Here is a 71,850-nt window from a genome sequence, read left to right on the forward strand (position 1 = left end):
CGGCGACGGGGACAGGCTGGTGGGCGCGACGGGCTCGGCGACGGGGCGCGCGCGAAGGGGGCGAAGAAGCAGATGGCAACTGAAATTTTCGTAAGTGTTGTATATATAGGAGAGGCCATTAGTACCGGTTGGAGCCACCAACCGGTACTAAAGGCCTATTTTGGCCAGGCCAAGCGGCGGGAAGAGCACCCCTTTAGTACCGGGTCGTGGCAGCAACCGGTACTAAAGACCCTCCTCCCTTTAGTACCGGTTGGAGACACGAACCGGTACTAAAGTGGGTGCGCTCCCATCCCACGGTACAGAAAGTTTAGTCCCACCTCGCCGGGCGAAGGGCAGCCTCACTGGTTTATAAACCCAGCCGTGGCTGCTCCTTCGAGCTCCTATGTAAAGCAGGCTTCTGGGCCTAACTATGGCGCGCTGCCCTGTGAGCCTGCTGGCCCTTGTGGGCCTGAATTTCCACGCCCGAGTCCTAGCAGGCCCACTGGGCAGCGCCCCAACTATTTTTTATATAGTTTTTTCTTTTCTGCTTTATTTATTTTCTTCTATTTATTTCGGAGTAGTTTTTTTATATAGTTTTTTCTTTTCTGTTTTATTTATTTTCTTCTATTTATTTCTGAGTAGTTTTTTTATATAGTTTTTTTCTTTTCTGCTTTATTTATTTTATTATATTTATTTCTGAGTAGTTTTTTTATATAGTTTTTTTTCTTTTCTGCTTTATTTATTTTCTTCTATTTATTTCTGAGTAGTTTTTTGCACATGCCATGTGGGTGAAATGATGATACCATGCCAACTTTCAATCCTTTAAGAGTTCATTTGTAGTGCTTTTCAATTTCAGGGTCATTTAGCTCAAAACAAATCAGTAAATGCATCAAAAATATCAAATTATGTCAGAAAGGGTTGAAAGTTGACGGCGTGGCTTTGAATGGTGCATAATGGACGCAAAAAAGTCCGGAGTTGTAATAAGTTATTAAAATAATGAAGTGACTTTGTAACAGATGAGTTTTCCTCCGAAACCCTGATACTTCGAAAGAGAGTGTCCAGTTTGTACACGAAGTGCATCCAGTTTTTGCCATAACCATCTCTACTTTTTTGCACCGGTTCATAAAAATGTAAAAATATACCCCCTCTATCAAGAAATATAAGAGCATTTAGATTACTAAAATAGTGATCTAAATGCTCTTATATTTCTTTATAGAGAAATACATCAAAAATACATTGATCATCAATGATCTTTTTGTGTACAATCTGAATTGACAATATGAGTCCTCACCGGTTTAGAAACCGGAGAAAACTCATATTGTGGCCACAAATTCTACACATAGAGTTCAATGAAGACCAAGTGGTTGTGATAGTTTGAGAAGTAACATATTTAAGGTGGTAAAAACCCCGTTAGCGGAGCGAGGTGGGACTAAAAACCGCTGCAACTAAAAACCTCTAGTACCGGTTTGTGGTATAAACCGGTACTAAAGATGCTGGTGGGGCCCCAGCCGGACCACGGCGTGCCACAACCTCTTTAGTACCGGTTCATGGCACGGTTGATGAATGAAAAATAGAAAATGATGTCAAAAAGGGTTGAAAGTTGATGACGTGGCCTTGAATCGTGCATACTGAACACAAAAAAGTCCGGAGTTGTAATAAGTTATTAAAAATAAAAGAGAGGCGCAATGCTCACCTGCACGTTGTTTAGCTTCAGGCCTTGAGAAACTACGCATACCTCCGTGCAGTCTACACCATTTCAAGGCCTGAAGCTAAGCAACGTGCAGGTGAGCATTGCGTCTCTCCTTCATCGTCTCTGCACTCAGGGCTTATAAACCGCTGCGAGTGCCTCTCGCTTGGCGAGGTGGGACTAAAAAACAGCTGCAGAAAGAATCAACTAAAGAACTCTAGTACCGGTTCATGCCACGAACCGGTAATAAAGGTGCTCGTGGAGCCCCAGCCTTAGAACCGGTACTAAATGAAATGCCATTGTAACAGATGAGTTTTCGTCCGAAACCCTGATACTTCGAAAGAGATTGTGTAAACATGTAAAAATATACATCAAAAATACATTGATCAGTACCGTTTCAACCGAAACGCGCTACTCCTACAGAGGAACACATCAAAAATACATTGATCATCAATGATCTTTTTATGTAGAATCTGAATTGTCAATAGGAATCCTCACCGGTTGGTTTAAGAACCGGTGAGGATTCCTATTGCGGCCACAGATCCTACACATAGAGTTCAATGAAGACCAAGTGCTCGTGATAATTTGAGAAGTAACATATTTAAAGTGGTAAAAACTCTGTTAGCGGAGCGTGGTGGGACTAAAAAAGCGTTGCAGTATGAATCAACTAGAAACCTCTAGTACCGGTTTGTGGCATAGACCGGTACTAAAGGTGCTGGTGGGGGCCCCAGCCGGATCACGAGGTGCCACAGCCTCTTTAGTACCGTTTCGTGGCACGAACCGGTAATAATTAGCTCCGCCCGCCTAGCCATTCGAACCGGCACTAATGGACACATTAGTGCCGGTTTTGTTACAAACCGGTACTAATGTGCTTCACACTAGGCCATTTTTCTACTAGTGCTTTATAAAATGCTCATTATCTAAAAATGTTCATACTATCCAAAATTATGTTTTGTGACATTGAAAAATTGTTCACACATTTTAAAATATGTTCATTAAATGTAAAAAAAATAGCGCAGTTTTTGAAAATGTCCATGTCATTCAAAAAGAATGTTCGGGATATTTAACAAATGGTTACACGTTAAAAATATGTTAATGAATTTTCTAAAAAAGTTCATGAAATCTACAAAGAAAGACAAATATGCATTTTAAATTGGGCCGTTTTTTGTACATCTTACAAATTACAGTTTTTCAAAACAAAATTTCATGGATTCATAGTGACCACATACAAGTTTCCACATAATTTTTTTCGATTTTTTAAAAACTTCTCCATATGGTTTTTTACTTCTTCTTTTTTCATAAAAGGGGCACCATTGTCCGTGTAGCACAAGTTCGCACTCCGCTACTGCCCCACAATAAGGAAAAGAAAGTGATCTACTAGTCCGGTCCATTAGACAACAAGCCTCCCATGAGAAAAACTAAAAGTTTCTAAAAAAAGAGAAAAACTAAAAACACATGTACTGCGAGCGCCTACAAAAAAAAAGGGTTGCTGGCTGGCCCACTTACTGGACCCCTGTAGCTGAGCGTGACTTCATTCGTGTTTGTAAGAAGCGAGATATAAGCATTATATACTAGGCCTATTATTCTTGCTTTTCTCAGCCTAATGGAATGGAGTCAGTTATCATTCTATATCAATCACACAAACTCACTAGTTCATCCTTTTTCTTCCCTTTCTCCCTCTCTCTAAAAAAAATCATTTTTCTTCCCTAGTGAAAAGACAATGAGCTCATCATCATGAGACAAAGAAAGCCCAGTACTACCTTTATCATAAATATATAAGTAAATATTCTAACTTTAGCTAAATATATAGTAGTAATTGTTTAGAGCAAAATATATAAGTCATATTCTTACTTTAGTTAAATGCACAAGTAAACATTTCATCAATGTTATTCAAGCTAAATGTATAAGGATAATTCACAATACATGCAGTCCTAGAGAAGAGGCTTTTCATATTTGAAAACTAACTAATCAATAAGAAAAACTATTCATAATATTTTGTTATCACTTACGACGGAAAAGAACATATGATTGAGAATCAAAACTGACAATTGCGTAGAAAATCTTTGGAAAAGCTATGTTCTGAACCTCGTGGTACCCTTCCTTGGCCTTCTGGTTGACGCCAGTGTACATAATCACCGGTGTGCCTTCTGGAAGGATGGTTGCTGAGCAGTAGATTGTGAAAAATGCAGTCATTTGCCCGCTCCCCCCCCCCTCCCCCGCCTAAACATGTACATTTTCTCTTTTGCCCTCTTTACATTCTTGTTCGAACCTATGTGTTGTTCGGGGGGGGGGGGGGGGGGGGGGGGCATTGCCCCCTTCCCACGCAACCATGGTATAATGTATAATTACTAAAGGGAATGTTTTAGTGGCTGAGATTGAGGAAAATGCAGTCAATTGCCCATGTATATTCCCCTCACACCCTCCTACGTTCTCGGCTAGCTCTACCATGAGTTTAATATTGGCTCTAACTCCGCGGTTTCTTTTTCTCATCCTTTTGCATGGTGGTTGCTCTACTGTCGACCAGATCCAAATGGTATGCGCTCATTTTAATATATCATGTCTCGCATCTCTGTCATGTGAGGAACCATTTGTTTATGAATGAAAGGAACTACTGGTCATTAACTTCATTGAGGCAAATACCATATAATCAGAGTTTTCATGAGAATTTGAATTGCACTTCTGATTGATGAAATTCCATGCATGCAACGCTGATACAAGAGGTCGTGCCATCTCTTCTATCAGTACAACCTCGACAAAAAACATCATTATTAAAATAATCCATGGTATTAAAGCACCCATGCATACCGCTAACGCAAGCTACACTGGACAATATGTTTTAGATATATTTAACTAATCCATGGTCACATTGTAACACGTTGTAAATGAAGGATAGTGTAAAATGTTCACAAAGAACAACAATGAAATTCATGAGCATTGGCAGAGATACAACTAGTTCCGGGGGGGGGGGGGGGGGGGGGAGGGGGGATGTTAACACAAATCTTGACGCAACAGACAAAAAATCTAACTGAATGAAACCTAGCAATTCTAGCGGTTAAAGACTCGTAAAGCACATAAACCATATTCTTGCTTCTTGTAAAGAAATACCAGCACTGTTGGTACATAGACTGTACATACTTACTCGAGCCTTTAGTAACAACATGTTTCTATAGCCCGAAAAATTGAGCACCCCTTACCGTTCATCCAATTCTTTCGAGGTCGGAAGTAGCACTCAGGCATGGTGACGCTCCAACACTCGTCGAGGAACTACGCGTCATTGTCGCTGGCGAGCAGCGACATTACTAGAACTAATACCTCCCAAGGGCGTTGTTGCCATGTTGAGGGTGTCGTCGCTATAGCTCGTGTCTCCCTGCCCGAGTGCTCTAGGGGGAACTCTTGGTATTATTTTTTAGATCCATTGGTGACATCGTTTCTCCTCTTGGAGGCATCATTTTCGAGACGAACTGCCTAGAGGGGCCCATGGTTGGTAGGTGGTTTGCAATGCAGTCGTTGCCTCCTTATCTCTTCGGCGACCAGACTTCGATGGATGAGGCATGAAGACAATGTGTGATGCCGAGGAGCGGAGATCCCTCATTGTGGTGTGGCGTGGTAGAGGTGGGGATGTCCGAACCATGGTTGCTCGATGGTGCTGGTGGCGGAAGATCGCGTCCATTGTGAGGCAGTGGCCCGGGGGACCAATGGCCAACCTAGATTTAACACTGACATACACTTGTGTCGGAAGCGGGGGATCGCTGGAGCGTCTTCACTGTGAGATTTTGGCGATGCCGTTGCGATCTGCATCACGCGCGTGTCGACGGATGTTCCACAAACGGCTCTTGGTGACTGGTTACTTGTCTGGTGCGTGCATGGTTTTCAGTGGCATGATCTATGTCCAGGCGATTTGCGCTTGCATCAGCTTTGTGGCGTCAGCAATTTTGCTTAGAGTTGATCACTATTCTTCCATTGCAAATTTGTCAAGTCTTGCTGGAGATATCTCTGCCTCACCATTTTTTTGCTCTACTCTAAGGGCATGTACAATGGTGGCATATGGATACAGATGCCCAATGCCAAAAAGTAGTTTGAGGCATATATATCGATTTTGTCTCCCCCAACGCAAGCTACTAGTAGTGGGCCTCGTCAAAGAATAGAAAATATACTCTCACAACACATGCATCCCTACTCTTCACTTCAACTTTGTCACCTTTATGCACCGGACCATACTTTTTCTCCTCAAGCACCTGCCTCCTGCAGAGAATCCCGCTGCTCCATCCAAACCTACTTTTTCTCACATTCGATCCTACATGGCGTATGGACCATCACCCGGGGGCTATGCATTGGCGAGCAATGCTAAGTTCACGGAGAAATTTTTCACGGGATCACGGACTGGCCAATGCGGGGGCTTGGGATTGGAAGTTGGGGATGAGGTGGGGCCCATCCCACTGAAATCAGGGGGAAGAGGTTAGTTAATGGAAAGATTCCGTAGAAGCTTTGTAAAGGTCCTTGTGTGTAGGTTTATTGATGATGCATTGGCCCTGCCGCGGAAGCAGGTTGACCGACCTAGCTAGTCCACGGCGAGACCAGAGAAGTCTAGCGCCATCCAATGAGGAAGCTTCCCCTCCGTCGACCTTCCTCGCCACCGCGGACTCGCCGGCCCCGCACAGCAAGCCATTCCCTTTGGAAAAGCACAAAGAAAAGAGTGAGCGAGACTTATATGTTGCTCCTTTTCTTTTTATGTCCGGACCATTTGCACTTGCATCATCCTGGTGGCGTCAAGTTGCTCAACGAGGACCAATGTTGCTCATTTTCTTTTTATTTCATTATTTTTCTCCATTTAGGCATAAGCTTTGGTATTCTACAGCTCCTTTGCTCGCCGGTGTGATTTTTTAGAGTGCGTGCATTTTAATTATGCAAAACTTATATGTATGCTTATTGTGTTTCATATTTCTTGATTCCTTAACCGAGACTTTTCTTCCATTGCAATTTCGTCAAGTCTCGCTGGAGATATCTCTGCCCACCACATGGAGCTGCTCTGCTCTGATGGGCACTCGTGCCCTGCATCCGCAACCACCCAGTGTGTACACACGCAGAAGTAGGTTGACCGACCTAGCTAGTCCACGGCGAGACCAGAGAAGTCTAGCGCCATCCAATGAGTAAGCGTCCCCTCCGTCGACCTTCCTCGCCACCGCGGACTCGCCGGCCCTGCACCCGAATATATAGTTATTCTTCACCCGAATATATGTATAGTGTTACTATTCATCAACCGGGTTACAGAATAAGTTATTCTTCACCCGAAGTAATCTTACGATCATTTCATAAATAAATTACATTTGAAATACACATAGTTACATTCATATTGATTTACTGCATAAAATTTCGCATAACAAAAAAAATATAGGTCAAAAGTTGTATTTTATATACATTTTACACTATGTTTTTACATTTGTAATTTTAGGTAACATAAAATATATTTTACGATGAATATAGGTTTTTTTACGTTCTCTTTTTATGTCTAAAATAAGACAAAATTTACAAAACGTAAAATTACGGTGCACAGATGTTAAAATAGAGGTGGGTGAAGAATAACTATTTCTCATTCAGAGTAAATTGTTTGGGGCACCTAGGTGCCTGGGCACCTTGATTGTTTTGGAAACCGTCCTATATTTAATTTGTTTTCTAACTATTCTTCATGCAAGACTTTCCCTGCTTATGTTTTATTTGTTTTTTTTTTCTAATTATTAGGCATGCAAGACTTGCCATACAATAAAACGTCATAATATTGATTTTGTTAGAATTGATACAGGTATCTAATACGCGTATTTTTGTTCCCCAACTATCTAATACAGGTATCTAATACCTACCAATGAAATTATGGACATACATAGGTATGTATATATTCAATAATTTATTTTTTAAACTATTACATTTATTTGTTTCCCAATTATCTAAAATGGGTATCTTATACTTACTAACAAAAGAATGTACATACGCGGGTATGTATATACCCAAGAATTTGTTATTTGACTAATTGCATTTTATTTTTGTTTCCTAATTATCCAATACTTACTGAAGAAAATATTGTAATACCCGGTCGACGTATATACCTCAAGTGGAAATACTCAATTTATCTGCACACTTATATACCCGGTTGTGTAAAAAACATCTTGGAAAATATTGTACATACCCAGTCTACGTGACATATATCTAAAGTAAAACATGGCTATGTATATATCCGGCTACGTGACATATGGGTATCTAATATATAACCAACATATTTCGAATACAAAACATACCTAAGATATTTTGGGTTATGTATGTATATACCTAGTGATTTATTCAACGTATGACCTCCGTTATATGCAAAAGGATGCATGTGCGATGAGACATGCATGGACTTAAAACATGGGCTATTTATTACTGATTTTCTCTATCCTATCTAATCTGGGAAAGTATTAAGTGTCCATATCAAGCAATAATTCTTTCCTAATAAGTTTTATCCATCAATGCTAATACTAATTACACGCGCACAGATCTTAGTGTCATCCAATGGTTTTTAAGCGAGGTGCCCAGGCACCTAGGTGTCCCAAATTGGCGTCCTAATAGTAACACTATGGGTCGCGCTATTCGTCACCCTGGGTGAGAAATAGTTATTCTTCACCCCCTCTCTATTTTGACATCAATGCACCGTATTTTTACGTTTTGTAAATTTTGTCTTATTTCATACATAAAAAAAACGTAAGAAAATATGTACTCGCCGTAAAAAATATTTTATGTTACATAAAATTACAAATGTAAAACATATTGTAAAACATACATAAAATGTGATTTTTCTGATCTTATAACTTTTTTTAGACCAAATTTTACATATTGAATTAGTGTGCATGTAACTATTTATATTCTAAACGAAATTTATTTAGGAAGTGATCGTAAGATTACCTCAGGTGAAGAATAACTTATTCTGCATCCTGGGTGATGAATAGTAACACTATATATATATATATATATATATATATATATATATATATGCGCGCGCGCCTAGTGCACGGTCAATGAGATATCGGTACATCAAATCATTCTCTACATGGTATCAAATAGCATCACGATCCTCTCCCGCTTCCGCCTAACATAGCCGCCGCCGTCGCCGCCATCTGCAGCTGCCGCCGCCCCACGCCGCCGCCGCTCCCCTCTCCCCCACGCACACCTCCCTTCCCTGCCGCGCCTTCCCTCCCCTGCTGCGCCGCCCTCCCGCCGCGCCGCTTCCCCTGCCGCGCCGCCTCTCCACCGCCGCGCCGCACCCTCCCCCAACCCTAGCCGCCATGTCGTGCAACGCCTCCTCCATCTCCAACCCCTTCGCCGGGCCGGACCCTGCTGAAATCCGCGACATCAACATCCACGAACGCGTCCCCGTCGTCCTTGATGCCACCGACTCCACGTACTTCGCGTGGAAGACGTACTTTTCCTTGCTCTTCCGCGAGAACAACCTCGTGGATCACGTTGACGGCACCGTCGACTCCCGCGCCATGCTGGACGACTCCGAGTGGACCGCGATCAACGCCACGCTCATCCGGTGGTTCTTCACCACCATCTTCAAGGACCCGTTTCACACGGTCGTGAGCGATGGCGACAACGCCCGCGCCATGTGGGTCAAGCTCAACGGCCTCTTCACCGACAACAAGCTTCAGCGCCGCGTTTTTTGCAGCAGGAATTTTTTGACTGTCACCAGGATGAACAGTCCATTGATGAGTACTGCCGCCGCCTGAAGACGTGGGCGGATGAGCTCCGTGACATCGGCGCCAAGGTTGATGACGACCTCCTCCTCAGCACGCTCACCGTCGGCCTCAACGAGGACTACGCAATGCCGCCTCCAACCTCACCTTGATGCCGGAGCCCTCCTTCCCCAAGAGCGTCGGATGAAGGGGGTCAAGAAGCGTGTGCAGCATCATGCCCTCGCCGCCGGCACCTCACGTGGCGCCCCACCACCGGCCGCCCAGCCTGCGCCGCGGCACCAGCCCCCTCCCCCCCCCCCCCCCCGCGCGCGCCCCCGGGATTCTTCCCTCTACCGCTCGCGCCCCCGCCCCTCCCGCTGCCCCCCAGCAGCAGCAGCCGGGTGGCGGGCGCCGCGACAACCGCCGCGGGGGCGGTCGCAAGCAGCAGCAACAAACGCACGAGAGGGCCCCTCGTCAGCAGCAGCAGCAGGCCACCCCACCGCAAACTTATAGCACCAACCCGTGGACGGGCGTCGTCCACGCGTACTCGATGTCGGTCCCTCGGGCTCCCGCCCCGGGCATCCTTGGGCCTCGTCCGGCGAGCCACCAGGCGCTCTTCGCCGCGCAGAACACCGCCCCCCTACAGCGGCTACGGCGCCGCGCCCGCGCCTGCCTATAGCGCCGCGTCCGCCTATGGCGCCGCTCCCGCGCCGGCCTACGGAGGGTTTTACCCTCCCCAGGTGCCGCCACCGTGGGACCCGGCCCTCCTCGCTAGCCTGCACTCGGCTCCGTCACCGAGTAACTACGGTGGCATAGGTGACTGGTACATGGACTCGAGCGCCACCGCTCACATGACTGCTCATCCTAGTACCCTCACGTCTTCCACTCCCGTTCATACTCCCACTCGCATCACCGTTGGTAACGGTTCCTCTCTACCTATTACACATGTCGGTCATATGTCGTTTCCTTCCACTTCTACTCCTATTAACATGTCTAATGTTCTTGTTGCTCCCGACTTAGTTACCAATATTGTTTCTGTTCGTCGCCTTGCTCGTGAGAATCCTATCACTGTTGAATTTGACGATATTGGCTTTTCTGTGAAGGACGCCCGTACACGGATGGTACTCCACCGATGTGACAGCCCGGACGAGCTTTACCCGGTGCATCCTTCCAGCGCCACCACCACACGTCCAGCCGCCCTTGCCGCTAGTGTCGATCTTTGGCACGCCCGCCTCGGTCATCCCAACTCCACAGTTTTGCGTCAGATTCTTCAGAGTTTTTCATTCTCATGTAATAAGGTTGACGATCACTCTTGTGAGGCCTGCCGTCTTGGCAAGCACGTTCGTCTCCCCTTTAGCGAGTCTACAAACATTTGCACTTTTCCGTTTCAGTTATTGCATAGTGATATTTGGATGACCCGGTTGCAAGCAACACGGGTTATCTATACTATTTGGTGATATTGGATGATTTTTCCCATTATGTGTGGACATTCCCTCTCCGTCGCAAGTTTGACGCTCTTGCCACACTCACAGCTTTTTATTCATATGTCACCACACAGTTTGGTCGTCCTATTCTTGCCTTGCAAACTGACAACGGAAAAGAGTTTGACAATGTTGCCGCCCGCAATCTCCTTGCATCCCACGGCACTATCTTTCGGCTCACTTGCCCCTACACGTCACAGCAGAATGGCCGAGCCAAGCGCGTCATCCGCACTCTTAATGACTGTGTCCGCACATTGCTCTTCCACTCCAACGTGCCTCCTCGGTTCTGGCCGGACGCCCTCGCGATCGCCAGCTTTCTCATTAACATTCGTCTGTGTCGTCCACGCTGGAACTACTCTCCTCACCAGCTCCTCTTCGGTGCGGCTCCATCTTATGATGGTCTTCGCATTTTCGGGTGTCTCTGTTATCCTAGCACCGCGTCCACCACTCCTCACAAACTCTCTCCCCGGTCGCTTCCTTGCATCTTCCTTTGTTATCCTCCCAATACCAAAGGTTACCGATGCTATGATCTAGTGTCCCACCGCGTCTTCACTTCGCGGCATGTGTACTTTGATGAGCTGGTGTTCCCGTTTCATCAGGTACCGTCCTCCACGGCGTCTCCCGCGGCGCGACTCGCCCCTGCCTCCACCTCTGGCGAGTCGCCACGCCGCGCACCGGGCTCGGCCTTGCCCGCGCTTCCAGCGCCGACTGCCCCCTCCCGCAGCGCTTCGGGTGTCGCTGACCCTTTGGGCTCCCCCGCCACCTCAGGCGCCCCCGTCGCCGAGGCCCCCTCGGCCGCCCCCGTCACCGCGGCCCCCTCGGTCGTTCCCGTCGCCGCTGCCTCTGACGCTGCCGCGGGTGACCCCTCGGAGCCTTCGGAGACCAGCTCTACTTCCTCCTCGCCGGTCCCGCTCTCAGCTCCGCCGGCTGCGGCTGCACCTCTCACCGGTGTGGTCACTCGGGCTCGGACTGGGACGTTTCGTCCTAGCACGCGCTACACCTCCGACGAGTACGTGTGTGCCGCATCTACCTCGGCCCCGTCCCCGCTCCCCACATCAGCTCGCGCAGCCCTTTGAGATCCAAACTGGCTAGCTGCGATGCGCGAGGAGTTCGACGCCTTGCAGCGCAACCGTATGTGGCAGCTTGTCACGCGGCCTCCCCGTGCCAATGTCATCACTGGCAAGTGGGTCTTCCGCCACGAGACTCGCTCGACGGCTCTCTTGAGCGCTACAAGGCGCGTTGGGTGGTGCGCGGCTTCCGCCAGCGCGCCGGCGTGGACTTCACCGACACCTTTGCGCCAGTTGTCAAACCGGTCACGATTCGCGCTGTCCTCCAGCTTACTGTCTCTCGCGCCTGGCCAGTTCACCAGCTCGATGTGTCCAATTCTTTCTTGCATGGCCATCTCGATGTGCAGGTGTTTTGTCAGCAGCCTACTTGTGACGCCCGGGTAATCAAGCTACAGTAACCCTCTGGTAATGATGCCATGTCACCTCGATTACTGTTGATAATCTCGCGTTAGTTTAGAACCGATCCAAATTCAAGTTTGAATCAAAGTCAAAACAATTAAAGTTTTCAAAAGTCAAAACTAAATTGTTCCTAATGTGTCAAATAATCCATAATAAATGTTGGTGAAGAAATCATCTTTTAATAAAATACTTAAATGCACTAAATAAACTAAAACAACGATAAAACAATTATCTAAAGTGCTTTTAAAGTAATAAGCAAATGCAAAATACTTTATTTAAAGTGCCAAAGTATTTGGGGCTGTGACCTATTTAATAACACCAAATTAGTTGTCGCTTTTAAATTTTATAAAACAAAAATAAAAGAAAACAGAAAAGAAATAGAATAATGAAAAAAGGCAGAACAAATAAAAAGAAGAAGAAAAGGAAACCCCCTTCCCTCCCCCCACTAGGCCACGGCCCAGCAGGCCATCGGGCCGCCAGGCCGGCCCAGCCGCACCCCCACACCCTCCCCCTTATCCACCCCACTCGGGGAAAACCCTAACCACCCCCCACTCACCCCACGTCTCTCCCTCTCCCCCCGATCTAGATTAGATCGGGGCTGGCCCCATGGCCGTCGCCTGGAGTCGCCTCGCCGGCCCCGCCCTCGTCCTCGTTCACCTGACGACGTCGCCGGCGCCGCCCCGTCGCACGCCTCGCTCCTCCCTCCTCTGGATCGGATCGGGGCTTGGGGGCTCGACCCCGCCGGCTGCCGCCGCGGCCACCCCGCCGAACCTTCCTCACCGGCCTGCTTCCGCTCCGCCCCGTCGTCCTCGTCCTCCTCCCCAAGTCGCTCCCCGCGCACCGCTGCCCTACAAACCCCCTCGTGAGGCCCTCCCCTTCCTTCTCCTCTGCCGCGCTCCCACCGCGCCCACCGTTGCTCCGCTCCGGCCGTGACCACGCCTCGCGCGCTCCGGCCCCGCGCTCACCGCGGTCGGGCCACGCCCTGGCCACGCGCTGCACCGACCGGCCATGCCCGTCGTCCCGCGCCCACTACCGCCCCGGGGCCGCGGCCTCCTCCCCGTGTGCGCCCACCGTGGCCGCGCCTCGCACGCGCCCCGCCCCGTGCGCGCCCACCGTGGTCGCCTCCCCCGCTCTGCTGCGGCCTCGTTGGCCCGCGCGCTCGCCCCCTCTGCTCGCTGGCCGCACTGCCGCTCCGGCGCCCAGTCGGGCTCCGCCCGTTAACGGCGCCCAACACCCGCACCTGTCTGCCCACGCGCCTGTTTGGCCCCCTGGGGCCAATGACAGGGGGGCCCCACGCCCAGAACAGTTTAATAAAAAAAGAAACGAAAATGAAAAAAATTAGTAAAATTAATCAATTAATTAGTGAATTAATTAAGTTGATTAACTGTTTAACCAAACTAATTAAGATTAGTTAACCTAATCAATTAGTTAAACTAATTAACCCAGGTTAGCTAACTAGAGTCTATGACCAGTAGGACCCACGTGTCAGTTTGACCAGTCAACGGTCAGAGTTGACTGCTGATGTCATGCTGACGTCATAAATGCAATTTCGAATTAAAATAATCTATTAATTCTAGAAAATGATTTAAAACTTTAAAAATTAATATAAAATAATCTGTAACTCGGATGGAAAAACTTTGTACATGAAAGTTGCTCAGAACGACGAGATGAATCCGGATACGCAGCCCGTTCGTCCACCACATATCCCTAGCATAGCAAACATGCAACAATCCCCCTCTGGTTCATCTGTCCGAAAACGCGAAACACCGGGAATACTTTCCTGGATGTTTCCCCCCTTCGTCGGTATCACCTCCTACCGCATTAGGGCACACCTAGCACCGCGCATTGTCTTGTCATGCACCGTCATGCTTATGTTTGCATTATATTTATTGTTTCTTCCCCCTCTTCTTCTCCGGTAGACCCCGAGACCGGCGCTGATGCCACCGAGTACGACTACGTCACCGACGACCCTTCTCCCGGTACAACAGAGCTTCCAGGCAAGCCCCCCCCCTTGATCACCAGATATCGCCTATTCTTCTCTATACAGCTTGCATTAGAGTAGTGTAGCATGTTACTGCTTTCGGTTAATCCTATTCTGCTGCATAGCCTGTCATTGTTGCTACAGTTGTTACCCTTACCTGCTATCCTACTGCTTAGAATAGGATGCTAGTGTTCCATCAGTGGCCCTACTCTCTTGTCCGTCTGCCATGCTATACTACTTGGCCGTCATCACTAGGGAGGTGATCACGGGTATATACTATATACTTTATATACATGACACATGTGGTGACTAAAGTCGGGTCAGCTCGTTGAGTACCCGCAAGTGATTCTGATGAGGGGGCTGAAAGGACAGGTGGCTCCATCCCGGTAGAGGTGGGCCTGGGTTCCTGACGGCCCCCGACTGTTACTTTGTGGCGGAGCGACAGGGTAGGTTGAGACCACCTAGGAGAGAGGTGGGCCTGGCCCTGGTCGGCGTTCGCGGGTACTTAACACACTTAACGAGATCTTGGTATTTCATCTGAGTCTGGCCATTTGGTCTATACGCACTAACCAACTACACGGGAACAGTTATGGGCACTCGGCGTCGTGGTATCAGCCGAAGCTCTTTTTGACGTCAGCGACGGAGCGGCGCGCGCCGGATTGGACTGGAACGCCTGCTAGGCTAGGTCTGCTTCCGGCCGCCCTCGCAACATGCAGGTGTGCAATGGGCGATGGGCCCAGACCCCTGCGCGCATAGGATTTAGACCGGCGTGCTGACCTCTCTGTTGAGCCTAGGTGGGGCTGCGACGTGTTGATCTTCCGAGGCCGGGCATGACCCAGGAAAGTGTGTCCGGCCAAATGGGATCAAGCGTGTTGGGTTATGTGGTGCACCCCTGCAGGGAAGTTTATCTATTCAAATAGTTGTGTCCCTCGGTAAAAGGACGACCCGGAGTTGTACCTTGACCTTATGACAACTAGAAGCAGATACTTAATAAAACACACCCTTCCAAGTGCCAGATACAACCCGGTGATCGCTCTCTAATAGGGCGACGAGGAGGGGATCGCCGAGTAGGATTATGCTATGCGATGCTACTTGGAGGACTTCAATCTACTCTCTTCTACATGCTGCAAGATGGAGGTGGCCAGAAGCGTAGTCTTCGGCAGGATTAGCTATCCCCCTCTTATTCTGGCATTCTGCAGTTCAGTCCACCGATATGGCCCTTTACACATATACCCATGCATATGTAGTGTAGCTCCTTGCTTGCGAGTACTTTGGATGAGTACTCACGGTTGCTTTTCTCCCTCTTTTCCCCTTTCCTTTCTACCTGGTTGTCACAACCAAATGCTGGAGCCCAAGAGCCAGACGCCACCGTCGACGATGACTCCTACTACACCGGAGGTGCCTACTACTACGTGCAGCCCGCTGACGACGACCAGGAGTAGTTAGGAGGATCCCAGGCAGGAGGCTTGCGCCTCTTTCGATCTGTATCCCAGTTTGTGCTAGCCATCTTATGGCAACTTGTTTAACTTATGTCTGTACTCAGATATTGTTGCTTCCGCTGACTCGTCTATGATCGAGCACTTGTATTCGAGCCCTTGAGGCCCCTGGCTTGTATTATGATGCTTGTATGACTTATTTATGTTTTAGAGTTGTGTTGTGATATCTTCTCGTGAGTCCCTGATCTTGATCGTACACGTTTGCGTGTATGATTAGTGTACGGTCAAATCGGGGGCGTCACACTACTGGTTTCATCGACACCGACTATCCGGACCACGTGTGCTTGCTCTCCCGTTCTCTTTACGGGTTGAAGCAGGCGCATCGGGCCTGGTTCCAGCGGATCGCGGCCTTCCTTCAGCAGCAGGGGTTCCGGTCCACACGGTCCAATGCCTCCCTGTTTGTTTATCACCAGGGCACCGCCACCGTGTACCTCCTCCTATACATCGACGACATCATCCTGACTGCATCCTCGCCAGCGCTCCTTCAGCAGATCACAACTCGCCTCGGCAGCGAGTTCGCCCTCAAGGACTTGGGGGCTCTCCACTACTTCCTCGGCATCGAGGTCGTCCGCCGTGCCACTGGCTTCTTCCCGCACCAGCAGAAGTATGCCTACGAGCTTCTGGAGTGAGCTGGCATGCTTAACTACAAGCCTGCTACCACGCCTGTCGATACGAAGGCTAAGGTGTCCACCGTCGAGGGCTCTCCGGCGTCCGACGCTCCCTTCTACCGCTCCATCATCAGTGCTCTTCCGTACCTTACACTGACGCGTCCGGATATTCAGTAAGCTGTCCAGCAGGTGTGCCTCCACATGCATGCTCCTCGCGATGCTCATTGGGCTCTGGTGAAACGTATTATCCGGTATATACATGGCACCACAGCTATGGGCCTCACCCTGACGGCATCACCCGGCACCAGCCTTGTCGCCTACTCCGACGCCGTCTGGGTTGGGTGTCCCGACACTCAGCACTCCACTTCCGGCTACTGCGTCTGCCTCGGGCCCTCTCTGATTTCTTGGTCGTCTAAACGACAACCCACGGTCTCACGATCGAGCGTCGAGGCCGAGTATAGGGCTGTGGCCAACACCGTCGCGGAGTGCTCCTGGCTACGAAAGCTCCTTCAAGAGTTGCTATGTGAGGTTACCAAGGCCACACTTGTTTACTGTGACAATGTCTTCGCGGTCTACCTCGCTGCCAACCCTGTTCATCACCGACGGACGAAACATATTGAGTTCGACATTCACTTCGTTCGGGAGCATGTCGCACTTGGTCGTGTTCGGCTTCTGCATGTGCCCACGATCATCAGTTCACTGATGTTATGACGAAGGGACTACCCACCTCGACTTTCGAGGGCTTTCGGTCCAGTCTTTGCGTCACCGGCGACGCTTCGACTGCGGGGGGTGTTGAACATGTGTACATGTACGTAAGTCTGGATTTTGTATGCCGCACCTGTATTGTCTGTCTCCCTCTGTATGTACATGTATCTTAGGAGGCAAGACACCGGTCGCACCCCTTGTACCTATAGATATGTGCCTAGTGCACGATCAATGAGATATCGATGCATCAAATCATTATCTACACTCTTCTTCGCGGCGGATGCGGCGGGCAAGGGCGACAGCGGGCTGCGGTTTCGGCGGGAGGGCGGCATGTTCAAGGTGCTGCAGGTGGCAGACATGCACTACGCAGACGGGCGGAGCACCCGGCACAGGGACGTGCTGCCCGCGCAGCGCGCCGGCTGCTCCGACCTCAACACCACCGCCTTCCTCTACCGCCTCCTCCGCGCCGAGGACCCCGACCTCGTCGTCTTCACCGGTACGCCACGGGCCACGGCAGTCCACTCACCCGCTCCTTATCCTCCTCCTACTTGATTTATTACTCTAGTATAATCGACCCGATGCCACTGCTAGCGTCCTCCCAATTTTGCATTCGGCAACTCTAAAACGGTTTATACACGGGTGACAAAGCAAGTGTCACGCGCGGAGCGCTCCCGCAAGGGAAAACTAGCCCGCGCGGTTGGTTCCCGGTTTTCCCTTTCCGGTTTGTGGTTTCATGTGTTTTATAGTTTAACCCTCTAACTACTAGAATTTTCCGTTTTTCCCTTTCCGCGCGATAACCCAAAAAAGATAACGGCCAACCGGTTGGTTCCCTGTTTCCTTTTTGTTTCCCTTTTTGTTCCCATTATATTTCTCGGAAATGGAGATTTATGGGGTATTTACGACGGGGGCTACCAACACTATCAAATGTGACCTTCCAAGTAAGGAAAAAACATCAACTTTCTCATACACACGAAGCAAAGGCATGGTTTGACGCACTGTCGTGATGATTGCAGAGGCATCGCTCAATCCTGTCAATGGTGTGAATTCTCTATAGGCACAGGTGTATACTAGCAGAGGCATGGTTTGTATAACTTTACTAAATTGGAGCACGGCGCCTCCGGCGCGGGGAACCTCCTGCTCGCCTTCGGCTCGTTAAATTTTCATAAACATCTTGAAGGGGGCATAAGTCGAAGTGTGTGTTGGCCGTGCAGCGTGTTGGTCCTTGCGGCGCGTTGTCCGTCGTGGTGTCACACGGTGCCTCCGGCGCGGGGAACCTCCTGGTCGCCTTCGGCTCGTTAAATTTTCATAAACATCTTGACAGGGGGCATAGGTCGAAGTGTGTGTTGGTCGTGCAGCGTGTTGGTCCGTGCGGCGCGTGGTCCGTCGTGGTGTCACACGGCGCCTCCGGCCCGGGGAACCTCCTGCTCGTCTTCGGCTCGTTAAATTTTCATAAACATCTTGAAGGGGGGCATAGGTCGAAGTGTGAGTTGGTCGTGCAGCGTGTTGGTCCATGCAGCGCGTTTTTTCTCGGATTTGGTTGGTTGCTGAAGTTCACGATATTCTATAAGAAGTTCACAACTCAAGAGAAAAATTTTATACAGGTCATGCAAAAGCCAAGCTCCTTCGCCTGAAAAGGCACGGGTTTGAAGCATGTGCAGTCACGTGTGCGTAGCAGCTAGACATGGTTGATGCATTAGAGGTATGTGCGTGCATGCACATGTGTGGATCCTCCGGAGGCATTGGCATGTCGCCGGAGGCACGGGTATGAACCATCTCCAGTCACGTGTGCGTAGCAGCTAGCCACGGTTAAGGCATTAGAGGTGTGTGCGTGTGTGCACATGTGTGTATTCTCCGGAGGCAAGGGGCCTTGTCGCCTGCAGAGACACGGGTGTGAAGCATCTCCAGTCCTTATATGATATTGATCATATAAGGTCCAAGGCGAGCTAGTGGCAATGATCTTGGTGATAGCATGTGTATAAGGCTAATTGACATGTAGTCGGTGGTGTCATTTGGGCCCTCTTTCTTGGGTAGAAGCACCACATTTGCGTGGTTGAGCCAAACACAAAGGTGGCCGAAAATGATCGTGTGCTTGAATTTGTTTGCAAAGGTGATTCCGTGGTACATGGTTATGTTCGAGTCTATATATGTTGTTATAGTAATGAATTATGATGACCATGACTTTATTATCTAAAACAAGAGCTTTTGTGGAACAGGATGGAGTGGAGCCATTGTGTGAGCAGGTACACGTCGACGGCGGGTCGGCGGCAGCTAATACAAAAACAGTTGTTGGACTCAACAGGACATAGTTAACTGTGAGGCTTGAAATAGTACTAGGAATCTCATAGGAATTCGGATTCTTATAGGGTTTTTTCTTTTAGAGCCCTTTGGTTCATAGGAATGGATTCCTATTGATTCCTATCCTTCACATTTCATAGGAAAATAAAAATGAGCCTAGACTCAATGGAAAAATTCCTTTGGTGTCAACCAAATAACATCTCGTTTCCTATTCCTACTCATAAAATTTGAGATATATGTCATCTCATTTTCTACAAAATTCCTATTCCTACGATAATCCTATCCTATGAACCAAAAGAGGCCTTATATTCTATACGAGGCATAGTACACACATGCCGAAAACGCAATCATGCCATATACAACAGACATGACATAAATCATCCAAAGTTTATTTTGTGAGCACCGGAGAAATGTCTGGCCGCCGCCACCATCCCGCCGGCTGGATCATATTCTTCATACGTGGTGGTCCGGCCGCCGGTGATCGCCGCCTTGACCTTAGGTGGGCGACGAAAGCAAGCAAACCAAGACGCCACCACCGACCAGAAACCGGGGCTGGATTTCTTGCCGTCTCCCATGGAACCGAGCCTCTCTAACCTTCACGTTTGCTCTTCTATTTAGTACTAGCTGCTCTCTTGTGTCGATGAGGATCTTGCTGCTGCCGGCCTAGCCTCATATAGCATTTGCTTGCTTGGAGACCACGGTGAATGGCCTCTACACCTGGACAAAAGGGTGCTTGGCCGGTCAGCATGACACTCGACTTGCTGTCCAAGATGGTACTCCTCGTCTCCGTTCCAAGAAAGAAATAAAGACGATACTCCTAGCTTTGAACGTCCTCGCTGGCTGCATGCACAAGGGGCAAGGATAGCTGCCAATCAATGCATGCAAAACGTCAGTGTACTAGTTGCAGGTTAAAAAAAACGGTTGGATTGACCGATCACTTTCACAGCTTACTCGGAGAAAGTTGATCAATCAGTCGGTCAATAATAGGCCACGTTGCCTAACTCACGAGAAAACAGCGCGGATCGAGTGCGTGACGCGCGCGGCAGCGTCGTCGCGGGTTTTGCCGCCGGCAGCGCGCCGTCTGGCTTCCCTCCTTCGTCTGAACAGAAAAAGATCTCATGCGCCTCCTGTTACGTCTGCCTCTTCATTCTAGCCATTGCGAAATTACATAGAGAAGTTTGGAGCAAGTATTCGAGCTACCGGTTAAAACCAGTTGCAGAAATAGTCGTCGTTTCTAGTTTCTACCTGGATGTTCACGGTCAAAGGGAAATTCCAGGCAAATTCTACGAACGCTAGAGGCTGATGCGCGCTTCGCCGTGCCATTCTTCCTTATGGGATTAACCTTTCTATCAGATTATTATGGCCGGTTGTTTCTTTTTAATTTTATCTATTTTGGGTTTGGGTTTATGGCGGGTTTTTTTTATTAGTGTATTGTGTTGGGTTGATTTTGAAGACGATGTTCGTTCTCTTGAGTTTTTAGGTGTGTGGTTGTGGAGTCCTTACACGTTTCAACTTTGGTGTTAGCCGGTGGTAGTTATCCATGGTAATACGTCGAATTGTTATTATAATACTGACATGGGCCGGCCCATGAAACTCTCGCTTGCTCAGCTCGGCTCCCTGCTCCGTTCGCTTGCTTAACTTTTATTTCTTTGCTCCACTGCTAGCTCAGAAATGTTGTCATATTTTTATTTGAAGAAGTTCATGAAATAAAAAAATCAGATTTCTTTAAAAATATTGAGAATTTAAAATATACAATTTTTAATAAGGCTCATGAATTTTAAAAACATTTCCGAACTTCAAAAAGGTTCATAAATTCGAAAATGTGCATAGACTAATTAAAAATTGTGTGCTTTAAAAATATTTATGGATTTAATAAATTTCCATGAATTCAAAAAAGCATTCATGAATTTTTAAAAATATTCTTTTAAAGGTTCATAACTTTTAATAAATATTCATGAATTAGCACGTAAAAATAAAATTAGAAGAAAACATGAAAAAAAGCAAGAAAAAACAAAAGAAAACTATTAATCCCATTAAAAATACAGAAAACAAAGAAAACAAAAAAAATTAGGCAATACCTTCTCAAAATCAAAAAACCAACTGACCCAACGAAACACACCCTTATAGGCGGGCCCCATAGCGTCCACCACAACCCCGATGCAGCAGAAGGTTTCAAATTTGGAGTATCTTAATGTCGTAAAGGGTTTTCGCCCCGCTTTATATATAACATCTAGTTGACAGAATCTGTCAAAGGTTGAAAGGCTGGAAGGAAAAGACATTGTCAATACAGGGAACGGAGATTTTGATAAAAGCAATAGCTCAAGCAATCCCCTCCTATGCCATGTCTGTCTTCAAACTACCTAAGGGGATTTGCAAGCTTATAAATGATGAGATCGCAGGGTTTTGGTGGGGAGATAATGAGGAAAAGAAGAAAATGCATTGGTTTGCATGGTGGAAAATGTGCATCCCAAAGAAGAAGGGAGGCTTGGGGTTTAGGGACCTTCACAGTTTTAATCTTGCTTTACTAGCAAAATAGTGTTGGCGACTTCTCCAGAATTCAGACTCTTTGTGTGCAAGGATTCTTAGTGCAAAGTACTATCCTGGTGGAAATATTCTTGAAGCGGGGCCAAAGAAAGGTTCCTCGTTCACGTGGCAAAGCATTGTTTCGGGTATTCAAACATTCAAGAGGGGACACATATGGCGTGTTGGAACGGGGCGCATATCAATATCTAGAATGATCCCTGGATTCCAACCAGTGGAACCCGGAAGGTTATTACACCAAGAGGACAAACGATGATAGATAAAGTTGAGGACTTAATTGATCCATATTCTGGTCAATGGGATGAAGAGATCTTACGATCGGTTTTATCACCTGTGGATGTACACAAAATTCTGCAAATACCACTTCGGATTGAAATGTTAGAGGACTTCGTGGCTTGGCACCACACTCGGTCTGGTATGTTTACCGTAAGATATGCATATCATGTTGAATTTCATCACCAATTCGGGAGCAACTGGAACCGTATTGCGGGAGCAGGCAGCAGTCAACAATGTGAATCATGGAGGAGAGTTTGGGGGCTTAAGCTACCGGGGAAGGTGAAACATTTTCTGTGGAAGGTGATGAGGGGAGTACTACCGTGTCTAGGCACGCTAGCAGTGAGACATATCCCAACGATGCCCCAATGCCCGCACCGCAGAATTGGATATGAAGACTCGCAACATTGCTTATTTACTTGTAACCGAGCCTTGGATATATTGAAGGAACTGGGGCTGAAAGAGGAGATACAAAAATCAGTCCTGGAAGATCGGTCCGGTGCGATCACTATGGACAGCCTTATGAGACGAGATGATCTACTTGGCGAGATTCCTTTGGCAGAACTAGTGGCAGTTGCGAGCTGGTACATTTGGTGGCAAAGGCGACAGTTTATAAAGGGAGAATCCGTTAGACCGCCAAATTGTACTGCAATTTCTATCAAAGTTTTAGCGACGAACTTTGTATGAGCTGCCAGCCCTAAACAAACATTACAGAAATGTGATCACATGTGGGAAAAACCGGGCAGAGGGATAGTTAAGATTAATGTGGATGCATCATTTTGCATGGAGAATACGAATGGAGATACTGGTGCTATAGCTAGAGACGATCATGGCGAGTTGATAGGTGCAGCATCATGGTTTATACCGCATGTTCAGAGTGTGGAATTAGCAGAAATTGCTGTGATCAGGAATGGGTTGTACTTGGTTGCCAAACTTGGATGTAGCTCAGTGATCATGGAGTCCGATAGTCTGAATGCCATTGAAGCTATCAACCAAGGAGAGTACTTGGGCCCGGATGCAGCAACTGTCACAGAATGTAAGGCGCTTGAGGCAGAACTAACAAAACTTGATGTGGTTCACTGCTTCCGTGAAGCCAATGGTGTTGCTGATATGCTTGCGAAAAACTCCCTCTGTAATAGCTCGTCTAGGTACTGGGATGGTCCCATACCGGACTTTATTTCTCATCACGTTGTACATGATCTTACAATTATATGAGGAATAAAGTTATTTACCCGTCAAAAAAAATTAAACCATCAAGTAGGAAGGTCCAACAAGAGTTCACACCACACACACGCAACACCGCCGCACACAAGGTAGGACAACACAAGTATGAAGCGTTTCTGCTGAGGGCACAACTGAACAAGCCCAAAAATGAAAGACACAAGTGGCGGGACAACAAGCGAAGAGGCTAATCTGGCTCTGGTGGTGGCAGAGGAAGCGGGGGCGCCAATCGGAGAGCCATCGCGCACAGGTCAACAATGATGATGTTGACGGTGTCGCGTTCCGAGGACGGCTAAGCGGCTACCAAAGCTGCAAATATTCACACATTTTAAACAACGCGTCAGTAGCACGTCGAAGAGGCACACGCTAGATCACAGGTTTATTTCGGACCGTCCAAAGCGTACATGCTACGACCCTAATAGTCAGCCACCTGATGTGGCGTACCGAATGCGACGAGGCCTGGAGTTCGGCGAAGAGGTCGGGGAAGTTTTTGTGACACCAATTCCCACCCACCACTTCGCAGAGGCAACTCCACAGGAATCGAGCGGACACGCAAGAAAAAAATGGTCTGAGTCCTCCTCGGTCCCACATACGGGGCAAATCCCGTCTCCCGGGCCATTCCGCTTGAGAACCTCCACACTGGAAGGGACCCGTTAGTGGATCCACTGCCAAGGAAGATCCGAATGTTAAGAGGTAAGCGGATAGTATCTTAATAGGTAAATATGGTCTCTCTAGGAGTGCATGCACCTACTAAACCAAATTTGTGGTATGATGCGAGGAGAGATAACCTTTCAGAAATCATTTAAGCCTTAAATATTAGTAAATGAACAGATAACGGTGGTGTAATTACTACCTATACATTCACAGGCCTCTCGGTTAGTGTAGATTTTGATATTCTTTTCCTGCAAACTCAATCAAATTTAAAACAGTTTGACTCAAGTCAAGACTAATAGGCCTTATAAATCTGAATGAGCTAGTACGCAAAATTATTATATGCGACGCATGCTCCAAATGTTAATATCGACAAAGGCAATTAGGGTTGCAAGCGGCTCAGCCCTCATGCCCGCTTCATAGTCAAAATCGATCAAATCAGTTATAACTTTTATTTGGAGTTAGTAAATCTTGAATTAGCGGTGATAAGTGTGTTAAATGTTTAGCTTCTTGTGTGGCACAGACATGGTGCTGAGTAGAACTTTTTTTGGGGGCAGATTATTCTTGTGTTATTTGTAATTGAACATATAAACCTCTCTATGCTACCCGCATAGCTGAGGCATTTGCGTTGTGAGATGAATCCGGCTCCTTCGTTCTGCCTTGCTGTCAAATTCATCTCCTTTTTACCTTGCTGTCAAACATCTGACCGTTAGTTTATTTGCACGCCGTGGCTTCGCGACTGGATGACGTCTGGGCCACCCTTGCGCGCGGACCCAGCCGTGCAGTGTGTGCGTCGCGTGTGTGCTGGGTGGAAAAGGGGTGGGCTGAGCGGTCGTGGGTGTCAGGGCATCGAACGTGGGGTTTGATGGATGAGAGAGAGAGGGAGTTAACACCACCACGCCCATGTCTCTCTCGTCTCTCCCGTTCCAACCAAATCCGGGGCTGGCGGCGGCAAACCCTAGCGCTGCGGCGGCGGCGGTGGCGGCGGCGGCAGACCCTAGCGCCATGGACTGGCCGGTGCAGGGGACGGCGATCACGGCCGGTTGATGATGGCGCCTCAGGTCCATAAAGCGTTGGCTCCTCTCCATCGACATGACCAGCACAAAAGGTGCGTATTCCCGTCACCTGTTGCCTTCGGTGTCTCCGTACGTTTCAGCCCCGTTCGATGCCTCTCCTCCAGCCACACGACGTCCATTTGCCTCTTTCTCTTCCCTGTGGACGTCACCTCCCCACGTTCTGGATGTACCATGATTCTGGATCGGGCACAAGTCGCCCCAATAGGAGAGCAGGTCTGGTGTGGTTTCATGGTGGGTGTTGAGGAGCAGGGGGCTGGGGAGGGAGTCGGCCATCACTGCCTACCACTGCTCACGAGTCGTCGTGCCCCATCCCCAACCTAGACTGCACATCTACAGCTCCGGCATCTCCCTCTCCCCTATTTTTTGCCTTTTGATTTCCCTGGTTCGTTGATAATGCGATTTTAATTTTTTGATTTATGTGTGTAGATCGGATGAAGAATACAAGAGGAAGACTAAGAACAAGGTGAGCTCTCTCTCCCCCTAATCTGCCTAGATTGCAAGTATACATGTGCATACTTAATTACTATTTAGCTGTTCTATTGCGTTCTTAGTTCTTTCTTTTTTCAGCCATGCATTTCTTCTGTCTATAAGAGTACACCATTCTTCGTTTGATCACTCTTGGATGATTCCTTTTGTTTGAGGAACTCAAATTTTCAGTAGCAAGCATGCAGTTTGGCCAATGATGCAGGGTGATCTGGTTGTTCTGTTGGAGCTGAAAGTTTGGACGGGTACTGAATAGTGTGAATTACATCTGTAAATAACAACATGAGGATCAGGGATGCAAGCGGCTGGATTCCAAAACTGCCCCCCCCCCCCCCCCCCCTATGTTTTGCTCGATAAATCAAGTTTTTTTTTTTGCAATGTTCAATGGCCTGAATGTACGAAATGAGACAATTCACACCCTTGATTTCATAGCAGGTCTCATGGTTCAGTAGCAAGTATCATTAATCTAACTACCTCCTCCAAAATGTCATTTTTCAATTGATTTTAGTTCCCTTTTGTATTCAGTTTTTAAATTGGTTTCAACTGTCTTTTGGCACTCAAATGTGATTAAGTGCAGTAACATGTAGCATTTAGTTTATTTGGTTGACAGTTTATAACCTCAGCAAGGAGCACGTGACATTGACGCCATCACTGAGCTCAAGATGGTGCCTTGCAATGGTGATATCTCTTCCCTGCCTCTTATCATCTCCTTAATTTTTTTTGTACTGTACATGTTGGGTTCAGACAATGATGGTTGTAATCCATGATTTAATTTTCAAAGTAAGAGAAGGAAGCTATGGGTCTGGAGAAGATGATGGTTTCTTAAATTGTTTATTGGCTTGGCGTTATCATATACTAATATGAAGAATAATCATTCCATGCTTTGATCTTAAAAATCAAATGAGGAACCAATGGGTTTGGACAATAATGATGGGGTTTAATTTTTTTCTAGGTGTAGATTGCTAATATGAACAATTATAATTAGTGTGACTGGTTTATAGTTATATATAACTGAGCAGTTAAAAGTATTCTCTATACAATGAAATTGAGCTCATAAAATTTTATTTATCCTGTGCATTTTCTGCTGCAGATCATTGCACTTCTCTTCCATACATCAGTGCCACTTCCAAAGCGGAGTGCCTCCTAGAGGATAGTCTCTATTATCAGAAGGGTGAGTGTCCAGTTTGCTCTGCATAATACAACGAAGCCTTCAGTGTTGGAGGGGTAGGGATCATTCTGATATTAGTTCTCTTTTTTGTTGTGGTAGTTTCCTTTTTTCGTACTTCTTCAGTTAATTACCTTTTAGTCTTGGAATGCGTAATCACACCTTTTTTTCATACTTCTTCAGTTAATTACCTTCTGCTACATCTGCTTCCAAATAAAAACATGTCAGAAATGCTTATGCTGTCAGAAACATGCTACTGAATACATTTTTTCCATTGTAGGATTTGCACGATAATGGGATGTATGTGTTTTTCTTTTGGAACTCTGGCACTGCCATGTACTATAACATATGATTACTGTTTTGTTGATCAGGAACACACTTTCGAAATAATAACATTATAGGAAGAAGAAGCTGAACTGGAATATGTGTCTTCTCTTCCTGAAAGTTTCCTTAAATGATTCAGTACCCCATGAAATTAATCTGGACTGAAATTACATATTTTTATTAGGTGAAGCAGCACAGAAGACAAAGAAGGCATATTGTGCGAGAGCGGCGATGGCATGGACGAGCTTGTCTGCTCCCGGTTCGGGTACCAATGGGACAGCGACACGTTCTAGCTTGCACTGAATGTGATCGTATAGAGACACGATGGATATGCCCAATCCTACAGTGGCGTACGGAGCCGGCTTCGTGTGAGATGACGGTGGGTTAGCGGTCCATCATGCACGTGTTCCGTTGGTACAAATCTCTTCTTGCGGTACACAACGACTACCATCAGTTGCAGCCCGGCGCGCAAACGTCGTCTTCCTAATAAACAGATAAGGGTGCACAACATTGTGGATCCAACCTTGCCGGCGACGCTGAGAAAAAAAGGCAAATCTATCCATTCGGGCACTGCACGAGGCGAGAAGCTAGGAGCTATGGTGATGGCGGCGGCGGGAGGTGGGAGGCGGGAGGTGACGGATTCCAGTTCCTAGCAGATCCGGTTCACAGGTATGTTTTGCTGCAACCCCTTTTTATTTCCGGTGTCGGCCGCTGTAACTATATAGGAAGCTTATGAGTGTGCTCGCATCTTTTCCACAGGTTTCCCTTGCCGGATCTCGCCGCCGGCGGCTCTTTACTGCGCAGTGAAGCCAAGCAAGCTGTGGTACACACGCCCGCCGAATCCAGCATTTGTGATGTGGGTGATGCGGCGCCGACACCTGACAGTACAACTATATTTGAACATCGCTTGCAATGGGATGGCCCTGTCGGCGCCGAACTCAGAGCAATCGATGGGCAAGGACGATCCTCAGCCGCCTGGCTGGACCAAGAGGTATACGGATGTGGCACTGTATTTGTAGTTCGAGCATACCTTAAATTTGAGTGAACTATATAATATTTTTATTCTCTGAACCATATTGATCTATGTTGTGGTTCGCGGTAAACATGGCAGGCAATCATAGTTTAAGTGCATTTTTTTTTGTATTTTCTGAATATACTTATTGAAACACGTTTCTCAATTACATATTTCTAAATTATGCAGGGTGCGTGTTGGGCATGCACCTGATGAACGTCCCCCATTTGCTGGCAGAATGAGTGCCTTGAAAAAACATTGAGAAGATATGTAGTTCCTGCGGTAGGAAGCCACTTTAATTCACTTGGAGAAGCATATGTCTATTACAATCTGTATTCTAGGGACACTGGGTTTGGAATAACGTACGGCAAGAGCAGGCTTAATGTTGAAAGGATAAATGCATGCAGGAGATACTATGTGGCTGCTCCTGCTCGGTAAGCACTGTTTTCAATGGACCATCACATACCCAATTGGCTGATGTATCGGACATAACATTTAGCGTCAATGAAAAGAGAAATGAATAAGTTTGACACACTGTTGTACATGCGACTTCTTTTTGATAGGGAAGCAAGTGAGAACTATGAAGAGAGACGTACAAAGATAGTAAGTTTTTTAAATAACATATGATGTTCCTATATCCTCACTTCCTGCTGTTGTATCATGAAACTAATGCGCGTAATGAAAATGAACACACCACTGGAGTTGCATGCTAGCGATATGTACACACGAGCCATGTTTGAAAAGTTTGGTGAAATTATGTATGAAGCAGGGCAGTACAAAGTAGAGGAGGTCAGTAAAGGGAAAATCTATTTCGTGCGACGATACCATCCAGAGAAACATGAAAAGTGGTGCGGGGTGTGTACAAAGTGGAAGTTGTTGAGGAAGGGAGGGAACTGATATGTGAGTGTGCTAATTTCGAGCACACATTCTTGCTCTGCTGCCATGCAGTTAAGGTAACAAAGATTTCATTCTGATGATAACACATTCCTTGCAAGAACTATTTCTTTTTTGTTAAATGAGACAATTAAGAATACCAGCAATGGGTTTTGTAGGTCCTTGATTTCCTCGGCATATACCAGATACCAGCAAAACATATTCTGAAACGTTGGACAAAGGATGCAAGAGATGTATTGTCCACCCACTTATCACACCTTCAGAAGGATAGCATTTCAGTGAATTCAATAACCTTTAGGCACTCAAATCTTCACACACATGCACTCGAAGTGGTGAGGCTGGAGATGCAAATACAGAGGCCTATGACTATGAGTGTGCAATGGACATCTTGAAGATAGCAATGGATAAACTGACACCAATAGCCGCCATGCGAGATGGAATGTGATTGCATTGGAAGACAAAATTCAGCCAAACAAGAGATGTCTACACCTGATTCAGGCGGGGGCTCTGTTAGCCATGTGTCTTCCTGCTCTAGCTCGAGTGCCCTTGCAGTCAGCGATGAGCACGACCTGCATCTTCAGTTCTTGCCATCTGATGATCATGTCGCTGGCGGCAGTGCTCCAGGGCATGCGGCTTTCGTGCAGGTCGGTGATTGAGGTACGTGCCGCTCTTGTTTTGACTGCCCTTCCTCTTGCTCATTTGCAACCCAAAGGGTACAGATCTATAAACTATCCACTCCTGAATGCAGGATACCGTGTACGGGAGGGCTGATGGTGTATCGATGGCAGATGAAGGTTGCGAAGATGAGTCACAAGTCCAGTCCCGTTCTTCAACCGTGGAAGAGGTGGGTACCTATGATCCAGAAAATCAGAGCTACGCCGGCGGTGATAACTGGTCCAAGACAGGAAGCTACTCCGAGTTAAGGACCAAGGTTGCTGATGGATCCATCAGCGGCGTCGATGGTGAGAGACGCGCAGCAAAGCGAGCAAGAGTTGAGGACTGATGCGTTCCGAAGATGCTTAAAGCTGTTACCCTTAGTAACCGCTAAACTCAGCGGTGAAATCCTAGACTAAAAAAGGTGTTTGTGTTAAGATTAGTGGCGTACAAGTTTGCGCCAGTGTGGTGCGGCGGGTTCAATGTGGATCTAGGAGTCCTGGTAGGTTTGTGTGGAAAAAATAAAAGGAGGTTAGGTTTTGGTTTGTCGAAATCCATGTATGTTGATTAGATTATGTTTTCATGTGTGGTGTCTGCCCCCAATGACTGGTCAACTCATGCTCGTTTGCAACTTTGGTACATCGAACATAGAAATCGTTGTAGACTACCCGCCGTTCTGAGGGCGTTGCGCGCGCCAGACATTTTTGACCGCCCGATAAAGTTACAACAGTGAAATTTTGTCTGGTGGCGGCTGGTCAACCGTCCGCTAATTTTCACATTCGCTGCCGCTTCAAGGGAGTATGAAGGGTGGGGTCGTGAGCCTGTAGGGTTAGCAAACTGAGGGTGGGTTTATTTGAGGGCTACGTGAATGAATGGATGAGGGTGGGCTGTTCCCGATTGGCAAGGGCGAGAGAGCGGCATGAAGAGCCATGACCAATCCTTTCCCGAAAACATAGCGCAAAAGGGACCAATCATATAAGCAGAGTATTCCGGATTGAGTAATGCTAGAGATATAGACACATTCTATATACATTTTTATGTTTTAGATAGTGAGAGCAAGTTACAAGACCAGACGCGGTCTTATGTTTGAGAGTTTTGTAAATTTTTTAGTCGGTGGATCTGACTAATGCATATATATTTGTGAGAGGTATTATTCATGTGTCAATTTTGTAATTCGAGTAGGCTGAAACTAATGGTTTCAGATGGTCTGCGTATTAACTTTGATCAGAACCTGTATCTAAAGAAACTGAGTAGAGGGTCGCCTTTTATGATGGAATTTGCAGCAGGTGTGATCCCTTGATCGTGCTCTCTGCTTGTCCTCATGCTAGATCTACCCTTTGCTTGTCGCCCTACATTTTATTCAGAGCGGTGTTAGGACTCATCTCCGGCACCTACATGGCGGGCAGAGGGCCTAAGCTCTAGATGAGCTCCTCTTCACCCTGCAAGTGTTGTGTTACTCTGCTATTTTTATTATCTCAACATTTCTAATTTTATGAGTCCGAGATTACTTGAATGATTCGTGGGAATTGGAATGTGGGGATAAGAATTTTTCTAAAGAAAAACCCAGTATCAACATGTTATATCGAGGGCCTTGAAAGCTAATGGTGTCGCAAGATGTCTTTTTTTTACCTTTTCATTTTTGTTGGGAGAACTCTTTCTTGGGCAAAAGGATGGTAATCTCTCACAGATACTTTGTTATGTCTTATGCAATAATATGCTGACAAATCACATGCTGAATAACCTTTATCCCCATCTGTAGTATTTTAGGACACACTTTTCTAAGAACAGCCTCTTCCCACACATGGATACTGATCATGGTGAGCTGCCAATAAGCACTGGAGACGGAACTACCAGTGTCACGTCCCGTTTTATAAAGGGTGTTGACAACAGGGCTACTATCACTAAAAACTGGAGCAGCTTTTTCGTAAGGCAAAGATGAAGAAAGGCCATGCCTATGCCTTCGCCTTCAAGTGCACATCAAAAGGGTTGCACATGATTGTCTATCCTATCCTATATAAACAGATCGCAAAAGCCCTTTGCTTTATAACTCAATATTAGTATAAGTACCTACCAAGACTTCTATATTTAGCATCCTTTTGGATCGTATGTAAGCCACCTAAGATCATCCTGTACGTATGTCTATTGGTTGTTTGCTGGTAAGACCATCATGAGGTGTGCTTTTGGGGCAGCAGTGCAGAAAGAAATATCTTCCTGTATCCGTTGGATGTTTTTCCCTTTGTTGCAGATCAGCACTAGGTTCTCTTAAAACACTATGTATCAGCACTAAGTTTATATTTGCTTATGATCTAATCAGTGTTCAATTTTTTATGTCTTTAGACTGATCCTACTACAACTTGCTTTGTCAAACCAATGTATGCTATTATCAGTAATGTCATTACTTCCTTTGCATCTGTCATGATACCATATAATGAGATAAAAGTATACCTCTTAAACTAGCACATACACATGGTTTGAAGACTCGTCTGACCGATGCTTTTTGCGCCATTGGCGCAATGAGTCATGCCAGCTTTTGAGTATATTCATCGCCCACGCAAAGCAAGCTCAATCCGAAAGTTCAAAGGCAAGAAAATCCATCTAAAGCCTGGAAAGTACATTCTCCATGGTAAGGGCTACATTACTCTTCTCATTCCAACAACTCTCGCAACAACTACTAAACGATATAACTTTATATAATTTAACATAGGTGAGCCTTGCATCCACTACTTAGATGAGTTTAGTCACCGCATTATGTGGGGCAACACAGTTACGCTCTACAACCATAATGTTCGTAGACTGCGAAAGATCATCTGCAGCACCACCACGCCCGATCGCTACTATGTGTGCCACATGACAGAGACATTTGCAACACACGGCAAAAGAATGGTAATCCTTTGTAGTTGCTCTGTCCTATTCATACAATAACTAACCTTTACTGTTATTTTCAGTACTTTAGCATTCCCTTTTCTACTGGTTCCCTTTTCCCACACATGTATGTTGACCATGGTGAACTGCCAATCACTACTGGAGATAGAACTACCGCTGTCACAACACGCTCTTTTTTTGACAGAAAGACTGTAAGGGAACCCCCTACAGTATAATTGGTGCAACAAACCCAAATTGCAAGTACCATGTCTTGAACCTGGGTGGGTAGGAATGCATCAGCCCCTTCCCACCACTAGGCTATGCCTTAGTCTGCAATACGCTTTATCAAGGGTGTTGACAAAAGGGCCACCATCACTAAAGACTGGAGCGACTTCTTCCATCAGGCACAGATGAAAAAAGGGAAAGCGTATGCTTTCGGCTTCAAATGCACTTCCAAGGGACTGCGCCTGATCGTCTACTCAATATAAGCAAGTTGCAAGAGCTCCTTGTTATATAACTTAATATTAGTATAAATGCCTATCAAGACTTCTATGTTTATCATACTTTTGGATCTTATGTAATCCCCTAAGACCATCTTGTGCATTTAACTATCAATAATTTGCTGCTTAGACTGCTGTGTAGTATTCTTTTGAGACAGCCATGATAAAAGAGATATATGCTCACTCTTTCACTATTTGGCTTACACTCGGCCTTTGGGCCATTGGCGCAACGGGTCATCTTGTTGGGAATCGTAGCAGAATTTTAAAATTTTCTACGCTTCACCAAGATCCATCTATGGAGTTTACTAGCAACGAGGGGAAAGGAGTGCATCTACATACCCTTGTAGATCGCGAGCGGAAGCGTTCAAGTGAACGGGGTTGATGGAGTCGTACTCGTCGTGATCCAAATCACTGATGACCGAGTGCCGAACGGACGGCACCTCCGCGTTCAACACACGTACGGAGCAACGACGTCTCCTCCTTCTTGATCCAGCAAGGGGGAAGGAGAGGTTGATGGAGATCCAGCAGCACGACGGCGTGGTGGTGGAAGTAGCGGGGATTCCGGCAGGGCTTCGCCAAGCGCAAGCGGGAGGGAGAGGTGTCACGGGAGGGAGAGGGAGGCGCCAGGGGCTAGGGTACTGCTGCCCTCCCTCCCCCTTCCCTTTATATAGGCCCCCTGGGGGGGCGCCGGCCCTGGGATCCCATCTACATGGGGGGCGGCGGCCAAGGGGGGGAAACTTCCCCCCCATGTTAGGTGGGGCGCCCCCACCCCCAGGGTTTCCAACCCTAGGCGCAGGGGGAGGCCCATGGGGGGCGCACCAGCCCACCAGGGGCTGGTTCCCCTCCCACTTCAGCCCATGGGGCCCTCCGGGGTAGGTGGCCCCACCCGGTGGACCCCCGGGACCCTTCCGGTGGTCCCGGTACAATACCGATAACCCCCGAAACTTTCCCGGTGGCCGAAACTGGACTTCCTATATATAATTCTTCACCTCCAGACCATTCCGGAACTCCTCGTGACGTCCGGGATCTCATCCGGGACTCCGAACAATTTTCGGGTTTCCGCATACTAATATCTCTACAACCCTAGCATCACCGAACCTTAAGTGTGTAGACCCTACGGGTTCGGGAGACATGCAGACATGACCGAGACGCCTCTCCGGTCAATAACCAATAGCGGGATCTGGATACCCATGTTGGTTCCCACATGTTCCATGATGATCTCATCGGATGAACCACGATGTCGAGGATTCAATCAATCCCGTATACAATTCCCTTTGTCAATCGGTATGTTACTTGCCCGAGATTCGATCGTCGGTATCCCAATACCTCGTTCAATCTCGTTACCGGCAAGTCACTTTACTCGTACCGTAATGCATGATCCCGTGACCAGACACTTGGTCACATTGAGCTCATTATGATGATGCATTACCGAGTGGGCCCAGAGATACCTCACCGTCATACGGAGTGACAAATCCCAATCTCGATCCATGCCAACCCAACAGACACTTTCAGAGATACCCGTAGTGCACCTTTATAGTCACCCAGTTACGTTGTGACGTTTGGTACACTCAAAGCACTCCTATGGCATCCGGGAGTTGCACGATCTCATGGTCTAAGGAAATGATACTTGACATTGGAAAAGCTCTAGCAAACGAACTACACGATCTTTTGTGCTATGCTTAGGATTGGGTCTTGTCCATCACATCATTCTCCTAATGATGTGATCCCGTTATCAATGACATCCAATGTCCATAGTCAGGAAACCATGACTATCTGTTGATCAACGAGATAGTCAACTAGAGGCTCACTAGGGACATGTTGTGGTCTATGTATTCACACATGTATTACGATTTCCGGATAACACAATTATAGCATGAACAATAGACAATTATCATGAACAAGGAAATATAATAATAACCATTTTATTATTGCCTCTAGGGCATATTTCCAACAGTCTCCCACTTGCACTAGAGTCAATAATCTAGTTACATTGTGATGAATCGAACACCCATAGAGTTCTGGTGTTGATCATGTTTTGCTCTAGGGAGAGGTTTAGTCAACGGATCTGCTACATTCAGGTCTGTATGTACTTTACAAATATCTATGTCTCCATTTTGAACACTTTCACGAATGGAGTTGAAGCGTCGCTTGATATGTCTGGTCTTCCTGTGAAACCTGGGCTCCTTGGCAAGGGCAATAGCTCCAGTGTTGTCACAGAAGAGAGTCATCGGGCCCGACGCATTGGGAATCACCCCTAGGTCGGTAATGAACTCCTTCATCCAGATTGCTTCTTGCGCTGCCTCTGAGGCCGCCATGTACTCCGCTTCACATGTAGATCCCGCCACGACGCTTTGCTTGCAACTGCACCAGCTTACTGCCCCTCCATTCAAAATATACACGTATCCGGTTTGTGACTTAGAGTCTTCCAGATCTGTGTCGAAGCTAGCGTCGACGTAACCCTTTACGACGAGCTCTTCGTCATCTCCATAAATGAGAAACATATCCTTAGTCCTCTTTAGGTACTTCAGGATATTCTTGACCGCTGTCCAGTGTTCCATGCCGGGATTACTTTGGTACCTTCCTACCAAACTTACGGCAAGGTTTACATCAGGTCTGGTACACAGCATGGCATACATAATAGACCCTATGGCCGAGGCATAGGGGATGCCACTCATCTTTTCTCTATCTTCTGCCGTGGTCGGGCATTGAGCCGTGCTCAATTGCACACCTTGCAATACAGGCAAGAACCCCTTCTTGGACTGATCCATATTGAACTTCTTCAATATCTTGTCAAGGTACGTACTCTGTGAAAGACCAATGAGGCGTCTTGATCTATCTCTATAGATCTTGATGCCTAATATATAAGCAGCTTCTCCAAGGTCCTTCATTGAAAAACACTTATTCAAGTAGGCCTTTATACTTTCCAAGAATTCTATATCATTTCCCATCAATAGTATGTCATCCACATATAATAAGAGAAATGCTACAGAGCTCCCACTCACTTTCTTGTAAACACAGGCTTCTCTATAAGTCTGTGTAAACCCAAACGCTTTGATCATCTCATCAAATCGAATGTTCCAACTCCGAGATGCTTGCACCAGCCCATAGATGGAGCGCTGGAACTTGCATACCTTGTTAGCATTCTTAGGATCGACAAAACCTTCCGGCTGCATCATATACAATTCTTCCTTAAGAAGCCGTTAAGGAATGCCGTTTTGACGTCCATTTGCCATATCTCATAATCATAGAATGCGGCAATTGCTAACATGATTCGGACGGACTTCAGCTTCGCTACGGGTGAGAAAGTCACATCGTAGTCAACCCCTTGAACTTGTCGATAACCCTTTAGCGACAAGTCGAGCCTTATAGATGGTCACGTTACCATCCGCGTATGTCTTCTTCTTAAAGATCCATTTATTTTCTATGGCTCGCCGATCATCGGGCAAGTCAGTCAAAGTCCATACTTCATTTTCATACATGGATCCTATCTCGGATTGCATGGCTTCAAGCCATTTGTTGGAATCCGGGCCTGCCATCGCTTCTTCATAGTTCGAAGGATCACCGTTGTCTAACAACATGATTTCCAGGACAGGGTTGCCGTACCACTCTGGTGCGGAACGTGTCCTTGTGGACCTACGAAGTTCAGCAGTAACTTGATCCAAAGCTTCATGATCATCATCATTAACTTCCTCCCCAGTTGGTGTAGGCACCACAGGAACATCTTCCCGCGCTGCGCTACTTTCCGGTTCGGAAGGGGTGACTATCACCTCATCAAGTTCCACTTTCCTCCCACTCACTTCTTTCGAGAGAAACTCTTTCTCCAGAAAGGACCCGTTCTTGGCAACAAAGATTTTGCCTTCGGATCTGAGGTAGAAGGTATACCCAATGGTTTCCTTAGGGTATCCTATGAAGACGCATTTTTCCAACTTGGGTTCGAGCTTTTCAGGTTGAAGTTTCTTGACATAAGCATCGCATCCTCAAACTTTTAGAAACGACAGCTTAGGTTTCTTCCCAAACCATAATTCATACGGTGTCGTCTCAACGGATTTCGACGGAGCCCTATTTAAAGTGAATGCGGCAGTCTCTAAAGCATAGCTCCAAAATGAGAGCGGTAGATCGGTAAGAGACATCATAGATCGCACCATATCCAATAGAGTGTGATTACGACGTTCGGACACACTATTTTGCTGAGGTGTTCCAGGCGGCGTGAGTTGTGAAACGATTCCACATTTCCTTAAGTGCGTACCAAATTCGTGACTTAAATATTCTTCCCCACGATCTGATCGTAAGAACTTTATTTTCCTGTCACATTGATTCTCAACCTCACTCTGAAATTCCTTGAACTTTTCAAAGGTTTCAGACTTGTGTTTCATTAGGTAGACATACCCATATCTACTTAAGTCATCAGTGAGAGTGAGCACATAACGATAGCCACCGTGAGCCTCAACACTCATTGGACCGCACACATCAGTATGTATGATTTCCAATAAGTTGGTTGCTCGCTCCATTGTTCCGGAGAACGGAGTCTTGGTCATCTTACCCATGAGGCATGGTTCGCACGTGTCAAATGATTCGTAATCAAGAGACTCCAAAAGTCCATCTGCATGGAGCTTCTTCATGCGTTTGACACCAATGTGACCAAGGCGGCAGTGCCACAAGTATGTGGGACCATCGTTATCAACTTTACATCTTTTGGTATTCACACTATGAATATGTGTAACATCACGTTCGAGATTCATTAAGAATAAACCATTGACCAGCGGGGCATGGCCATAAAACATATCTCTCATATAAATAGAACAACCATTATTCTCGGATTTAAATAAGTAGCCATCTCAAATTAAACGAGATCCTGATACAATGTTAAGGCTCAAAGCTGGCACTAAATAACAATTATTGAGGTTTAAAACTAATCCCGTAGGTAAATGTAGAGGCAGCGTGCCGACGGTGATCGCATCGACCTTGGAACCATTCCCGACGCGCATCGTCACCTCGTCCTTCGCCAGTCTCCGCTTATTCCGCAGCTCCTGTTTTGAGTTATAAATATGAGCGACCGCACCGGTATCAAATACCCAGGAGCTACTACGAGTACTGGTAAGGTACACATGTATATCACATATACCTTTGGTGTTGCCGGCCTTCTTGTCCGCTAAGTATTTGGGGCAGTTCCGCTTCAAGTGACCACTTCCCTTGCAATAAAAGCACTCAGTCTCAGGCTTGGGTCCATTCTTTGACTTCTTCCCGGCAACTGGCTTACCGGGCGCGGCAACTCCCTTGCCGTCCTTCTTGAAGTTCTTCTTACCCTTGACTTTCTTGAACTTAGTGGTTTTATTCACCATCAACACTTGATGTTCCTTTTTGATCTCCACCTCCGCTGATTTCAGCATTGAATATACCTCAGGAATGGTCTTTTCCATCCCCTGCATATTGAAGTTCATCACAAAGCTCTTGTAGCTTGGTGGAAGCGACTGAAGGATTCTGTCAATGACCGCGTCATCCGGGAGATTAACTCCCAGCTGAGACAAGCGGTTGTGTAACCCAGACATTCTAAGTATGTGCTCACTGACAGAACTATTTTCCTCCATTTTACAACTGAAGAACTTGTCGGAGACTTCATATCTCTCGACCCGGGCATGAGCTTGGAAAACCATTTTCAGCTCTTCGAACATCTCATATGCTCCATGTTTCTCAAAACGCTTTTGGAGCCCCGGTTCTAAGCTGTAAAGCATGCCGCACTGAACGAGGGAGTAATCATCAGCACGTGATTGCCAAGCGTTCATAACGTCTTGGTTCTCTGGGATGGGTGCTTCACCTAGCGGTGCTTCTAGGACATAATCTTTCTTGGCAGCTATGAGGATGATCCTCAGGTTCCGGACCCAGTCCGTATAGTTGTTTCCATCATCTTTCAGCTTGGTTTTCTCTAGGAACGCGTTGAAGTTGAGGGCAACGTGGGCCATTTGATCTACAAGACATATTGTAAAGATTTTAGACTAAGTTCATGATAATTAAGTTCATCTAATCAAATTATTCAATGAACTCCCACTCAAATAGACATCCCTCTAGTCATCTAAGTGAAACATGATCCGAGTTAACTAGGCCGTGTCCGATCATCACGTGAGACGGACTAGTCAAGATCGGTGAACATCTCCATGTTGATCGTATCTTCTATACGACTCATGCTCGACCTTTCGGTCTTCCGTGTTCCGAGGCCATGTCTGTACATGCTAGGCTCGTTAAGTCAACCTAAGTGTATTGCGTGTGTTCCGAGGCCATGTATGTACATGCTAGGCTCGTCAACACCCGTTGTATGCGAACGTTAGAATCTATCACACCCAATCATCACGTGGTGCTTCGAAACAACGAACCTTCGCAACGGTGAACAGTTAGGGGGAACACTTTCTTGAAATTATTATAAGGGATCATCTTACTTACTACCGTCGTACTAAGCAAATAAGATGTAAAACATGATAAACATCACATGCAATCAAATAGTGACATGATATGGCCAATATCATTTTGCTCCTTTGATCTCCATCTTTGGGGCGCCATGATCATCTTCGTCACCGGCATGACACCATGATCTCCATTATCATGATCTCCATCATCATGATCTCCATCATCGTGTCCTCATGAAGTTGTCACGCCAACGATTACTTCTACTTCTATGGCTAACGTGTTTAGCAATAAAGTAAAGTAATTTACATGGCGTTATTCAATGACACGCAGGTCATACAAAAAATAAAGACAACTCCTATGGCTCCTGCCGGTTGTCATACTCATCGACATGCAAGTCGTGATTCCTATTACAAAAACATGATCAATCTCATACATCACATATATCTCATTCATCACATCCTTTTGGCCATATCACATCACAAGGCATATGCTGCAAAAACAAGTTAGACGTCCTCTAATTGTTGTTGCAAGTTTTTACGTGGCTTCTATAGGTTTCTAGCAAGAACGTTTCTTACCTACGTAAAACCACAACGTGATATGCCAATTTCTATTTACCCTTCATAAGGACCCTTTTCATCGAATCCGTTCTGACTAAAGTGGGAGAGACAGACACCCGCTAGCCACCTTATGCAACTAGTGCATGTCAGTCGGTGGAACCTGTCTCACGTAAGCGTACGTGTAAGGTCGGTCCGGGCCGCTTCATCCCACAATACCACCGAAACAAGATAAGACTAGTAGTGGCAAGAAAAATTGACAACATCTACGCCCACAACTGCTTTGTGTTCTACTCGTGCATAGTAACTACGCATAGGCCTGGCTCATGATGCCACTGTTGGGAATCGTAGCAGAATTTTAAAATTTTCTACGCTTCACCAAGATCCATCTATGAAGTTTACTAGCAACGAGGGGAAAGGAGTGCATCTACATACCCTTGTAGATCGCGAGCGGAAGCGTTCAAGTGAACGGGGTTGATGGAGTCGTACTCGTCGTGATCCAAATCACCGATGACCGAGTGCCGAACGGACGGCACCTCCGCGTTCAACACACGTACAGAGCAGCGACGTCTCCTCCTTCTTGATCCAGCAAGGGGGAAGGAGAGGTTGATGGAGATCCAGCAGCACGACGGCGTGGTGGTGGAAGTAGCGGGGATCCTGGCAGGGCTTCGCCAAGCGCAAGCGGGAGGGAGAGGTGTCACGGGAGGGAGAGGGAGGCGCCAGGGGCTAGGGTACTGCTGCCCTCCCTCCCCCTTCCATTTATATAGGCCCCCTGGGGGGCGCCGGCCCTGGGATCCCATCTACATGGGGGGCGGCGGCCATGGGGGGGGGGGAAACTTTCCCCCCAAGTCAGGTGGGGCGGCCCCCACCCCCAGGGTTTCCAACCCTAGGCGCAGGGGGAGGCCCATGGGGGTGCACCAGCCCACCAGGGGCTGGTTCCCCTCCCACTTCAGCCCATGGGGCCCTCCGGGATAGGTGGCCCCACCCGGTGGACCCCCGGGACCCTTCTGGTGGTCCCGGTACAATACCGATAACCCCCGAAACTTTCCCGGTGGCCAAAACTGGACTTCCTATATATAATTCTTCACCTCCAGACCATTCCGGAACTCCTCGTGACGTCCGAGATCTCATCCGGGACTCCGAACAACTTTCGGGTTTCCGCATACTAATATCTCTACAACCCTAGCGTCACCGAACCTTAAGTGTGTAGACCCTACGGGTTCGGGAGACATGCAGACATGACCGAGACGCCTCTCCGGTTAATAACCAACAGTGGGATCTGGATACCCATGTTGGCTCCCACATGTTCCACGATGATCTCATCGGATGAACCATGATGTCGAGGATTCAATCAATCCCGTATACAATTCCCTTTGTCAATCGGTACGTTACTTGCCCGAGATTCGATCGTCGGTATCCCAATACCTCGTTCAATCTCGTTACCGGCAAGTCACTTTACTCGTACCATAATGCATGATCCCGTGACCAGACACTTGGTCACATTGAGCTCATTATGATGATGCATTACCGAGTGGGCCCAGAGATACCTCTCCGTCATACGGAGTGACAAATCCCAGTCTCGATCCATGCCAACCCAACAGACACTTTAGGAGATACCCGTAGTGCACCTTTATAGTCACCCAGTTACGTTGTGACGTTTGGTACACCCAAAGCACTCCTACGGCATCCGGGAGTTGCACGATCTCATGGTCTAATGAAATGATACTTGCCATTGGAAAAGCTCTAGCAAACGAACTACACGATATTTTGTGCTATGCTTAGGATTGGGTCTTGTCCATCACATCATTCTCCTAATGATGTGATCCCGTTATCAATGACATCCAATGTCCATAGTCAGGAAACCATGACTATCTGTTGATCAACGAGCTAGTCAACTAGAGGCTCACAAGGGACATGTTGTGGTCTATGTATTCACACATGTATTACGATTTCCGGATAACACAATTATAGCATGAACAATAGACAATTATCATGAACAAGGAAATATAATAATAATCATTTTATTATTGCCTCTAGGGCATATTTCCAACACATCTAGTGAGAAGAAAGCTTGCAAGAAGGGATCGTCTTAATTATCTTCCGTTCTTACCGGGGGGGGGGGGGGATGGTGGTACGAAAATGACCCCCGCATCGCTCTCGTGGGTGACCCGGTCTACAACTATCACCGCTATCCACTTCTCCTCCGTTCCTCCTCGCCGCCGTCGAGGGAGGCAGTCGGGCTAAGTCCGTGCCATGGACGGCATGCTCCATCACATGTAGTGTGTTCCCTTCAAGGTGGTGTGGCAACAATCTTCCCCAACGACTGAGCTCCTTCTCGGTGGTGCAACGGTCCATGTGGTGCAAAAATATGTGCTTCCTCTCCTAGTGGTGTGACGGTCCCTGCTCCCCCATATGGTGGTGTGGCAGTGCACCGTCCCGACGATCGTTGTGGTTGCTGATGTGACGCCTAGTGGCAAGGACTGCAGTGGCATCAGTGGTGTGTCAGGTGGACCATACACTTATGGTTAGGGTCGCGTGTTACTCGCGAAAGCTAGCCTGACTGTGGTCAGGGCGACGATAGCAATGTCATAGGGAATTGTGACCCCTGTTGAGGGTGGCGGTGCTGCAACTCGTGGCTCTCTCCGCGAGTTCTCCGGGGAAAACCCTTGATCCGGTTTTCCAGATCAGATGATGTCACTATGTGTTGTTTCTCCTCTTGCGGGCATCATTTCGGAGATAAACTGGCAGGACGTACCTGTGTTCGGTAGCTTGGGCTGCACTCTTCGCTTCCTTGTCTCTCCTATGCCCAAATTTGGGTGGATGAGGCATGAAGACGATGCATGACAACAAGCAGCGACAATACCTCATTGCGGTATGACGTGGAAGATGTGGTGTACAGCGGCAGCGCCAGTGGCGCAGGTCGGTGGTGAAGATGGCTGGGCCATGGTTGCTCGACGGTACTGGTAGCGAAAGATCGCGTCCATGGCGAGGCAGTGACGACTCGAGGTGCATTATTCGGGGGCCATTGGTCAACCTAGACTTACCAGTGACATTCACTTGCGTCGAAGGCGGGGGTTGATGGAGTGCCTTCACTATGAGATTTTGGTGATGGTGTCTGCTCTCACCCTCTGCGATCTGCATCACGCGTGTGTGGACGGATGTTCCACAAATGGCTCTTGGCGGCTGACTACTTGTCCAGTGCGTGCATGATTTCAAGTCGCATGATCTATGTCCGGACCATTTGCACTTGCATCATCCTCGTGGCGTCAAAGTCGCTCAACGAGGACCAATGTTGCTCCTTTTCTTTTTATTTCATTATTTTCCTCCATTTAGGCATAAGCTTTGGTATTCTACAGCTCCTCCGCTCCTCTACCACTCCCTTAGATGTAGCAAAAACAATCGCAGGTTCCAGCAATTCGGGACGCCCGTTGTAGCAAATCTCGAAGCCGGTTCCAGCATTATCACGGCTGCCGGGCGTCCAGCGGTTGTAGCATCATCGTTGTCTGCCATCGTGTGAATCCAGCATCTGTTTGCACCGGTTGCAACCTTCGTCTTCCCATAGTTGTAGCATCGCTCGCCGCCATGCAAAGAAGGTTGCCATGAACGGTCCCAGCAAATCGCGCGGTCGCTTCCAGCAAATAGCATAGACGGTTGCAACAAACAAAGACTAGTGCATCGGCGGACTCCAGCTTCTTTGGTCCAAGGTTGCAGCTCTTCCAGGCACGCTTCCAGCTCTGCCGTGTGCCGGTTGAAGCTCCCGAAGCCGGTGATTGCAGCAAAGCCGTTTGGCCGTTCGGTGGGCTCCCAATTTCCTCGGCTCACTGTCGCAACTCTAGGGGGTGCAGTTCCAGCTCTGCTATGTACCGGTTGCCGCATCTCGTCATGCGGTGGAGATTGGTGTGGGGTAGCAGCGGTCGCCTCTCGTGCTTGCCTGCAGGAAAGAGAGGGAAGGAGCGAGAGAAAGAAGATAACCTGAGAAAAAGCGAAAGGGGCTGTGGCGGGCCCAAGCATACGTACGTGGGCTGGGGAGGTTGCATGGGTGACTAGTCAAACTTGCAGATTGCAAAAGCGGGCCGCTGGATTTGCATGCGATTGAAAGCGCGCAACGCGACCGGCCGAAGATTCGGCTGGTGTGCTGTTTACAAACGTTTCCCTTTTAATTATGCAGAATTTTAATGTATGCTTATTATGGAGAAATGCGTTTTGGAGGCCGAGCTTCATGGAGGCCTTTATTTTTAAAAAATTCAAATTCAGACTTTTATGGTTCAAAAAATTCTGAAAAAAATATGCGTGTATGTAAGGATGTAACGCATATATGTGTAAAAAATCATGATCAAATACCTTGAGTTGCGACCTGTATAAAAAAGACAAATTCATGGCCGAGGAGGATGAATAGTATCATGTGTTAAACAGCCTCAGATTTGTCTTTTTTGCACAGCCTCCATTTCAATGTATTTTGAACTGAAAATTGACACATATGTGTGTTATGCCTTCATGTATATCTGTAATTTTTTTTCAAATTTTTTTAAAATGTAAAAATATGAATTTCAATGAAATTTCAAATTTGAATTTGGAGGCCTCACTGGAGCCCGAGCTCCAAAAGGGATTTCCGCTTATTGTGTTTCATATTTCTTGATTCCTTAATCGAGACTTTTCTTCCATTGCAAATTCGTCAAGTCTTTGGAGATATCTCTGCCCCACCACATGGAACTGCCCTGCCCTGCTCTGCTCTGCCGGGCTCTCACATCCGTACTGCATCCAATGTGTACACACGCAGAAGTAGGTTGACCGACCTAGCTAGTCCACGGCGAGACCAGAGAAGTCTGGCGCCATTCAATGAGGAAGCGTCCCCTCCGTCGACCTTCCTCGCCACCGCAACCGCACCGCACCGCACGCCATTCCCTTTGGAAAAGCACGAAGAAAACAGTGAGCGAGACCACGCCCCCCGCGCTTCGCCAATCCGGCGACCAAGACCGACAAAGCACGGACCTCCTATAAAGAAAGAAGAACGGACCGGAGGAGGAGCCACCCCCGGTGACAGTGATCCCGGGACCTCCCGCTCCGCTCCGAACCACGACGCTCCGCCAGCATGGCCCACCTCCGCCTCCGGAGCTCTCTGCCGCCGCTGCCGCTGATCCTCCTCCTCGTCTTCTTCGTCGCGGCGGGGAAGGGCGACGGCGGGCTGCGGTTCCGGCAGGAGAGCGGCACGTTCAAGGTGCTGCAGGTGGCGGACATGCACTACGCGGACGGGCGGAGCACCCGGTGCAGGGACGTGCTGCCCGCGCAGCGCCCCGGCTGCTCCGACCTAAACACCACCGCCTTCCTCTACCGACTCCTCCGCGCCGAGGACCCCGACCTCGTCGTCTTCACCGGTATGCCACGCCAGTCCACCCACTCCTCCTCCTCCTTGATTTATCACTCCAGTGATCGACTCGATGCCACTGCTAGCGTCCTCCCAATTTTGCATTCAGCAACTTTAGAAACGGTTTATACAGAGTAACAGAACGAAAAGATTGTACGTACTACTGATGTTAGAAAAGATTGGTTGAAAATGCATTGATTGTACTGCTGCTAGAAAAGTTTGGTTCAAAATGCATTTGCAAGATGATCATTGTTGCCACCCCCCAATGCATTTCATGTAATGATAATTGATATAGAGAATTTCATCGCCATGGTGTTTATTTTTCTACGAAAAAGGGGAGACCCCGGCCTCTGCTTCATAGCAGAAGTTTGGACACAATGTTACAAAAACTGAAAATTCTTAAAAGAGTGTGGTGCCCAACCAAAAACAAATACATAATCCAAATGTTTCTTGGGCAGGTGATAACATTTTTGGTGAGGATTCAACCGATGCGGCCAAGTCGATGGATGCGGCGATCGCTCCGGCCATTGCCATGAAACTTCCCTGGGCTGCTGTGCTCGGCAACCATGACCAAGAGGGTACGCTGTCGCGAGAGGGTGTGATGCGCCACCTTGTAGGCATGAAGAACACCCTTGCACGCTTCAATCCAGAGGGAGTAGAAATCGATGGATACGGAAACTATAATCTGGAGGTTGCAGGGGTTGAAGGAACACCGTTGGCTAACAAATCAGTGCTCAACTTGTATTTTCTTGACAGTGGTGACTATTCCACTGTGCCATCGATCCGTGGCTATGGTTGGATCAAGGCTTCACAGGAAGCTTGGTTCAAGTAAACCTCTTCGGGTCTCCAGGTGAATTTGTGACCATCTTGGTGCACTCTGCAAATTTTTATCAATAATTATTCTGTCGACGCAAGGCAAGAAATTTATGCAATTTCAAAATAGATGATGGATCTGTTAGCAGGCACTGTATTCAGTTCCGAATACAATTGGTCCCAAAATGTTTTGCACGTTAAATATAGAGAGATAAAAGAAGCTGATGGAAGTAGTTCATGTACCGCAAGCTAATTTTATTGGTGCTATGTACATATTTTATGTTAGAAACTAGAATAACAAAAGTTCATATGAAATGCAGCAAAACTATACGGGTGGACAACCCAGACAGAAGGAGCCAGCACCTGGTCTTGCTTACTTCCACATTCCCTTGCCGGAGTTCAACAACTTTACGGCATCCAATTTCACAGGAGTAAAGCAGGAGAAGGGTATCAGCTCGGCGTCGATCAACTCCGGCTTCTTTAACACCATGGTGGAAGCTGGAGATGTGAAGGCTGCCTTTGTAGGACATGATCACTTAAATGACTTCTGTGGTAAGCTCACTGGTATTCAGCTGTGCTATGCTGGTGGTTTTGGTTACCATGCGTATGGGATGGCCGGGTGGTCAAGGAGAGCAAGGGTGGTGTCTGTGCAACTTGAGAAGGCAGCAAGCGGCGAGTGGCAAGGCGTGAAGTCTATCAACACATGGAAGAGGCTTGATGATCAACGTCTCACCACAACTGACTCTGAGGTGCTATGGAACAAGCTCTAATGGTGGAGGTACTCAACTATGCATGAGCATGGCGCTGCTATTTCTAGCTTGCATATATAACGAACATATATTTTTCAGAACCCACAACTTATCTAAGACTTGCAGGTTGACAGGGAGGCGCCAGAAGAACAATGATGAAAGCTGATCCTGTCTATTGTTGTTGTTGATGCGCAGCTTATCTTGAAGAGTTTGTAACTACGTAAATGAACATACATCGCATGCCGCATGTATACGCAAGTTTTCGCCATTATTATTTTTCATGTCAAGAAAAAATTGAACCATGAATGGATCTAATGTAATGCAGTACAGACGACACTCTTTGCAATTGAGCTCAGATGTCAAATGGAAATGAGAATACCAATGCCAATGGCAATGCAACCTTTATTTTTTTTTCTCGTAAGTTTATTACTTGCAAGGTGTTTTGAACTGTAGAGTAGAAGCAAGATAATCCACAAATTATTTGTGTCATGTTGCATGAGACTTGTTACAGATGTTGCTACCATGTTACACATATACAAGATTTTACTCCTCTTTCTACCAAGCCTCTACAGGCATGTTATACTTATGAGACAATTAAAGTCTGATCTGTTAGGAAGAGGAGATATAATATGTCTAACACCCCCCCCCCCCCCCCCCCCCTCACATCCGACATGTATATGAGATGATCAACATCTTCCCTTGATACCATGCATGTTAGATATTCCTATCAACCAACCATCCCAAAAGATTGATCTGATATAATATACTTAATACTTTCCCTTCACATCTAACTTGGATATGGAATGATCAACACCTCCCACATGCCCGACATAGGCATGGATTGGGAAAAAACAGGGACTGAGACTTGAACCCAGGATATCAGCTCTAAACCACAACATGTAGTATTTTGGAACGGAGGGAGTGTGTATCAACCAATTGCCCAAGAGACCGATATGTTAGGAAGAGAAGATATAGTATCTCTAACAAGTAGTAGGGCAATTTCTTAGAACTACGGAAGGTTAATCTTTTAGACCCATCAGCAGCTTATGTTTCTTCCTCATCCTCCAAACCTAGGAAGCTCTCGGGTTTTTTCTTTCAATGAGTAAAGCAGGATATCCAAGGAGGTATAGAGAAGGATTCTAATAGCCGATAATTTGGCAAAGAGGGTTGGCCTCATGACCCCAGATGCCAGCTTTGCCTTCACGCCCCTGAGACCCCTACTCACTTATGCAGAGATTGCTCCTTCACCACGGCGATTTGGAACCAAGTGAGGGTTTTGCCGGGCATGGGGTCACTTCCGCTCAGCCTATCTTGAATTTCCCGTTTATCAATGCATAGTGGGATGCGATGCTCGCCGAGGCATCGAAGAATGAGATGTGTCGGCTAACCTACATCAAAGTGGTGAATCTGGCCCTTGAGGATATTCGTCGGCGCAAGCTCGCATTCAAAGCGCAGAGGCAGAGCCTTTCCATGATTCTCACATAGTTCCTTTCTCCGTTTTGGCTTTTGGGGTGTTGCCTTAAAAACACGTTGCCTCTTCTAAATACATGTTCCACTCTTCTATCTATACGAAAAGGCAGAGCTCCCGCCAATTGCTCGAAAAAATAATTAAAAATGGGCGTGGCTAGCTCTCATCTACTCCCTCCGTTCACGAATATAAGATGTTTTAATAAATATTTTAATATGAATTGCATACGGGCTGGAATGAGTGAACAAGCACACTAAAATGTTTCCCATCCCAATTTACAGAAAAGTTAGAATATTTATATTGGTGAACAGAGGTAGTAGATAAGAAATAACTATGTCTCATCTAACTCCACCGTTGAATTTTACGCAAAGATTCATGAGATTTTTTTTCCTTTTTATTTTTCTGTTTGATTAGATAAATAACATAAGGAGTTAGATAAGACTTTATTAATTCTGAATTAGCAAATCCGATTATTAAAAATAGAAGCCGGGGCAAGCCGAATATGCTAGGCAGGATAGAATAAGCTGCGCATTTCTTCCTTTGGTGCACCGCCCGTTCCCTCTCGGTCTCCCTCGGCGCGCACCGCAACCAACGGATTTCACCCATGTACGTACGGCGTCCCAGCTGAAGTGTGAATATCCATACCGGCCGCGGCCCCCGCCCACCGCACCATAAAAAACTCGCCGGCGTCGGCGTCGGCGGGCTCACGTCAAACCGCCCTCAATCTCACCGTGCGGTCGCCGCCAAACGCGAACTGGCAGACCGCAGGCGCCCGGCCACGTTGGCCAGATCCTCCTATAAAGAATGGAAATCCACCACAACCACGAATCGCCACTTTCTCCAGCAACAGTGATCCCCCGGTTATATTTCTCACTCGGAACCACGCCGCGCCGCTCTAGCCAGCTGCACCCTCGGCCGGCATGGCCCGCCTCGGCCTCCGGCGCTTTCCGCCGCCGATGCTCCTCCTCCTCCTCGGCCTCTTCCTCGTCGCGGCGGCGGCGGCGGGGAAGGGAAAGAAGAGGGGCCGCGGCGGCGGCGGGCTGCGGTTCCGGCGGGAGGGCGGCACGTTCAAGGTGCTGCAGGTGGCGGACATGCACTACGCGGACGGGCGGAGCACCGCGTGCGAGGACGTGCTGCCCGAGCAGGTCGCCGGCTGCTCCGACCTCAACACCACCGCCTTCCTCTACCGCGTCCTCCGCGCCGAGGACCCCGACCTCGTCGTCTTCACAGGTCCCACCCCCACCCACCCCCCTCCTGTTCGCTGCTCTGTTATTCTGTTAATACTTCGATTAACTAGTGATTCGTTGGTGTCGCCTCTTATTCTCACGATTTCGAGTTAAGAATTCAGAAGTGCCATGCATTGGTGGAGTAATCCCGAAATGAAGAATTAAGAAATCCGAAGCGCGAGCTGCACTGAAATTGGATTACTGAAATTCTGACCATGCCCAATCGCTCAGTCAGTCGCTGGGGTTTCAGTTAATCGATTGGCCTGTCCATCCAGGACCAAGATGAAATGGTCTGATTCATCACGAGTGCGTCGACATGGAGCTAAAACACAAACAGGAAAGATACAAATGTAGCCGCCTCTGTGATTATCTCCAGGTTACTGTCTTCTTTTCGTCGTCTTGTTTCACGGGCGATCTCGATGATGTTTCCATGGCTGCAAATTTAGCAACCCATTTTTTTATTATCTTTTCAGAAACACCGTGATTATGACATGTGCTAGCGGTAATTTGTGCTACTATGCATTTGCAGTGATGGTAATTGCATACATAAGTTTGCTTTCAGTCATAGCAGGGCCATCTTAAAAGAAAAGCCTTTCCTCTGAAAAATTGTGCATAGATAGCAGGGGCAGCTCGGTGCACGCAGCTCCCGCTTGCGTAGGGTCCGGGGAAAGGTCCGACCACTTTGATCTTTTGTATGCAACATTTCCCTGCATTCTGCAAGAGGCTGTTTCCAGGACTCAAATCTGTGACCTCATGGTTAAAAAAATGTGCTTAGATAATTTCAACCTCAGTGTTTGTTGGCAGGTGACAACATCTACGGTGCGGATTCGACCGACGCGGCCAAATCAATGGACGCAGCAATAGCTCCGGCCATCGCCATGAACCTTCCCTGGGCTGCTGGGATTGGTAACCATGACCAAGAGGGTACCCTGTCGCGGGAGGGCGTGATGCAGCACCTTGTGGGCATGAAGAACACTCTTTCACGCTTCAATCCTGAAGGAGTAGAAATTGATGGCTTCGGGAATTATAATCTGGAAGTTGGTGGGGTTGAAGGAACACTGCTGGCTAACAAATCAGTGCTCAACATGTATTTTCTTGACAGTGGTGACTATTCTACCGTGCCATCAATCCCTGGTTATGGTTGGATCAAGGCTTCGCAGGAAGCTTGGTTCCGGAAAACGTCTTCGAGCCTCCAGGTGAATAAGTTAGCACTTTGTCACCATCTTGGTGTGATACTCACTCCTTACACTTTCTACTGCCATACTGAGTAGGTAGATGCTACTATTTGCTAGCGGCAACAACACATGAGAATTATCCGATGAACCATCTTAACTCTGCAAAATGTTCTTGATAATTATTCTGAAGACACAAGTCAAGAAATTCATGCTATTTCAAAATAGATGATCTATCTGTTTGCTGGCATTGTAGTTCTGAATACAATTGGTTTCATAGAGAGATGTTTTCTGGGTTAAGTTAAATATAGAGAGATAAAAATACCAAGTTGTTTTGGTAATGACACTATTATGGTAATCTCATTTTGTTGGTGCTATGTGCATATTTGTGTTACTAATTAGAATAAGAAAACTTATTGCAAAATGCAGAAAAACTACACGAGTCAACAACCCAGCCAGAAGGAGCCAGCACCTGCTCTTGCATACTTCCACATTCCATTGCCGGAGTTCAGCAGCTTTACGGCATCCAATTTCACAGGAGTGAAGCAGGAGGGCATCAGCTCGCCGTCAATCAACTCGGGCTTCTTTACCACCATGGTGGAAGCTGGAGATGTGAAGGCTGCCTTCATAGGACATGATCACATAAATGACTTCTGTGGGAAGCTCACTGGTATTCAGCTGTGCTACGCCGGTGGGTTCGGTTACCACGCGTATGGGAAGGCCGGGTGGTCGAGGAGAGCAAGGGTGGTGTCTGTGCAGCTTGAGAAGACAGAGAGCGGCGAGTGGCAAGGCGTGAAGTCTATCAAGACATGGAAGAGGCTTGATGATCAACACCTCACCACGATTGATTCTGAGGTCCTGTGGAACAGAGGCTCTAATGGTAAGACACTCACATATGCATGAGCATGGTACTATTTCTAGCATGCATTACAGTGCTATTATGATACTTGGATGGATAATAAATGGTCCACTCTCTTGTGAATTATGATAGATAGTATGAAATTACTGTACCGATCGAACAAACATGTTTTCAAAACCAAAACTTATGTAAGTGTTGCTAATTTGCAGGGAGGGGCGGGAAGGATCATGACAGAAGCTGAGTTCAGGATGGGGACAGTGAATGCTGCATCCTATTCCTACCTCTACTCATCATGTGTGCTGTTGGTGCTCAGCTTATTACCGAGTCTGTAACCGTGTAAATGAAAACAGATAGTACGCGACATGTATACGCAAGTTCTCAGAGTTGTAGGTTTTCACGTCAAGAAAAAAAGGGGGATCATGGATTCGGTGTGATTCAGTACATATCTCACTCTTTGCAAATGGTCTCGGATGTCAAAGATAATGAGAATACCGATGCTAATGCGGCCTGTATCTTCTGTCATAAGTTTATTACCTGCAAAGGTGTTTCAACTGTTGAGCAGAAACAAGAACCTCATTGATGTGTTTGTATCATCAAGGCAGATCATCACCTCCACATCGCCGCTAGATACAGCAATCAGAGAAGTAGGACGCAAACTGAACCCTAATGCATTACCTGAGTGACAGGTTCAGAGGACTGAACTGCCAATTTCTTCAGTAAGTTCGAATTCAGACAACAAAGCAGGAAACTTTTGGAGGAGAAAGGGGAGAAACTTGGAGCCATTCCAGATACTCCTGTAGGACAACCAGGAACTCTGGCGGCTAGGGTTTAAACCCAGTGCATAGATGCTGATCCCCAAGTCTCTGGAATAGTGCCTTTGTTTTGCATTTCCTTATTTAATTTCCGGTAACGATTAGTCGCGTGCATCTTTATGATCCAACACAATCATTCTGATCTGTAACTCAAGAGTAGTGTGTGATTCGTTGAATTTTGTACTGTATGTCCGTTTTTCACAAGAAAAAAACTCCAATGAAATTCCTGTGGAGTTGAGTCTGTCAACACTAGACACCTCAAATGGCATCTATGTGAGCTTGTTTTATTTCCAAATCAGATACCACATTTCTCAGGCAGAAGTTCTGTCATTTTAGTAAATGTTCATTGCTCTCAGCTCCTATGTGTCCTCAGCGTGCAGGCTTGCATCATTCTTCGGTCATTTGGTCCTGAGATTTTAGTTATATATCAGTCTTCAGATCCTCGGTTTTATTTATTTCTCTGTGTCTATCAGTGTTTCTAGTCGTATTCAATCATATTTATGTCTGTGCTTAGTCGCTTGTTTCTTCGGACATATTCAGTTAGAAAATGGTCCATGGCTGGGTGTGATTGCCCACAGATTAGTATTGATCGTTAATCATCCTATTTCTGTGTGTATGCTTTGCATAAGCTTGGCATCGAGGAGATCTTTGTAGACGATCTCAATAAGGGTGGGGTCACCAAAGATAATCTCCTCTTCTTCTGGATTGCATCGCTTTGTGACCTTCTCCCACTCTTACTACAATCGTCATCCGCTGAATCGACCACAACCACAGCAGGTTGTGCCCAGTGGTAGCAGAACCAGGTTGGAGCATCGCTTGGCCAGCAGGAAAGGCGTTGCTGCGCCAGAGAGGTTTCTCCACGACCAGAACATGGTATGCTGCCTCGCGGTTAGAGCATCTCCAGCCGCGGCCCCGGCGTGCCTTTTTTACCGCGGGCGCCAAAAATGGATCAGTCGCGTGCCTAGGACGCCGAATTTCGTCGGTTCGGCCCATATTTGGCCCGGTGATTCCAGACCGAACCCGGCGCACTGGGGGCATTTGGAGGCTCCGGCGGAAGGAAAAGTGGCGCGCGGGTCACCACTGTCAGGCGAGAAACGCCTTTTCCCCGCCTAGATTCGACCCGCGAGCAGCAGGACGCCACTTCCCCCTTCGCCGCCATGCCGATCCCGGAGCCACCCACCTGCCCACAGCCACTGCTCCGCCGCTAGAAAGGCCACCCCCCCCGGCCGGAAAGAGAGAGTTTCGCCGCGACAGCCTCCATCCCGCTCCTGGGCGAGCTCTTCAGGACTCAGACCACGCAGGCAGGGATACCGGCGGTTGCCCACCCACCACACCTGCGAGGTGTTCGACGATTTGCCTGTTCGACGATGGACTCTGACGAGGAGGAGGCGTTTGCAGCTCTGATGGAGGAGAAGCCGAGGCCGACACCGACGACGAAGAGCACTTCATGATCCTCGCCGCTCTGGCCGGCCTGTTCGCGAACAATGCAAAGCCGCGGCGAGGCGGCTCGGCGCCGGGCCACCGCAAGAGCAAGCAGAGGCATCGAATGGAGGGCTATTGCTTGCTCTACGCCGACTACTTCGCCGATGCTCCACTGCACGGCGAGAAAGTGTTTCGGCGCCGTTATTGGATGAGCCAGGAGCTCTTCCTCAGGATTGTGAACGTCATCCGGGAGTTCGACAACTATTTCATTTGCAAGAAGGATTGCACCGGCATAGTTGGATTCTCCTCACTCCAGAAGTGCGCGACAACTATGAGGATGCTTGCATACGGAGCTCTGGGTGATATACAGGAAGACTATGGACGCATGGCCGAGTCCACCATCATTGAGTGTTTGTACAAATTCTGCAGGGCAGTGGTGGCAGTGTTTGGACCACAATACTTGCGATCACCCAATGTTGAAGACACTGCTCGGATCCTAGCACATAATGCAGCAAGAGGATTTCCTGGGATGCTTGGAAGCATCGACTGCATGCATTGGGCATGAAAAAACTATCCATTTGCTTGGCAGGGGATGTACAAAAGCGTCAAAGGAGCTTGCAGTGTGGTACTTGAGGCAGTGGCCACACATGACCTCTGGATTTGGCACTTCTTCTTTGGTAAGCCAATAACTCACAATGACATCAATGTACTGCAGTGCTCGAATGTCTTTGCCAAGCTTGTTGAAGGTCATGCTTCTCCAGTGAACTTCGAGGTCAATGGGCACCACTACAATAAGGGGAACTATCTAGCAGATGGCATCTATTCTAGATGGTCCACATTTGTGAAGACTATCTCAAATCCTGTGCCAGGAGGCAAGAACTCCTACTTTGCTAAGTGCCAGGAGGCTTGCAGGAAGGATGTCGAGCGGGCATTTGGTGTGCTCCAATCTCAATTTGCTATTGTCCGGTACCCCGCTCTGACCTGGTCGAAATCTCAGATGTGGGAGGTGATGAATTGTTGTGTCATCTTGAACAACATGATCATTGACAGCAAGCATGAAGAGTCAGTGTTTGATACTAAACAATATTTCAGGCAGGGTCCTCTTGCAACTGTTGATCACCAGGTACCGACAGCATGGGCTGCCTTCCTCAATATGCGTCAGGAGATCCGAGACCCATCGGTGCATCAAGAAATGTAGCACGATCTAGTGGAGAACCTATGGAGGCTCAAGGGCAATGCCTAGTTCGATGTGTTTCAATTTGTGCTCGAATTATGAGCTTGCTTTGTTGAACTATTTGATTTGTATTGATTTCTGTGATAAACTATGTGATAAAATTAGTTTTTGTTGAATTTGTGCCGAATTTGGGTCGAATTTGCGCCGAATTTGAGTTTAAAATCGACGGCCGGGGGCGAACTTGGGGGGCCGGCTAACAACCCGAGCCCCCCCCCCCAAGTGAAAATATCGCCGGTTAGCCCCCAGGAGGCGCTATTTCAAGCCCCCGGGGGGGGGGGGGGGGGGGACGGCTGGAGATGCTCTTAGGACAATAGACCAGGTACATCCAAGATCTCAAAAATCATTAATGTTGCAGAAATTATTATTGATCACTCTAATTTTTTGGAGTCGGTTGTGTTTGTGCAAAATAATCATGTTAATAAACCCCTTGAGGAAGACGATGCTACCAACCACGGGAGGTAACACAATGCATCCATTTTGTTCGTATGATTGTAATAATTTTTCACTAATCTAAACATCATGTATAGTAGAAATTTCTGTAAAAATGATTTTGCAATACTGCATATTTTATTTATCTACTATCTTAAAAGAAAATCTTACAAATTCCGCCGCAACGCGTGGGGTATCACCTAGTTGTCCAATAAACTAGAGTTCCTTGAGCTAGCTTGCACTAGCGGTATGGGTACTTTAATTCCATGGATTACTTTAACTAGCAAAAGGGACCGTGCGTTGCAACGGGAGAAAAAAAATCCTAATCTCCAATGGCCATGATCCCATTCTGCTGCATCACCGTGATACACTATCACTCTCAATTTCATGAAATCATGAACATTTTTTAAACTCGTGAACATTTTTGAAATCGTGAACATTTTTGCAAATATTTGAACATTTTCTAAAATCAAGAATATTTTATACTATTTGCAAACATTTGTTTAACAATTTTCTTGAATCAGAGGGCATGTGTAGAATGGACGAATATTGTTTTGAAAATTGGTGGAACAATTTTTAAAAGTCACAAACATTTTTTTGATTTAATGATTTTTTAAAATGCATGATTATTTTTTGAATCAGCGAAGTTTCAATGAATAAACTATTTTGTAATCACGAATAGTTTTTGAATTTTTAGGATATTTTTCCATTCATTAAATTTTTTGTTCAATTGAATTAAAAAAATAATACACAGAATTTTAGAAAACCATGAACATTTTTTTATTTTCCAAACATTTGTTTTCAAAATTTTGAACATTTTTTGAATAAGCAAAGATTTTTTATAAAATCACGAACATGTTTTGAATCTATAAACTTTTTTTGATTTATTAAACATTTTATTTCGAAATTCTCATTTTTTTTGAATTTTTGGAACTTTTTTGAAGTCTCAAATTATTTAAAGTAGACAAAAACGAAATGGAAAAGAAAATTTTAAAATAAAAAACAAAATTTAAAAAACAGCCTACCCGGACATGGGCCGTCCCAAACGGGCGCGCTGCTTCTTCTCCCGGCGCACATAGCGCAGTATAGGAGGTCCCTACTGCATGCCGGCCCGGTCGGAGGATTCACCTATGTGAAACATTTTTTTATCATTTATAGATGGCATTGGTGAGTAATATTTTGCAACTTTGAGGGCAATTTCCGTGACGTACCGCAAGAAGCAATAGTCCCTTTATTATTAGGAGTAGATAATGATGTTTTTGTCGGGGTTGTACTAATAGAAGAATGGTACGTCCACTTGTAGTACATCACTGTTGCTTGCATGAAATTTCATCAATCATAAGTGCAATTCACATTCTCATGAAAACTCTGATTACATGATAATTGTCTCAATGAAGTTAATGACCATCGACCAACATCTTCTTTCATTCGTAAACGGATGGTTTCATCACACGACAGAGATCCAAGACATGATATATTGAAATGGGTGCATACCATTTGGATCTGGCCGACAATAGATCAACCACCATGCAAAATCGCAGTTACTATTTTCCCCTTTAGCTATTGCACCACGTTTGTGGGAAAAGGGGGGCACTACCCCCCCTCCCCCGAATAACTCATTACTCTGACACCAAGAATGTAAAGAGGGCAAAAGAGAAAATATACATGTTTAGGCAGGGTGGGGGCCAAATGACAACATTTTTCTCAATCCACCGCACAGTGACCATCCATCCCGACAGCACGCCGGTCATTATGTACACCGGTGTGAACTACAACACCAACAAAGGGTACCACGAAGGTTCAGAGCATAGCTTTTTCCCAAGATTCTCTAAACAATTGTCAATTTTGATTCCCAATCATATGTTATATGGTCTTTTCCTTCTTAACTGATAACAAAATAATATGAATAGTTTTCTTATTAGTTTAATTATTTGTCACGTAAGACTTCATGTATTTGTGAGTTACGAATTATACTTATACATTTAGCTTGGATAAATGTTACTTACGCATTTAACTAAAGTAAGAATATGGCATATATATTTTGCTTGCATAATCTAAATATTTACTAAAATAATGTTGGAATTAGGGCCTGGCTCATTTAATATTTCAAAATAATACCAACAACTCATAGTTAATCTTAGAGGCCCATGTGACTCATTCATGCATGACAAGGTGGTGTGGAAAGTTTAGTCCTACCATGCTAGTGAAGGAAGTGTGAGACCAGTTTATATGGGGAGTTGTTCCACATGCCACTGAGAGCTTAAGAAGAGAGCACATATACGCGCACTCCTCCTTCGCCGCCCACCTCACACGCGCATCGTGTTTTGTGGTTGAGCCGAGCCGCGCTAGGACCTATGCAACATGTGCGCGCTGCTTCAATTTTTGTCACGCAAGAAAAATATGCTGAAATGTTTTGTCTTTCCAAATGAGGTGCACTTCATCTCCTGCCTTCTCGTTTCAACCATTGCGCTTCCTACCGCTTTCCCATCTCGCTTCTCGGTGTGCACCGAGAAGTGAGATAGCAGGCCTCTAGAACCTGTTGACACACGAACACATCACGTGTACCCTCGACGCTGGGGGTGATGCACTGCAGCTCATATCGAAGGAGACCCGACCGACAGCGCGATACGCAGGACAGTCGGCGGGTGCTTTTTAGACCCGTAACCCCGCACACCCGGGAGGGACCCCGTCAGGGAGTGCGGCGGCAATGGGCTGCCCTAGGTCGATTCGCTCGCCCCTAGAGCCTCGGGATTCGCAGCTCTCAAACTCGAGGAACAGCAAAGAACGAGAGAGAAAAAACGGTGGAGAGATAAAACGTAGATGAAAAAATAGTATATTGATTTGTTCGATTGTGTGTTGTTTCAATCGGCCGTCACCCCTAACATATATAAGAGGCGGCTGAACTTCCCGTACAAGTAAAGGATTCATCTAGGCTTTCCTTACAAGAAAATTACATCAATTCACGTCCTACAGTTCTAGTTTCAGTCCAACTCGGATTCAGCCCGAACCTGTCCCATACTTCTGTCCTGCTTGTTGCGCGGGCCGTAGAAATCGCATACTAACTCGCATGGAGTCGAGTTCAACATCAAACGTGTCCGCCTCGATGATCAGCATAATACAACGCATGTCACTTGTCCTTTTAAGGCCATCTTTATGACTTTCATGGCACATCTTTAACTGTGGGTCAGATTTAATTATGTGGTTTTCTGAACTGTCCGAGTCTTGTAACAACTCTGCAGGCCGTATACTATCTCCGACGATGATGACTCCAAAAGCAAAGTTGACCGGTTCGACGATACGCACAACTTTTGTGTAGAACACTTTTCCATCGAGGTCATCTGAATAACCTTTCGAGCCCATCTCCAACTTCTGGTCGGATTGACTTTGGCACCCTTCACTTTTCCGGCAAGCTTTCCATGCCGGCAAGGTTTCCACCCCGGCAAGCTTTCCACACCAGCAAGGTTTCCACGCCTTCAAGCTTTCACACCGAGAAGGTTTCCACCCGGCAAGCTTTCACATCAGCAAGCTTCCAGGCAAGATTTCACCCCGGCAAGCTTTTACACCGGCAAGCTTTCCACGCCGGCAAGATTTTCATTGTGCCGGCAAGCTTTTTACTCGGCCGGCAAGCTTCATTCAGCCGGCAAAGGCCGAATAACTCACGCGATCAGACATCACCTAGGTGGGTGTCTGGTCCCTCGCGTCACTTTTTCACTCAGAACCGGTCCGTAGCGTATTGCTTCTAACTTTTGCATACGAACTCGGATTGAGACGATTTTTGTATCAAAATCAATTGTTTCGACGAGAGGAAGACAATTCTTGTAGATCATGTTTCCATTTGACGTCTTCTTGGGGGCTTAATCGGCCAAACTGTACTCTGAATATAAGATCTTAGTACTTTGAGCATAGTTTCGGCCTTCGAGATGAAATTGGATGGCTATGGCCCAAATATCAAAGTTTCCCCTTTTGAAGATACATAACTTTCTCACTTTGAGCACTTTTTTATTTGAGGTCATCTTAATTGTGTTTTTGACCATGCCAAAATCTGGTGTCAACACATGCCCCCCCTGTTTTTCGGCAAAGCTTGTGTGCCGAAAAATAACTTGCACATAGCTTGTTCTAAGGACGATGTCAACACTCCATCGGCTATTTATTTTTCTCAAGATGATAATCAGGTACCGGCCATGTTTGTGCTAAGGGCGATAATCATATATCGGTCATTGCCTACTTAGGCTTCTTGCCACACACTTGGGTGATATTTTTTCAAGTACTTGCCATTGAGAGCTCGAGGTAACAGTGCCCCTTGCACGGATTCCACCAAATAAGAGTTTTCAAGGACTAATCTTGTAACCCTAAAAGGACCTTCCCAACTCGGAGATCACTTCCCAAATTTTCCATCTCTTGAACCAATCGGTAGAATCACTTTCCAGACGAGATCACCAACTTGGAAATTCTTTAATTTAACTCTCTTATTGTAAGCTCTTGCTACCCTCAACTTGTCTCTCTCTATGGCCTTCAAAGCAGCCAAACTTTTATCGGCAACCTCATCATCATTGTCCATCATCAAGTTATAAAAGTCTACTGCCGATAAGTCATTTTGTTTGGCTATTCTCAAAGCATTCAAATTTACTTCCACCAGTAAAACAACCTCTTGACCATATACTAGCTCATATGGAGTCACCTTCGTAGCACCATGCCTTGAGATCCTATGTGCCCACAAAGCTTCAGACAACAACTCATGCCATCTCCTTGGATTATCCTCAATCTTCTTCTTGATAAGCTTGATTAAAATTTTATTGCTGGACTCAGCTTGTCCATTAGCTTGGGCATAATACAGAGAGGAATTGAGCAACTTTATGTTATAAGATTCGGAAAATTCTCGGACTTGATGTGACATGAAAGATGAACCTTGATCTATAGTTGATGTTTGGGGAATGCAGAATCTATGAATAATGTGCTCAGTTATGAATTGGATTACCTCTGTATGTGTCATATTCTTGAGAGGTACTGCCTCAGACCATTTAGTGAAATAATCGGTTGCTACCAACACGAACCGATGCCCCTTTGAGGAAGACGGGTGAATTTCTCCAATAAAATCAACCCCATCCTCTGAAAGGCCACGGCTTGACAATAGGATGTAACATAGCAGCAGGAGCCAATTGAATATCACCAAATTTTTGGCAAGCCTCACACCCTTTGTAATATTTGAAGCAATCATTAATCATAGTCGGCCAATAAAACCCAGCACGTCATAGTAACCATTTCATCTTGGGAGCCGACTGATGGGTGCCACAAATACCTTCATGATCCTCTCCCATAGCAACTCTCGCTTGGTCCTCGTCCAAGCACTTTAAAAGAACATCATCAACTGTTCGGCGAAAAAGACCACCATATCTCATTGTGTATTTGAAAGCCATACGCCGAACAGCCTGTCCACCCTTCTACTAGGATCACATAAATAATCAATGATGGGTTTCCTCCAGTCTTGATGTTCTCCTGCATTGAATATTTCCTTAGTGGCCGAAACGGTGGTCTCCGGTTCGGCCTCCCCTAGTTGGCAAGACTAGACATCGGCCTTTGAGAGATATGACACATGCCATGATCAACATGATAGCCGGATGCTTGTTGTGCCAACCCATTTGCTCTCCAATTGTCATGTCTAGATATATGAGCAATGCTAAAATAATATAAAGTAGAAATTATATCTAGATATTTATCAAGATAAATATTAAGTGATTCGTCAAAACATTGGAAGACTTTGGATATTTGTTGCACTACTAATAACGAATCACCAAAAGCCTCAATATGTGTAGCACCTATGGCAAGCAACATCTCTAAGACGAATAACAATGCTTCATATTTGGCTTGATTATTTGTGCAAAAATATTCTAAGCGGCATGAGGCTTCAAAAACAACACTATGAGGAGATATATAAACAATACCAACACCTTGGCCATGGCTACAAATTGAACCATCAAAATATAACCTCCATGGTACTAACGAGACAAGGTTCGTATCAATATCATGCTTGTCATCAGTCCTATGCTCAACAATAAAATTAGCAACGATTTGGCCTTTCATGGATTTCAGAGATTCATAAGCCAAATCATATTCAATTAAAGCATAAGCCCACTTGCCAATTCTACCACTAAGAATTGGCCTATGCAACATGTACTTGATGACATCGGTTTGACAAGCTATAATGCAAGTACTAGGCACTAGATAATGTCTCAATTTTGTGCAAGCATAATATAGGCATAAGCTTAATTTCTCAATAAATGTATACCTTGTCTCAGCGTCCAATAAGCGTCAGCTCAAATAAGTAATAGCATGCTCCTTTCCTTTGGTTTCTTGAGTCAAAACAGCACCAATAACACCTTCCTCCGCTGCAATGTAAATTCTAAATGGCTCCCTGTGCCTGGGCGCTTTCATAACCGGAGGAGTGCATAAATATTTCTTAATCGTATCAAATGCCTCTTGCTGTTTTGTCCCCCAAGTAAATCAACATCATTCTTTAAACGAAGGATAGGAGTAAATGCATCAACTTTCCCTGATAGATTGGCTATGAATCTCCCAAATAATTGACCTTACCAAGGAATTTTGCATATCTCTCTTGCATGCTGGAGCCTCTACCTTTTGTATAGATTCTATCTTTTTGGGATCAATTTCCACGCCATCTTCATGAATAATGAAACCTAGAAACTTCCCAGCCGATACACCAAAGGCACACTTCAAAGGATTCATTTTTAGCCCATATTTCTTCATTCTTTCAAAAGCCAAGCGCAAATCGGCTAAGTGAGATTCAAAAGCATCCGATTTGACAACAATATCATCAATATAGACCTCAAGTATAACACCAAGTAAATCATGAAGAATTAAATTCATAGCCCTTTGATACGTGGCGCTGGCATTCTTTAACCCAAAGGTCATCACCGTCCACTCAAATAAACTAAGGAAACCGGGGCATCGAAAAGCCGTTTTGGACATGTCCTCTTCGGCCATAAAAATCTGATTGTACCCCGCATTACCATCAAGAAAGCTAATGACCTTATGTCCAGAAGCATCATTAATAAGCATATCGGCTATTGGAATGAGATACTCATCTTTAGGTGTAGCTCTATTCAAATCTCTGAAATCAATGCACACCCTCAACTTGCCAGAGCCTTTTTTCTCTACTGGCACAATGTTAGAAATCCACTCGGCATACCTGCAAGGTCTAATAAAATTAGCTTTAAGCAAATGACCGATCTCTTCCTTGATCCGGTCATACATTTTTGGATTAAACTTTCTGGCCGATTGCTTGTATGGTCTAAAACTGGCCTTTATAGGTAACCGATGCTCCACTAACTCTCGGCTTAAACCTGGCATCTTATGATATTCCCATGCAAAGCAACAAACATATTCTTTCAACAGCTAGATCAACTTAGCTTTATGATCAGCTCTTAAATTTGCGTTTACAAATGTCGGCCTAGGAATTGAACCATCTCCTATATCTATCTCTTCTAATGGATCGGCCGATGTAAAACCTTGTCTTAATTTATCCATATCATCTAACTCTTCTATGGACTCATACATATCGTTCTCATTGGACTGATATTCTACAAGACGCTTTTGTAACCAATCTGAGTTAGGATCCATTTAAATACATCTTACCTTGGAGCTGACTATCGCCAACCGGCTTTAAAGAAACGGGCACGAAACCACTTTTTGTGGCGCTAAGAAAATCAAATTCTGATAAGTCGCGCCCCGTCAAGCAAGTAGCATTAGGATGCTGCCAATCCACCGATGCATCGGCCAAAGCAACACAAGCCGAATTATCTGCATGAATGACCTCCACTTCATCATCCACCTACTGGATCAAAAACTGGTGCATAGTGGAAGGCACGCACTGGTTTGCATGAACCCAATCACGGCCTAGTATGACGTTGTAGTTACCTTGCACCTCAGCAACAAAGAACACAGTAGCCAAAGTTTTGCTGCCGACTGTAAGTTCCACATACATCACACCTTTGGCTTCAGTTTTCTCTTTGCCTTCAAATCCATTAAGCACCATATTGGTCTTGATCAATTGTTCGTCAGGCAAACCCAATTTTTTGAAGACTGAATATGGCATAAGTTTCACCACAGCACCACCATCGACAAGCATTCTAGCAACCGACGATCCATTAATATGACCTTTAAGGAAAAATGGCTTCAAGTGCGTCACCGGTTCTTTTGGCTTCTCGAATATAGCATTTTTAGGAACAAAATCTAGCTGAGCTACTTCTCCTTCTTAATCTATGGCACAAAATTCAGCGGGTAAGTAATACACCATATTAATATCCATACCTTCATGAACTGGTGTAGACTCATAATCAAGCATCCATCTCCTTCCGCAAGGATGTCCACTGACTCTGAAATATGTCCAAGGGAAGAGGAAGTAGTAGGCAAAGTGGACGATGTTATAGTAGCCGCATCGTCCTCCGTTGGTGGTGTAGGTGTTGCTATGATCAATGCAGAAGCTGCTATATTTTCCTTTTGCTTTGGCCTCCACACTTGTTTTGGGGGTACCATGCGACGGCTTTCATTGAATAATTTATCCCTTAGCTTTTCTGCTTCTTGTTCCTCCTTCTCATGACTCCTCATGCGCCGCAATCTACTTTTTTGCGCCTTGGTCAGACTGGAAGGACACCACTTAGGCTGAGTATATTTTGGATCCCTCGACTTGGCCTTGCTTGTACTAGCTTCATGATCATTAGCCTTGGGGCCTTGCTGGACCACAGCCACATCTTTATTAGAATCAGCCGGATTATCAACAATAATCGGCTCTTTGATTATTAACTCTTTAGTGCCTATCATAATAGTTTCACCACTAGTATTCTTCCTTTTGCTTGCTAGGCTCTGAAATTTCAGCACTTGGTGATTTGGCACGCCACACTTGCCTGCTGACCCTTTTTTGATTATCTTGCATCGGCCGATTGACACCATTGTTCAAATGGCCTCGTGTGGGATAAGAAAGTCTCTCATGAACGGGCCTCCTTGGTTCTGCCCAACCCGTTTGAAAAGCATAAGGGGCCATTGGGGGCTGCCCCCATCCTCCATTGAAGCTCCCATGTAGTATGGCGCATGGGGGGGTGGCGCCATCCATGGTCCCGGTGCCCATGACCCGTATGGCCTTGCATGATGCTGAAATTCTTCACGAGGAGGTGACCTTGAGCACTTCAAATTTGATGACCGATTAGAGCTAGAACCGGCCGCTTGATTGGCATACTTGGACAACAACATATCAAAAGTTGGCTTGATTTTCTTGCGCTGCACTTTAGCTTCATTCGTCTTCCACTTGCCAACCTCTGGACTCTTGGGCTTAACAAATTTGACATGAGTGTTCTCTTGCACTTCTGGTTGCCCCCCGAGTGTAGGATTCTTGATGATGATCTTGATTATCTCCTTGCCATTGGGTTGCTTGTCAAGCACAACTTGTCTCCCCAAGACCTTGTTGCTCTCCTTATTTTTCCTGGGCTCACCGATGACAATATTATTCTTATTAGCTGATTTGGCTATGCTGGGCCGAATTAACATATTCTCCCCTCCAAATCCATGGTGTTCATTGGGAAAGGCTGCTTATCAACTTGCATCTCAGAAAAATTCAATAGTCCGTCATTAATGGCCGATTGTATCAGCCGTCGAAAAACATTACAATCATTAGTAGCATGAGAAAAAGAATTACGATACTTGCAATAAGCACGCCATTTCAGCTCTTCAAACGGCGGTAAAGTATGAGATATCCTAATAATCTTAGCCTGCAGTAAAGCATCAAATATTCTATCACACTTAGCAATGTTAAAAGTAAACTTCATCTCTTCATCACGATTCTTATGAATCGGTTTCAGATCATTGCAAGTAAAGGGTTTGGCCTTAGATGGCCAAACAAATTCAGTAGCATACATATCACACCCTCATCGTCCGAGCGATCACTATCATATTCAACCATATTCATCTTTGGACGGTCGACTTTGTATCTATGCACTTCTTTGAGATCTTTGCTTCGGCTTTCCTGAGCCAAAGCCCTTTGTAAGACTTGGTTGATATTTAAGAACTCATAGCCTTCTAGATTTTCTCTAATGGGAGTCCTCAAACCACTCAACACTAGGTCTGCCAAGTCTCTTTCGGTTATCAGCAAACTATAACACCGGTTTCTTGCTTCTCTAAATCTCTTGACGTAATCGGAGACCGATTCATCATGCTTTTGTTTGACCGATGTTAGATGGGAAAACTTGAGCTCATTGTCGCCGCTATAAACGTGATCATGAAATTTCTGCTCTAGCTGCGACCAAACCCGAATGGAACCATGTGGTAAAGAAGAAAACCATGAAAATGCAGTACCAGTTAATGATAAAGGAAACAAATGCACTTTCAATTCATTTAGCGAGCCTGCCTCACCTAATTGTGCTAAATATTGACTAACATGCTCCCATGTGGTTTTTGTGCCTTCTCCGTTAAACTTAACAAAATATGGAATTTTATATCCCGGAGGGCACTGGATGACATCAAAGTACTCGGGGTACGGCTTCTGGCAAATTCGATTCCGAGGTAACTCAACTCCAAAATTGTCTCAAAGCATCTTAGACATGTCCTCTCTTAAATTGGCTGGGGCATCCTCTGTAGTAGACGATGAATCTTGCTATTGTGGCATAGGAGGAGCAGTACTACTAGCTGTAGGTAGGAACTGTGGCTTGTATGCCGAACCATAGTTCGGTAGTGGCCGAGTGGTTGTACCTATAGGTAGGATTTGGTTCGGCGTTGCCACCGAACCTGGCATGCTCATAATAGGATCAATGGGTGCAACCACAATCTGATTTGTTTGGGTCGGATAATAAGTCATCGGCATGGGAGGCGCCGATGAAATAGGTAAAGCCAGATTAGGGTTTTGCACACTAGCAGCTACACCACCATTACCACTAGATGATTGAGATATATTCTTCTGAGCATTAGTATTTTCTATGAAAGTTCGATAAACCAGATTGTTACCATCAGCAATACGACTCTCAATCTTAGCCCACTGCTCAGGAGAAAAGGTAGTACTCATAGAGGGTTTAACTTGTTCGGCTTGAAGAGGAGGGAACTTGATTTCTTCAATCGGAGTGATGTTGCCCTTGTGATCCTTCTTGAACTTTGCAAGGAACTCCTGCAAGTCCTTCTCCTCACGCGCCTTCTTGTACTCCTCATAGACTTGGCGATGATCGGACGATATCTCATTAAGACTGGGCTTAATGATGTTATCGGCATCTACCTCAGATGGCATGGGAAGATCGGAGATGGTGGATGATGATGATTGATCTTCAGTCCCCACCGAAGTCGCCAAAAAGTGTGTTGACACGCGAACACGTCACGTGTACCTTCGACGTGAGTTGCGGTGCATCACCCCCGGCGCCGAGGGTACACGTGACGTGATCGTGTGTCCCCAGCGGAGTCGCCAAAAGGTGTGTTGACACACAAACACGTCACGTGTACCCTCGATGCCGGGGGTGATGCAACGCAGCTCACGTCGAAGGAGACCAACCGACAGCGCGATACGCAGGACAGTGGGCGGGTGCTTTTTAGACCCGAAACCCCGCACACCTGAGAGGGACCCCGTCAGGGAGTGCGGCGACAATGGGCTGCCCTAGGTCGATTCGCTCGCCCCTAGAGCCTCGAGATTTGCAGCTCTCAAACTCGAGAACATCGAAGAACGAGAGGGGAAAAATGGTGGAGAGATAAAGCATAGATGAAAAAGTAGTATATTGATTTGTTCGATTGTGTGTTGTTTCAATCAGCCGTCACCCCTAACATATATAAGAGGCGGCTGGACTTCCCGTGCAAGTAAAGGATTCATCTAGGCTTTCCTTACAAGAAAATTGCATCAATTCACGTCCTACAGTTCTAGTTTCAGTCCAACTCGGATTCAGCCCCCGAATCTGTCCCATACTTCTGTCGCGCTTCTTGCGCGGGGCGTAGAAATCGCATACTAACTCGGATGGAGTCGAGTTCAACATCAAACTTGTCCGCCTCGATGATCAGCATAATACAACATGGGCCACTTCTCCTTTTAAGGCCATCTTTATGACCTTTATGGCACATCTTTAACTGTGGGTCGGATTCAATTATGCAGTTTTCTGAACTGTCCGAGTCTTGTAACAACTCTGTAGGCCGTATACTATCTCCGACGATGATGACTCCAAAAGAAAAGTTGACCATTTCGATGATACACACAACTCCGTGTAGAACACTTTTTCCATCCGAGGTCATCTGAATTACCTTTCGAGCCCATCTCCAACTTCTGGTGGGATTGACTTTGACAGCCTCCACTTTTCCGGCAATCTTTCCATGCCGGCAAGGTTTCCACCCCGGCAAGCTTTCCATACCGGCAAGGTTTCCACCCCGGCAAGCTTTCCATACCGGCAAGGTTTCCACCCCGGCAAGCTTTCACATCGGGAAGGTTTCCACCCGGCAAACTTTCACACCGGCAAGCTTCCAGGCAAGGTTTCACCCCGGCAAGCTTTTACACCGGCAAGCTTTTCGCGCCGGCAAGCTTTCCATGTCGGCAAGCTTTTCATTGTGCCGGCAAGCTTTTTACTCGGCTGGCAAGCTTCATTCAGCCGGCAAAGGACGAATAACTCACGCGACTCATCAGACATCACCTAGGTGGGTGTCTGGTCCCTCGCGTCACTTTTTCACTTAGGACCGGTCTGCAAAGTATTGCCTCTACTTTTGCATACGTACTCGGATTGAGACGATTTTTATATGAAAATCAATCATTGCGACGAGACAAAGACAATTCGTGTAGATCATTTTTCCATTTGAGGTCTTCTTGGGGGCTTAATCGGCCAAAATGTACTCTGAATATAAGATCTTAGTACTTTGAGCATAGTTTCGGCCTTCGAGATGAAATCAGATGGCTATGGCCCAAATATCAAAGTTTCTCCTTTTGAAGATACAGAACTTTCTCACTTTGAGCACCTTTTTATTTGAGGCCATCTTAATTGTGTTTTTGACCATGCCAAAATCTGGTGTCAACAGAACCCCGACTCTTGTGATCCAGTACGGGAGAGGGGTGATCGGGTTTTTGGGGAGCTCTACCGCGCGACTGCTAGATCTTTATTCGGCATGGCTACAAACGACGACGAGTACCCCAATGACGACTTATTTCCCTACGTCGACGACCTCTTCGGCGACATGACGAACGGTGCATCTGCATCTTCTGTTGTTGCTCTCGTATGTCATCTTGCCCTCTCTCTTAGGGTTAGCGTTTGGAGTACTACTAAGTAGCAATCTATATAGATATGATGCTTGTTTCTTATGATCTCGATTGCATGACTAGTTTCTTAATTACTCTCTCTATCATGTTGATCATGTTTTGCCTACTATTTTTCTAGATTAAACTAAACTGAAAAATGCCTCGTTATTCAACATATACTTAGCTAAAGTTAGAATATTTACTCATATATTTATGATCAAGGTACTGCTGGGCATTCTTTTGTCTCATGACGATGAGCTCATTGACCTTCAGCAGAACCGAGTATGTCAAAGGTCGCATATTCTTCAAGCAAGGATGGAAGAAGTTCCTCACACGACATGGCATGATATCGGCACTGGTGTACTAATTACATTCAAGACCATTGCCCACCATGAGCTCGAGATGATGGTCGTCCTTTCATGCCCTCTGAGAAGTTGAAGATGACGTCCGATGAGTTATGGGCTTTCATCAGTTCTTTAGACATTTCTCTTATTTTTGTAACTGAACACATGCATGTGTGTGTCTGCTTGCGTGTGGTTAGAAACAGCAGGAACAGGTTTATGAATTTCAGTCATGATTATCAATGTTGAAGTTGTCAGTGTGCTTTTCTTGTTTCCCCTGTTCTCGGTTTTAGTCCGCTATGCCCAGCTATTAGTCCCCCTATAGGTTCAGTGTTCTTCTACAACAAATCAGAGGAGGCCTTGTTGTCTTTTATTTATTGTTAATTCTTCAGTCAAGATTGTAGAATCTCTCATTTGAATGTTTGTGTGCAGGAGATAATCTGCCTTTTAATGGTTAGTGTTCGGTTTTGTGACACACTTTTTTAAGGGAGCAGAAGGTGTTGGAAATATGAGCAATTTACCATATGATTTTATTAACAGAAATAGTAAATAAAACATGACTATAATAGTAGAGATGAAACAAGTCATGTAATCTAGCTGAGTGAAGGCAAACAACTTCTGCACATGTGAACTAGAATAGAACATATGCAATACAGAGGCTAGAACAAGAAACTGAGGCATGAACTCAAGCAGAGAGAACACGAAGACATACGGAACAACGGAAGAAGCGCTGGTCTTGGGGTCGGTGTCTTTGCCAGCTATGTCGTCGAACAGGTTGTTGACGTCGGGGAAGAAGTCGTCATCGGGGAAGTAGTCATCGGAGTCCGGGGGCGTCCGTGATGAAGAAGTCAGTAGTCGCGCGGAGCGCACCCCAAAAACCTTACACCCTTCTCCCGTACAGGACTCAAAGAGGTGTGGTTTCGGAGGCCTACTGTCCCGACCTGCGGTGCACGCCGCAAGCCGGAATGGGGAAGATCGTAGCGGTAGCACAGTGCTTAGGAACTTGGTGGCGAGAGGGAGATGATCTTCTGATGTGTCTCTCTGGAGAGGAGCGACCTCCCTTTTATAGGCACATGGGAAGGAGGCAAATAGGCTGCGTCGGGAGCTGAAGGGAAAGAGGGAGACGAAACGGATAGGCAGAAGCCGAAGGGTGCAGCGTTCGTATTCAATCCACTACAGCAAAACTTTCAGCTTCCGAGTGACCTTTCGTATACCCGTCGTGCGTGGCAAAAATTTAGACATCGGCTCGGCCCATTCCCGCAACCCGCGACGCGTCATGGCGTGGCGGGCGGCAGAGGAGGAGCGTGCGTGAATGTCCCTCTTGTTCTCATGCTCATACATGTGGGGAAACACCCTCCCTTATAAGGAGGTCCCACTCCCACTAAACTAGCAATGTGGGACTAAACTTTGGTTCCACATCTTGCCTTGCACGAATGGGCTGAGTGGGCCTCTAGGATTTATTAGGAATTTCTGAAAATTGCTATTGGGCTGGCCCAAAGTAGACTAAATTCCAACAATCCCCCACCAGATCCTAGAGGCACATAAAATTTGCCTTTAGTTCCAAAACATTGTTTTATATACCGGTAGTGTAATGGAGACTGTTAAGTTGAACTTCCACCTAGAACTGAGTGCTACACTAGTAAGCAACTTGAACAGTGGACTAGGCCTTGAACTGCAAGTTTTCTGCAAATCTAGCTTCACACACAGCCTTGAGCGATACTAGGCTATCATGGGTCTTCCGCACGGGTGGAGCTTATGCGTCATACTCCGAGACCTTTCATGAGTTTACTAGAGAGCACCCTACTCTCATAGATTGTGACGTTTAACAATCAGACTCATATAGGTGTGTTCTTCAAAAGATGTTCTGCAGGACAACATCTCTGCTTAAATGAGCCACTTAGAACACATTAAGATATACATCAACCTGCCATGCAGATTAGGAGAGTATTGCATCTTCATGGAGTGGTATTGTTAATAGTAAGGATACTCTCCTCTTAGTTGACCAACAGCTTGTCTTCCACATCTAATACACGGGATCTCCGATCATATAGACTAGGTTACCACTATGAACAACTCATATTGCGGGTCTCATACCCATCTCCTTCGATGCATTATCTATCACATTACGTGATAGACCCTTAGTAAAAGGATCTACCAGATTTTTAGACGTTTAGATATAATCCAATGCAATAACTCCGGAGTTTCTCATTTTCCTGACAAACTTTAACCTTCTCTAAACATGTCTTGATGACTTCATGTTATCCTTTGAGCTGCTCACTTTTGCGATCACAGTTTGGTTATCGCAGTTCATAAGGATACCCGGTATAGGTTTCTCAACTACCGGCAAGTCATTCAAGAGCCGACGAAGCCAATCTACTTCGACCGTAGCTGTATCTAGTGTTGTGAGTTCTGCTTCCATTGTTGACCTCATTAAGATGGTCTGCTTGCAAGACTTCCGCTCGTGACCTTTACCTCATCAGCATCTGAGATCCAGTTTGAGTCACCATACCCTTCCAGTACCTTTGGTACCCAGTATAGTGAATTCCATAACTCACAGTGCCTTTCAAGTAACGCATAACTCTCTCTAGAGCCTTCTAGTGCACATCTCCTGCTTTTGAGACAAACTGACTCGGTTTGTTAACAGGAAAAGAGATGTCAGGTCTTGTAGCACTGGCTAAGTACATAAGTGAGCCAATAATATGAGAATATT

General features: G+C 46.3%; 3 protein-coding genes and 1 long non-coding RNA gene across 15 annotated transcripts; all 4 read left to right on the forward strand.

The window, feature by feature from the left end:
* The first annotated feature begins 8,976 nt into the window (after positions 1 to 8,976).
* Positions 8,977 to 9,539, forward strand: LOC109749124 (uncharacterized). Its single transcript, XM_020308110.1, has 2 exons — positions 8,977 to 9,348; positions 9,393 to 9,539. Exons 1-2 carry the CDS (start codon positions 8,977 to 8,979, stop codon positions 9,537 to 9,539), a joined length of 519 nt encoding a protein of 172 aa, XP_020163699.1.
* Positions 9,540 to 24,941: 15,402 nt separating this feature from the next.
* LOC109749126 (uncharacterized) lies at positions 24,942 to 30,295 on the forward strand. Of its 12 annotated transcripts, none has more exons than XR_012183004.1 (12): positions 24,966 to 25,192; positions 25,265 to 25,501; positions 25,587 to 25,623; positions 26,238 to 26,321; positions 26,734 to 26,814; positions 27,180 to 27,801; positions 27,892 to 28,123; positions 28,334 to 28,578; positions 28,708 to 28,747; positions 28,911 to 29,097; positions 29,197 to 29,695; positions 29,787 to 30,295. It is a non-coding gene; the product is annotated as an uncharacterized lncRNA (long non-coding RNA). The 12 variants fall into 12 exon arrangements; XR_012183003.1 differs by having other exon boundaries at positions 28,914 to 29,097; XR_012182997.1 differs by having other exon boundaries at positions 24,992 to 25,192; positions 27,317 to 27,801; positions 28,914 to 29,097.
* A 14,495-nt stretch (positions 30,296 to 44,790) lies between these two features.
* On the forward strand, positions 44,791 to 47,322 carry LOC109749152 (probable inactive purple acid phosphatase 29). Its single transcript, XM_073498037.1, has 4 exons — positions 44,791 to 45,376; positions 45,825 to 46,216; positions 46,500 to 46,957; positions 47,055 to 47,322. The coding sequence occupies exons 1-2, from the start codon at positions 45,094 to 45,096 to the stop codon at positions 46,196 to 46,198; spliced, it is 657 nt and encodes a 218-aa protein (XP_073354138.1). The 5' UTR covers positions 44,791 to 45,093; the 3' UTR covers positions 46,199 to 46,216; positions 46,500 to 46,957; positions 47,055 to 47,322.
* A 1,700-nt stretch (positions 47,323 to 49,022) lies between these two features.
* Positions 49,023 to 52,154, forward strand: LOC109749129 (probable inactive purple acid phosphatase 29). Its single transcript, XM_020308116.4, has 4 exons — positions 49,023 to 49,626; positions 50,427 to 50,818; positions 51,224 to 51,674; positions 51,863 to 52,154. The coding sequence occupies exons 1-4, from the start codon at positions 49,317 to 49,319 to the stop codon at positions 51,892 to 51,894; spliced, it is 1,185 nt and encodes a 394-aa protein (XP_020163705.1). The 5' UTR covers positions 49,023 to 49,316; the 3' UTR covers positions 51,895 to 52,154.
* The last annotated feature ends 19,696 nt before the right edge of the window (positions 52,155 to 71,850 follow it).

Source organism: Aegilops tauschii, chromosome 5 (assembly GCF_002575655.3).
Source record: "Aegilops tauschii subsp. strangulata cultivar AL8/78 chromosome 5, Aet v6.0, whole genome shotgun sequence".
NCBI lineage: Eukaryota > Viridiplantae > Streptophyta > Magnoliopsida > Poales > Poaceae > Aegilops > Aegilops tauschii.

Excerpts from the sequence above, each read along its gene's own strand:
- LOC109749124 (XM_020308110.1), top strand. The coding sequence starts at position 8,977 with ATGTCGTGCAACGCCTCCTCCATCTCCAACCCCTTCGCCGGGCCGGAC. Across the intron at positions 9,349-9,392 it reads ACAACAAGCTTCAGCGCCGC|TCCATTGATGAGTACTGCCG; the intron begins GTTTTTTGCAGC and ends CAGGATGAACAG.
- LOC109749152 (XM_073498037.1), top strand. The coding sequence starts at position 45,094 with ATGGCCCACCTCCGCCTCCGGAGCTCTCTGCCGCCGCTGCCGCTGATC. Across the intron at positions 45,377-45,824 it reads CGACCTCGTCGTCTTCACCG|GTGATAACATTTTTGGTGAG; the intron begins GTATGCCACGCC and ends TTTCTTGGGCAG.
- LOC109749129 (XM_020308116.4), top strand. The coding sequence starts at position 49,317 with ATGGCCCGCCTCGGCCTCCGGCGCTTTCCGCCGCCGATGCTCCTCCTC. Across the intron at positions 49,627-50,426 it reads CGACCTCGTCGTCTTCACAG|GTGACAACATCTACGGTGCG; the intron begins GTCCCACCCCCA and ends GTTTGTTGGCAG. Across the intron at positions 50,819-51,223 it reads AAACGTCTTCGAGCCTCCAG|AAAAACTACACGAGTCAACA; the intron begins GTGAATAAGTTA and ends TGCAAAATGCAG.